Source organism: Lycium barbarum, chromosome 8 (assembly GCF_019175385.1).
Source record: "Lycium barbarum isolate Lr01 chromosome 8, ASM1917538v2, whole genome shotgun sequence".
Taxonomy (NCBI): Eukaryota; Viridiplantae; Streptophyta; class Magnoliopsida; order Solanales; family Solanaceae; genus Lycium; species Lycium barbarum.
Window position 1 is genome coordinate 75530830 of NC_083344.1, and position 72089 is coordinate 75602918.

General features: G+C 39.9%; 1 protein-coding gene across 1 annotated transcript; it reads right to left on the reverse strand.

Moving 5' to 3' along the window:
* Positions 1-17320: 17320 nt before the first annotated feature.
* On the reverse strand, positions 17321-51889 carry LOC132607885 (uncharacterized). The gene is made up of 4 exons (XM_060321963.1): positions 51566-51889; positions 20100-20214; positions 17568-17623; positions 17321-17449 (listed from the first exon to the last, which is right to left on the reverse strand). Exons 1-4 carry the CDS (start codon positions 51887-51889, stop codon positions 17321-17323), a joined length of 624 nt encoding a protein of 207 aa, XP_060177946.1.
* Between the last annotated feature and the right edge of the window lie 20200 nt (positions 51890-72089).

Genomic DNA, 72089 nt, shown 5'->3' on the forward strand with positions numbered 1-72089 from the left:
TCTGGTTCGGGCAAAGTATTGGCTTGTGTTGAGGCGAGATCATCGTTTCTGGAGCAGATTAAGGCTAGACAGTTGGAGGATGAGAGTTTGAGTAAGATTCGTGATAAAGTCTTGCGTGGTGAGGCCAAGGAAGCCGTGCTGATGATTTTATTAAGACAATTTTAGCGGAGGCTCACAGTTCCAGATATTCCATTCATCCTGGTGCTACCAAGATGTACCGTGACTTGAGGCAGCACTACTGGTGGGCTATGATAAAGTGTGATATAGTTGAGTTCGTTGCACAGTGTTTGAATTGCCAGCAGGTGAAGTACGAGCACCAAAGACCCAGGGGTACACTTCAGAGGATGCCTATTCCAACGTTGAAGTGAGAGAGGATAGCGATGGATTTTGTGGTTGGTCTTCCGAAGACCTTGGGTAAGTTTGATTCGATTTGGGTTATTATTGATAGATTGACCAAGTCTGCCCATTTCATACCGGTTCAGATTATCCCTACTGCTCAGAAGTTGGCCCAGATTTATATTCGTGAGATTGTTCGTCTGCATGGGGTGCCTATTTCCATTATATCCAATAGAGGCACGACATTTACATCTATATTTTAGAAGACTTTGCATTTTGAATTGGGCACTAGATTGGACCTTAGTCCTACTTTCCACCCTCAGACAGATGGTCAGTCTGAGCTGTCACGACCCGACTAGGGGCCGCGACGAGTACCCGATACTTGTACCGAGCACCCCTTATTCATCTTGTTACCCTTAGCTCTTAGCCAGCCGTACAAACAGTGCCATGTTTTTTTTTTCTTTTTTTTTTGAAAATCAACGAACGTTAACATTAGCAGTGTTATTATGAACATAAACTAGTAAACTTCGTTATCACTTTATACAACAACCATGCCAAAACACCATATATCTAACCGTACCTGACTGACTGTACATATCTGTCTACGAGCCTCTAGACATAGTATACTAATACATAGAGAGGGCCGAGTACTATCGGGCCCGAATATACATACACAAAATAGTACTGCTGGAGTGAGGCTCCGAAACAACTGGAGCGCTGTCGAGTGCGGCTGGTAGAGCTTCTAAGGATCACGTCCACCTGTCTGCTGACCTGCGCGGCATGAAACGCAGCGTCCACAAGAAGGGACGTCAGTACGAATAATGTACCGAGTATGTAAGGCATGGAAGATGATACAAGTAGTAACATAGAGTACAATTAATAGTATCATGGAGTCGTAGGACGTATAATGAGGTAAGGAAGTAACCTGCACTTAGGGAGGCCCCTTTTTAGGCTGGCTGTCATGTAGGCTTGTCTTTTCTTTTCTCCTTTTTTTTTTGAAACATTTCTTTTTCATAAACATGGAAAATAGGGTTTAAATCATGTTATGTTTTTATCATATTACATTCTGCACTATCATAGCGTGTCGTATCATATCATATCGTAGCATATCATGTCATGGAAGTATTATATCCTAGCGTATCATGTCACAGCATAGCTTGTCATATCATAGCATAGCTTATCATATCATAGCATGGTCTGTCATATCATAGCATAGCTTATCGTATCATAGCATGTCATGTCATGGCATATCATGGCATATCATGTCATAGCATAGCTTGTCATAGCATTTCTTATCATAGCGTAGCGTTTCATAGCGTATCGTGTCATATCATAGCATAGCATGTCTGGTCATGACATGGTAGGTCATATCATAGCGCCAAACAATGTCGGCTCACCCACATAGCGCCGATGTAGATACGCACCGGCTCACCCATATATCCCGCGTCCGGGCACCCCGCGTCCGGGATGATAAGCCAGCTGATCAGGTGGCAGTGAAACATATTTCCCTTCCCATTCCCCCATGTATCCCTTCCCCCCAGCCCAGGTTCATATACATAGCTTGCACATATGTACTCTGTATGCATATACACATCTTTTATATGTACACCTATTTTTGTATTCATATACATAGCTTGTATACATATACATGTCTTATATACATATACATATTTTATATACTTATACATATCTTATATACATATTTATGTTTTATACATATATATCATGTAAGCACACAAGGGAGCCCAAGGAAAAATCATGTAGCCATCGGAGTGACGTAAGGTCGGTGACCTCCGATTACATTATGGAATACTCGTGATCGCTCTTGTCTCACCTCGAAGGGACGAATAATTTAAGGTGAGATGGTCAACGGAGAATAGTAATAAAGTAAACGTAGAATGAAAGTGTGGGCGTCATAGATGACAGTTCATAGGTTTGATAGTCTTTAGAAAATAAAGTCATAGCTAGGGGATATAAATAAGATTCAAGAATTAGTTTATCACTTTCATATTCACATAGAATACTTAGCTTATAAATCTTAGTCATAGGATCGTTCCGGTAGTACTTATCATTGGCATATCCTCTTGTCTAACATCATTGTTATCATTATCATCATGGAAGTCTCCTCGTTGGAGTACTTATAGTACTTATCATTTGGTAACGAAATCGGGATCAAAGGATTCCCTTGGATTCAACTTCTAGTAAGTACAACAAGACTATAAGGACAATCCGAGAGTAGTGGGCCCACCTCGGGCCGGATGAGGTAGCGTATACTATTTGTATATGATACATGTCGTAGCGTTACTTGTGAGGGTTCGAGGGTAATCGGGCCCATTTGTACAAGTTCTAAGGGTGTAGGAGGTTTTTCCAACAATTGGCACACTTCTAGTTCAATTCTATTGAACAAAAAGTGGAAAACTTTAGGTGCGGATTCCGGGGAACCGAGTTGTCCCCGAGGCTCGTACCCAAATTATTACAACTAATACATGCCATAGAAAGAAGGGTGAAGCCTTACATACCTCTTTCCGCTCCTTTAGCTATTCCAAATTCACGTTGCAATCTCGTCGAAATCTGCAAATTGGTCAGTTTTACCCAAAACTCTCATTAGCATACTTAGAGTTAGAATCTTAAGGAAACACTTGGCTACCGAAATTTCGGCAGCATCTCCTCTGTACATACACCATCCTCAACATTCAACATAGCCAAATTCTCAACCAACACAATCCGGGAATTCAAACCCGGCCAAACTATTAACATAATCAACAATCGCACTAGCAATTCACATATTTCATCCAAGATGCATGATTTCAATTTATTACTTTCCTCAAAACCTTCCGACTCCAATGAACACGATAACAACCTTATAGTATATGTTCCAATGACATCATACCAATATCATTACATACTATCCACGCAAGAACATTATTCTTCAACATACATAATCTTCCAATTACCAATACTTTACCAAACTTATCAAGTCTTTACTTGCAATATGCAATCTACAACACAACAACTAAAACACTAGATATAACTTGGTTATTATTCTTCAACAATTCAACACATATACACGACTACACATGCCATATACACGGCTCCAACATGCATACACCACTACAATCTCTCCAAACTCATTCAATTTCCATTTTCCACATATCATTCACAACAATAACAACCAAACATTAATTAAAATAATTGAAGCATGACTCCTACACACATATATATATACACGGCCATATACTATCTTCCTTTCCTTCAGGAATTTCATCCATTTTAGCATACTACAACACATATAAACCATATATAACACATAAAACAGGATTAAAACTCACCTTCTTCTTCAACTTCTCACTTGGCTACAACTTGGCAACTTGTATGATTGTGAGTTTTTCTTGCTCCAACAACAACTCCACCTTGTTAAGCACCCTTCACTTGGTAGGAAATGATTTTTGGAGAATTTTTGCAAATGTTTTTGGCAATTCTTGCTCTTGGCCGAATGGCCTTTGAAGGAGCTTCCTCTTTTTTTTTTTTTTTTGAAGTCTTGAATTCTCTAGAAATCTATGGGATAAAGATGACTATTAAGTCATCTTATAAGCTCATCATTTAATCCCATATGGGCTCAACCCATAGCATGGCCGGTTGGGCCTTATATTTTTTTTTAAAAAAATTCAAGCCCAATTACATTTTGGGCTAGTTCTTGTTGTTCATGAAACATTTTTCCAATTTCCAAATTTGTCCTTCGTCTTTCTCCATTTTTTTTCCACTTCTAAATTTTTATAAACAACTTGTACACCAAACAAGATCAAAATTATAATCTTGCCCTTAATCTCCCGCAATTACCTTAAATTATCCGAATGCGAAAAATGCGGGATATAACATCCTCCCCCCCTTTAGAACATTCGTCCTCGAATGTTAAACTAGCCTCATAGTGTATTGTAACACTTCGGGGAGGTCTCCTCTGTAGATACCTCATGTCACTTAGCTGATCCATCTTCGGAGCTTAGGTTGCCTTTTGCGATCTTTATGGACGTAATCCCTTCTTCGTGGCGTCCGTCACGTCTATCCCCTCACTAGACATGTTCCCATACATCGCCACACCGGGGATTTCCTGCCTTAATTAGTGTGGGCTCAATATCGGTCTCACCCTGTGACATCTATACCCTTTTTCCTTCATCCTCAAATCTTTCTGTTGTCATGGCTTCCCCTTTTCCGTTAGTTTAGCCCGTCTCGGCCTATATGACTCGTACGGGGTTTCTAACCACTCTCCACGCCCATATTTACTCTGGGCTACCTACTTTTACGCTCGTGTTTTGTTTCCGCATTTACGAAATTTTCAGCATATTTCCCTGGGGGGTCACCCATCATGGAATTACTCCCACCTGAGCACGCTTAACCTGGAAACTTTAATGCATTTCAGGGTCTCGGTGTTAGTATTTTTACTTCCGCTTTTCCGTACTACCTATATCGCATAATATGGGACGCGTTGGGGTCTTAGCAGGTTTCGAAACGTCTGCGTAACACATCTTTTCTTTTATTTACAGTTCTACCCTCCGCAATCTCCAGTATCCGCCTTCTACCTATGCGTATGGCCACTTTTCGTCCAAATTTCCAAACTCTTAATATGTTCAGTAATACAGAGGACAATATAGAGTAAAATAAAATCCGAATTGATTAACACACGGTTATCATAGAGAATACTGAAAAAGTACCTGTGGCCACATCGGTGGAAGGTCCAGTGTCCTGCCGCCCTGTCAATGCATATATGCGGTGTGAAGGACCGGCTGAGCTAGGCGTCCCTCCTCTGCCTCGGCCACGACTTGCAGGAGCCTGGAAGGCCTGTCCCGGAGGGCGCACGGACGGTGACGAATCCACAGCTGATCCGGCAGGCTGAACTCTGCTTCCCTCATTCCTTAACGGACAATCTCGCATCAAATGGTCGGTCCGTCCGCAAGCATAACATGCACCTGTGTCCCGGTAACACTGTCCCGAGTGTGGCCTACCACACCGAGTACACCGTGGCGGGGGTGGCATCATCCTGCTAGAATCATCCCTATACTGGGATCCTGAGGCTCTAGTGCCCTGACCCGCTCCCGAATAAGTAGAACGGTCAAATCTCCTATCCGCAATTCGAGGAGGTGCACTGGCCGCTGGTTGGTCTGAATACCCGAATTGCTCCTGTGCCTGTCCCCCTCTGTACTCGCTTCTAGTCCTGGAAAACCTGCCCCTTTTTTCTGGAACCCCTATCCGGATAACGCTCCTCTCTCCGTGGCTGATATTGTTCCTCCAGATTTTGGGCATGGGCCTAGATGCGGGTAATAGTCATCCCATCCTGGAGTGAAGCCGTCAAGCATTCCTTTACCAAATGTGGCCCTAGCCCACTTACAAACCGGTGCACATGGTCTCCCCTATCAGCTATCAGGGCAGGGGCATACCTGGCTAGCGAGTTGAAACGAAGGCTGTATTCTCGGACACTCATATTTCCCTGTCTCAGGTTCAAGAACATATCGGCTCGAGCCCGTCGAACCTCTGGCGGTAAGAAATGTCGTAGAAATGCCTCTGTAAACTCCTGCCAAACCGGAGGGGGTGCATTTGCTCCCCTCGATGATATCCAGTTACCGTACCACAGAACTGCCACATCCCGTAGCCTGTATGAAGCCAACTCTACGGACTCCGTACCCGAAGCATGTATAATTCTTAGAGTCCTCAGCATCTCGTCTATGAAACTCTGCGGGTCCTCCTCTGGTTTTGATCTATAGAACTCTGGCAGCTTCAGGGTAATAAAGTCTCGGGCCCTTGCGCTTACCGCCCTGTCTCCCGTGTCTACATCTTGCCGCTGAGCTTGTGCGGCGACTAACTGGGTCAATAATTGGATGGCCTCTGCCATTTGATGGCCCGGAGCTGCTGGCGGTGGAACTGGAGGTGCGGGGGCTAGAGCTGGAACTCTTCCCTGCTCTGCCGGTGCAGGGGGAGCAGGAACAGTTTGAGGGGGAGCCTCATTATGAGATTCTTCTTCTTCTAGCTCCCGTTCAACTCTGCTGGCCGCCACTCTCTTGGCTTTCTCGGCCATCGTAGCCTTTCTCTTCGGCGGCATTACTAAAACCATAACATAGGTTTAGGAAAAGGAATATGGAAGCCTGGAAACTTAGCTCTATCGCACGATTTCAGAATGCAAAGAAGGTCACATTTCCTAAATGCCCTGTAGCCTCCTGTTTATAAGTGTGGCGCGCTACACACCCATAAACAAGACTCTACTGGACACGGCTCGTAGACAAACCCTAGGACCGAACTGCTCTGATACCACTTCTGTCACGACCCGACTAGGGGCTGCGACGAGTACCAGATACTTGTACCGAGCACCCCTTATTCATCTTGTTACCCTTAGCTCCTAGCAAGCCGTACAAACAGTGCCATGTTTTTTTTTTTCTTTTTTTTTTTGAACATCAACGAACGTTAACATTAGCAGCGTTATTATGAACATAAACTAGTAAACTTCGTTATCACTTTATACAACAACCATGCCAAAACACCATATATCTAACTGTACCTGACTGACTGTACATATCTGTCTACGAGCCTCTAGACATAGTATACTTATACATAGAGAGGGCCGAGTACTGTCAGGCCCGAATATACATATACAAAATAGTACCGCTGGAGTGAGGCTCCGAAACAACTAGAGCGCTGTCGAGTGCGGCTGGTAGAGCTTCTAAGGATCACGTCCACCTGTCTGCTGACCTGCGCGACATGAAACGCAGCGTCCACAAGAAGGGACGTCAGTACGAATAATGTACCGAGTATGTAAGGCATGGAAGATGATACAAGTAGTAACATAGAGTACAATTAATAGTATCATGGAGTCGTAGGACGTATAATGAGGTAAGGAAGTAACCTGCACTTAGGGAGGCCCTTTTTTAGGCTGGCTGTCATGTAGGCTTGTCTTTTCTTTTCTCCTTTTTTTTTTTTGAAACATTTCTTTTTCATAAACATGGAAAATAGGGTTTAAATCATGTTATGTTTTTATCATATTACATTCTGCACTATCATAGCGTGTCGTATCATATCATATCGTAGCATATCATGTCATGGAAGTATTAAATCCTAGCGTATCATGTCACATCATAGCTTGTCATATCATAGCATAGCTTATCATATCATAGCATGGTCTGTCATATCATAGCATAGCTTATCGTATCATAGCATGTCATGTCATGGCATATCATGGCATATCATGTCATAGCATAGCTTGTCATAGCATTTCTTATCATAGCGTAGCGTTTCATAGCGTATCGTGTCATATCATAGCATAGCATGTCTGGTCATGACATGGTAGGTCATATCATAGCGCCGAACAATGTCGGCTCACCCACATAGCGCCGATGTAGATACGCACCGGCTCACCCATATATCCCGCGTCCGGGCACCCCGCGTCCGGGATGATAAGCCAGCTGATCAGGTGGCAGTGAAACATATTTCCCTTCCCATTCCCCCATGTATCCCTTCCCCCCAGCCCAGGTTCATATACATAGCTTGCACATATGTACTCTGTATGCATATACACATCTTTTATATGTACACCTATTTTTGTATTCATATACATAGCTTGTATACATATACATGTCTTATATACATTTACTTATCTTATATACATATACATATTTTATATACTTATACATATCTTATATACATATATATGTTTTATACATATATATCATGTAAGCACACAAGGGAGCCCAAGGAAAAATCATGTAGCCATCGGAGTGACGTAAGGTCGGTGACCTCCGATTACATTATGGAATACTCGTGATCGCTCTTGTCTCACCTCGAAGGGACGAATAATTTAAGGTGAGATGGTCAACGTAGAATGAAATCGTGGGCGTCATAGATGACAGTTCATAGGTTTGAGAGTCTTTAGAAAATAAAGTCATAGCTAGGGGATATAAATAAGATTCAAGAATTAGTTTGTCACTTTCATATTCACATAGAATACTTAGCTTATAAATCTTAGTCATAGGATCGTTCCGGTAGTACTTATCATTGGCATATCCTCTTGTCTAACATCATTATTATCATTATCATCATGGAAGTCTCCTCGTTGGAGTACTTATAGTACTTATCATTTGGTAACGAAATCGGGATCAAAGGATTCCCTTGGATTCAACTTCTAGTAAGTACAACAAGACTATAAGGAAAATCCGAGAGTAGTGGGCCCACCTCGGGCCGGATGAGGTAGCGTATACTATTTGTATCTGATACATGTCGTAGCGTTACTTGTGAGGGTTCGAGGGTAATCGGGTCCCATTTGTACAAGTTCTAAGGGTTTAGGAGGTTTTTCCAACAATTGGCACACTTCTAGTTCAATTCTATTGAACAAAAAGTGGAAAACTTTAGGTGCGGATTCTGGGGAACCGAGTTGTCCCCGAGGCTCGTACCCAACTTATTACAACTAAGACATGCCATAGAAAGAAGGGTGAAGCCTTACATACCTCTTTCCGCTCCTTTAGCTATTCCAAATTCACGTTGCAATCTCGTCGAAATCTGCAAATTGGTCATTTTTACCCAAAACTCTCATTAGCATACTTAGAGTTAGAATCTTAAGGAAACACTTGGCTACCGAAATTTCGGCAGCATCTCCTCTGTACATACACCATCCTCAACATTCAACATAGCCAAATTCTCAACCAACACAATCCGGGAATTCAAACCCGGCCAAACTATTAACATAATCAACAACCGCACTAGCAATTCACATATTTCATCCAAGATGCATGATTTCAATTTATTACTTTCCTCAAAACCTTCCGACTCCAATGAACACGATAACAACCTTATAGTATATGTTCCAACGACATCATACCAATATCATTACATACTATCCACGCAAGAACATTATTCTTCAACATACATAATCTTCCAATTACCAATACTTTACCAAACTTATCAAGTCTTTACTTGCAATATGCAATCTACAACACAACAACTAAAACACTAGATATAACTTGGTCATTATTCTTCAACAATTCAACACATATACACGACTACACATGCCATATACACGGCTCCAACATGCATACACCACTACAATCTCTCCATACTCATTCAATTTCCATTTTCCACATATCATTCACAACAATAACAACCAAACATTAATTAAAATAATTGAAGCATGACTCCTACACAAATATATATATACACGGCCATATACTATCTTCCTTTCCTTCATGAATTTCATCCATTTTAGCATACTACAACACATATAAACCATATATAACACATAAAACAAGATTAAAACTCACCTTTCTTCTTCAACTTCTCACTTGGCTACAACTTGGCAACTTGTATGATTGTGAGTTTTTCTTGCTCCAACAACCACTACACCTTGTTAAGCACCCTTCACTTGGTAGGAAATGATTTTTGGAGAATTTTTGCAAATGTTTTTGGCAATTCTTGCTCTTGGCCGAATGGCCTTTGAAGGAGCTTCCTCTTTTTTTTTTTTGAAGTCTTGAATTCTCTAGAAATCTATGGGATAAAGATGACTATTAAGTCATCTTATAAGCTCATCATTTAATCCCATATGGGCTCAACCCATAGCATGGCCGGTTGGGCCTTATTTGTTTTAAAAAAACATTCAAGCCCAATTACATTTTGGGCTAGTTCTTGTTGTTCATGAAACATTTTTCCAATTTCCAAATTTGTCCTTCGTCTTTCTCCATTTTTTTTCCACTTCTAAATTTTTATAAACAACTTGTACACCAAACAAGATCAAAATTATAATCTTGCCCTTAATCTCCCGCAATTACCTTAAATTATCCGAATGCGAAAAATGCTGGATATAACATGAGCAGACTATTCAGGTCCTAGAAGATATGCTCGGAGCTTGTGTGATTGACTTCGGTGGCCATTAGGATCAGTTCTTACCATTGGCAGAGTTTGCGTATAACAGTAGTTACCACTCCAGCGTTGATATGGCCCTATTTGAGGCTCTTTATAGGAGGAGATGTAGGTCTCCTATCGGGTGGTTTGATGCTTTTGAGGTAAGGTCATGGGGTACAAACCTTTTAAGGGAGTCATTAGATAAGGTCAAGGTGATTCAGGAAAAGCTCTTGGCTGCTCAGAGTAGACAAAAAAAGTGTGCAGATCGAAAGGTCCGAGATCTTAAGTTCATGGTTGGAGAACAAGTTTTGTTGAAGGTCTCACCCATGAAGGGTGTACTGAGGTTTGGGAAGAAGGGTAAGCTCAGTCCCAGATTCATTGGTTCGTTTGAGATTCTCAATCACGTGGGGGATGTAGCCAATGAATTGGCTTTGCCCCCAGGTTTGTCAGGTGTTCATCCAGTGTTCCATTTCTCTATGTATAAGAGATATCATGGTGATGGTTTGTTTATCATTCATTGGGATTCTATCTTATTAGATGAGAATCTGTCATATGAGGAAGAGCCTATTGCTATTCTAGATAGAGAGGTTCATAAGCTAAGGTCGAAAGAAATAGCATCGGTGAAGGTTCAGTGGAAGAATCGTCCTGTTGAGGAAGCTACCTGGGAGACCGAATCCGATATGCGAAAGAATTATCCCTAGCTTTTCACTGAGTCAGGTACCTTCCCCTTTTCCCTTTCTTTGTCCATTCGAGGATGAACGGTTGTTTAAGTGGTATCTGATGTAACGATCCACTAGGTTGTTATGGGAGGTGACTTAGAAAACTAGTCCTCCGTTGGGAATTCCGAGGCCGCGGGTGAGTCCGTAGCGTGTTTTTCTTCATATGGGCATGTTTGGTTTGCGTTTGTAGGGCCTCAGAGTGGTGTTGGGATTTTTGGGTGAAAACTGGTGGAAAAAACCCGAGCTACTAGTCAAAATGGACCGCTGCAACGGGTGTGGGACTGTTGTAGTGGGTCCGTCGTAGCGGGGCGAGGCTCACCACCGCGGGAAGCCGGGATATAAATAAGGTCCGCCATAGCGGGAGGTTTCTCGCTATAGCGACACCGTTCTGTAGCGGCCGATTGGAGGCAAAATCAACACTTATTATTCTTATTCCCGAACCCATTCCCCACATATCTCCAAAACAGTTTCCAAGAACTCTTGTGGCTAATTGCTAAGGCTAGGGCTAAAATACTCTTGAAAGGTAAGTCTCAACCCTTTACTTTGTTCATTCCATCATATTATTTGGTTTCATGATTAGTTAAAGGTTCTCTAATGGTGAATGAAAGGATAGAACCCTAGAAGTTGCGAACCCTTAAATAAATGAATAGGTTATTGATTTTATTACTGTTTAATCATCTGGGAGTATAGATTATCACTTCCTAGTATGTGAATTTGATTATTAATGATGAGAATGATGTATTGAGACTTATGGTTTTATAAAGATGGTAACTTTAGCATAAAAACTGCTTGTGAAGGGGTTGAATTGATTAGAAAACCCATGAATGGGAATGGTATGATGGTTGGGGTTGATTTTTATGATGAATTCACACTTAGTAATAGTTCACCCATTTGAAAAAGGGCAAAGGTAGTGGGGTTCTCTTCCCCAATTGTGGTTTGTTTAAGTAGATGATCCATTACTCACTTAGCATTATGATTTCTAGACTTCGAACATTCTGAAGCTTTACGAAAGGGGAATGCTATTATTGGACTGATTGCATTGTTCTAGTTCGACTTTGAGGTAGGTCATGGTTTACTTGAGTAAGACTTTGATTAGTTGATTGTATATGCTATGAAATTGATATGAGAAGCACGATTAGGGCTTTGGACATAAAGTGTGGTAAGAAATTCCTAAATTTGACATTGATTGATTGATTATGTGATAAACCATTATGATATGATAAGAAGAAGCTAATGTATACTCTTCTTGTTTACTTAGAGTAACCCTTTATTCATGCTATTGATGAATTGATTGTTGAGTCTTGGTATGACTGGTGAATTGGTTACCTATGTTCCTTTTTATTGATTTATTAATTGTTCACATTCCTTAATTGATTGTGGAACGAAAATACATCGAGATGAGAAAGATAATATAACTATGAAAAGGCACATTTGACGGGGGGTGAGGATGTGTCCTAGTTATAGGCTCGAGATCCAAGGTCAGTTCTGGAGCGAGTGGTACATGGACACCATGGGTCCCCCGCAGGTCATGGATATTTGGGTAAACAAATACCAATTAGCATGTGTGTACGGATATGTGATAGAGTTGAGATGATTCGCGAGTTATAGTTGTGTTGGCAATGACACGGGTTTAGTTAGTTTCTTCATTAATGTTTGCGTGGGCTTATCTTATTTCAGTGTTGGATGACTCTTAGTGATAGTTTCATATGGCTATTTGCTGTTGTGCCTATCGGTTTGTTCTATTGATTTTGTGATTTTATGCATCATACTAATCTTAGTCGGCCTATGATATCTACCGGTACATAGTGTTTGTACTGATACTACCTTATTGAATTCTTTTAAGTGCAGACTGTGATCCAGAGATATCTACCAGACCTCATATTTAGCGTGAGGCTAGCTCATGATCAGATATGAGGGTAAACTCTTATCCATGCCATGCCACATGAAGATCTTTCTTATTTTGGATGTCTCTTTCATTTCAAACTTTTATGATTATTTCAGACAGTTGGTCATTCTTTAGATAGTTATGTTTTAGAATCCTTGTACGATGACTTTCGGATTTTGGGGTTGTAATAGTTAGGACTTCCGCATCTTTATTTATTTACGACATGACAAGATATGTGGAGATCTTTATTATCATTGTATCCTTGAATGTGTTAAAATTGATTAATTAGATGATTATTTGTTAAGGGGATTGGTTCGTCCACTAGGAGAATTGGTATGGGTGCCACTCACGACTATTTGGGTCGTGACATCTGGAATTTTTCATTTTGGGACCCTACACCTCACTGAGCGAGATCTATAGCATGAACCTATCTTGCTTTGAACTTAGCTCAACGAGCTCCTAGGTCCATTTTCACACTTAGTCAAAATTTCACGTTTTTCAACTTTGTCAACAGCGTTCAGTAAAATTGGCATAACTCCTAGCATAGAGCTCCGTTTGAGCTGCACATTATATGGAGGAAAGATATTTCAAAGATATACCACTTTTATGTTTTCAGTTTTCCAGATTCCTAGTGTAACTAGCCGAAAACTAAGCATAAATTAGGACTACCGCAGACTTAAACTATTATAAGAACTCTTACGAACTTCACTATTTGGTTTGACTTCAAAACGACTAGCTTTCGCCCAAATTCATCCTGAAAGGATTCATATAGATAATATGTCACACAACACTCATTATACACATTCATACCTAACCCAAATTTGCGGAGTGTTATATTATCCTCCTCTCAGGGTCATTCGCCCCCGAATGAAAGTCATGGCCTAAAAGTTTTCACTAAACCTCAAAGTTTTCATAATTTCTAGAGACGATCTATCCCCAAAGACAACATAACAACCAACCACTTAAAGAAAATGACCTGGACCTATAAGGATTCCCTACAACTAGATCATTCAAGCCTAAACAAAAAAGAAGGAATTCATACCTCTAGTCGACACCTTCGCAAGAATTCAATAACCGGAAGGTTCAATAGATACCTGGAATAGGGAATAAGTTGGGTATATCTTCTTCATGTCCTCCTCTACTTCCCAAGTCGCGTCTTCGGTATCATGATTTCGCCACAAGACGTTAACTGAAGCTACATCTTTCGTCCTCAACCTTCTAACCTGTCGATCTAACATTGCACAAGTTCTTCATAATAAGACAACCCTTTGTTGATTTCAATATCTTCACGAGTCAAGACATGAGAAGGATCCATTTTATACAACCTCAACATCGAAATATGAAACACAGGATGTACCATAGCTATATCAGATGGTAACTTCAACTCATAAGCCACCTTCCCAATTCTTCTCACAATATCATAAGGGCCAATAAAATAAGGACTAAGCTTACCCTTTCTACCAAATCACATCACTCCCTTCATCGGCGACACCTTCAAGAATATCTTATCCCCCACAACAAACTCAAGCTCGTGACACCTCATATCCGTATAAGACTTCTTTCGACTCTGAGCTGTCTTGAGTCGTTGCACAATGAGGTTCACTTTCTTGATTGATTTGTGAACTGGATCAGGACCCAATATCTCTACTTCGGTAGGTTAAAACCACCAAATTGGAGATCTATAATGCCTTTCATATAGAGCTTCATAAGGAACCATCTGGATACTTGTGAGATAACTGTTATTGTACGCAAACTCCACAAGAGGTAGATGTTCATCCCAATTACCTCCAAAATTAGCTACACATGCTTGTAACATGTCTCCCAGAGTTTGTATAGTTTTCTCTGCCTGCCCGTCCGTCTGAGGAGGGAAGGCAGTACTCAAGTTCACTCGAGTTCCCAAACTTTCTTGGAACAATTTCCAGAAATGAGCAGTGAATTGCGTACCTCTATCAGATATGATGGATGTCAGAACCCCATGTAATCTAATGATTTCCTTTAAATATAACTTGGCGTAATGCGCCGTTTCATCCGTTGTCTTCACAGAAACAAAATGAGCAGACTTGGTGAGTCTGTCCACAAACACCCAAATAGAATCAAACTTGGCCTTTGTGTGGGGTAAACCCATGACAAAGTCCATATTAATTATCTCCCACTTTCATTAGGGAATCTTGATATTCTGAGCTAAGCCACCAGGCCTTTGGTGTTCAGCGTTCACCTGCTGACAATTCAAACACTTAGCTACAAAGTTAGAGATATCTACCTTCATGCTCTTCCACCAATATTGTTGCTTCAAATCTTTATACATCTTGGTGGATCCCGGATGCACAGAATAGTTGGAACTATGAGCTTCCACCATCAACTCTTGTCGGAGACCATCAACATCAGGGACACATAAGCGTCCTTGCAACATTAAGACTTCGTCATTGGCACCAACGGTGAATGAAGTGTACGCACCCTTCTCAACCTCATCTCGCAGATTCACCAGAAGTCCATCTTCATATTGCTTGGACTTAATTCTCTCCACAATATCAGATCGCGCTTGCGTAATTCCTACTAGCTCCCCATTTCCAGTTTTATCCAGTCGGACTCCAAGACTAGCAAGTCTTCGAATTTCCTTGCCCATCGACATATCCTGAGTACGCAAATATGCTAACATACCCATAGATTTTTGGCTCAAAGCATCCGGAACAACATTCGCTTTACTAGGATGATACAAGATGTTCAAGTCGTAATCTTTCAACAACTCTAACCATCTCCTCTCTAAGATTCAACTCTCGCTGCTTGAAGATATATTGTAAGCATTTGTGATTAATGAAGACATCACAGTGCTTACCATACAAGTAGTGACGCCAAATATTTAGAGCGAAAACCACATTAGCCAATTCCAATCATGAGTTAATTCTTCTCATGCTTCTTCAACTATCGCAAAGCATAGGCGATCACCTTACCGTTCTACATCAACATACAACCCAAGCCAATTTTGGAAGCATCACATTAAACTACATAACAAACAGACCCTTAAGGTAGAGTCAAAACTAGAGCCGAAGTCAATCTCACCTTAAGCTCTTGAAAGCTCTTTTCACAGGCTTCAGACCATTGGAACTTAGCAGCCTTCTGAGTCAATTTTGTCAGTGGTGTGGCTATAGATAAAAACCTTCTACAAACTTCTGGTAGTAACTTGCCAAACCCAATAAGCTATGAATATCCATTGTACTCGTGGGCCTCGGCCAGTCTTTGACTACTGAAATTTTCTGAGGAACAACTTTGATACCTTCGCTAGACACTATATGGCCTAAGAATGCCATAGATTTGAGCAAAAACTCACACTTAGCAAACTTTGCATAAAGTTTGTTCTCCTCAAGCATTTTCAATGTTTTTCTCAAGTGGTCGGCATGTTCCTCACGACTCTTCGACTACACAAGGATATCATCAATAAACCCAATAATGAAACGATCAAGGAAAGGTTTGAATACACGATTCATCAGGTCCATAAACGCAACAGGTGCATTAGTCAAACCAAAGGACATCACCAGTAATTCAAAGTGTCCATAAGGAGTACGAAAAGCCATTTTTTAGAATATCCTGCTCCATTATATTCAGCTGGTGATACCCAAACCTCAAATCAATCTTAGAAAAGAACTTAGCACCTTGAAGTTGGTCGAATAGGTCATCTATCCTAGGCAAAGGATACTTATTCTTAATGGTCACGTTATTAAGCTGACGATAATCAATACACATTCTAAGATAACCATCTTTCTTTTTAACTAACAGGACCGGAGCACCCCAAGGTGAGGTACTTGGTCGAATAAAACCTTTATCCAATAAGTCCTTCAATTAGTCTTCCAATCATGTAGCTTTGCCGGAGCCATACGATACGGTGGAATGGAGATTGGCTGAGTATCTAGAATAACATCAATCCCAAAATCAATAACTCTATCAGGTGGAATACCTGAAAGATGTTCTGGAAACACTTCGGGAAATTCATTAACTATAGGAACAGACTATAATTCGGGTATAATGGCTTGAGTGTCATTGACAGCAACTAGATGATAAATACACCCCTTCGAGATCATTTTATGAGCCTTAAGATAAGAAATAAACCTACCTCGAGGCTTAGTAATTTCACATTTCCACACCATAATTGGTTCATTAGGGAATTCAAAATGAACTAATTTGTGATGGCAATCCATATTTTCATAGCACGTGGATAGCCAATTCATCCCTATAATCATATCAAAATCTACCATCTCTAGTTCAAACAAGTCAGTTGTAGTCTCATGATCTTTAACTACAACTACACAGTTTTTATAAACTCTTGAAGCAATAACCACAGAGAAGGGTTCTAACAATAGTTCGGGCTCCACCCTAAAATCAAGAGCAAAATATGGAGTCGTATAAGAGATATTCGAACCCGGATCAATCAACAGATACGCATCAAAAGAGCAAATAGTGAGAATACCTGTGACCGCAGCATCTAAGGCTTCAACTGTCTCTCTACAAGCAAACCATAAATTCAAGCTTGTCCCTCATTAGAGGTGTTAGCAACTGCTTTACTAGTCCCATTAGCACGAGCAATAGGAATGTTGTTAGTACTACTAGCAGGCAGATTCTTAGCAGCAATAGGAGCAGACGGGTTATTTCTCTGGCCAGAAGAGTTAACCATTTAATGCTGCCCTGTCTACAATCTCTCTTGATATGTCCCCGAATTCCACAATGGTGACAAACGCGATCCTCCCATCCAGATGATTGTCAGTTATTACCTTGCGAATATCTGTTCTGATTATTGTTCCTCTGACCTTGTCTACCAGAAGGAACGCTGGCATTAGAATAAGCGCTAGATTGTGCAGATAAAGAATACGTTTTCATGTGCCCTCCATTAAGTGAACCACTGTAACCACTCGCAGATTGAGACTTCTTACTTTGTTCCCTTTCTAACCTCTCTTCACCTTTCCAATTCTCTTATTGTTCAGCGAACCCAACCAAAGATGAAAATGTACAAGTAGGAGACATAGCAACAGCAGCACACACAGACTTGATACGTGGTACCAAACCACGCACAAATCGACTCAAGTTGTGCTTTTCAGACGGAACCATATACATTGCATACCTCACCAGATGAGTAAACTTCAAACTATGTTCACGAACGGACATAGTGCACTACTCAATCTTCTTAAAATTAGTAGCCATAGGATCCGTCTCTCTGTCTACCTGCGGGCTTGAACGCAGCGTCCAGAAGAAAGGATGTCAGTACGAATAATGTACTGAGTATGTAAGGCATGAATGGTAACAGGATAAAAGCATGAAGAATAGCATAAGATAAAAGAACCGTTTATACCGCATGATACCTCTTAAGACATTCATCATGCTTACTTGACCTTTTTCTAGAAGAAACATTTCATATATCCACATACATACGTATACAATATCGGTACCTGACCATAACAAGGCTTGGTAATATCGGTACCCGGCCATAATAGGACTCGGTAATAGCGTTACCCGGCCAAAATAGGACTCGGTAACATCGGTACCCGGCCATCATAGGACTCGGTAACATTGATACGTGGCCATAATAGGACTTGGTAACATCGGTACCCCGCCATAATAGGACTCAGTAACATCTAATAACTATACAGAAATATATATAAATACATATAGCATGCATGAGAGCCTAAATAAAAGCTACTACTTTATCGGAATGACTTAAGGTCGGTAACCTCCGATGTGTCATTATGAAATCATCGTTATCGCTATATCTCACCTCGAAGGAACAAGCAACATAAGGTGAGATCAACAACAATGAACAAAATCATGAAATAAGCTCAATAATCTCATAATAGCATCAACTCCATAAGCTTTGGAATCTCTAAAATGGGATCATCATCATCATCATCATTATCATCATAGAAAACACATATCTTTAGTATCATAGGAACTTTAAGAATCATGAACTTCTAGCTTTTTGGAAATAAGGATATTATGGAAAACATGTATGAGTTCATAAGAAGAGAATCATGCCTTTGGAAAGAAAGGGACTAGCTTCAACATACCTTTTTGGTCTCCTACTACTTAACGCTTATCCTCCTAAGCTCGTAAATCTACATTCAAGAGAATTCATACTACTGTTAGGCTTATCGTTACATGCTTGTCTTAAGTCTTCAAATTAAACCCCTTTAGAATCTGCCAATATTCAGGCAGCATCTCCCCCGTTTATATCACTAGCCCGAAATCACAATACCAACAACCAACAACAACAACACCAACAACATCATCATCAATACCAGAATATTCATAAAACATCCCACACGATGTTTATCCAATTTCTCAACCAAAAAATTTGTTATACAATCATTTAATAGTTCTACGTCTGTAAATAAACCTAAATCAATATCAATAATGAAAGATTCATAGTTTTCTTTTGCTAGAGCCACAATATCTTCAATATTCACCTTGAATCCAAGCCAAGATTCACCGTAATATGATATTATAATCGCAACTATACGCTGTCCGAACCTAAATCAGGAGATTCCACTTGATTCGCGCTAAAAGTTTTATGGGCGGAAGTTTGAAGAAAGTTCCAGTGGGTTGGGGATGGTTTCCAGGGGTTATTGGATGAAAATAAGGGGTAAACCCCCTTTATATAATGTTTTAGAGTCGGTTTGTACCGACTTACCTTTTGCTCTGCGCGTTCGCACCACCTTGGGGCGCGTTCACGCAGAGTTAATCCTCTGCTCTGACAGTCTATCTTATAATACTCATAACGTTTGATCCTAATATCGAATCGATACACGATTTGTTGCCTTGGAAACTAGACTTCCTGAACTTCAATTTAGGCTTTTTTTTCACTTCAAAACTCCTAATATGCTAGGAGATATACCTCTCTAAAGTTGATCCAAAATTCTTGTCCAAAATTCTGCCAAACTTTCCCAAATGTTCGACAATCTTATTTTCTTCTATTTGCTTCATCCCAGAACCTTTAGACACTTACTTAACACTTGTTAAGAGTGTTCCTTAACCCTATAAGGGTTCCATGACCCCTCCGATCTTACTTTAGTTTAATCACAATGCAAACGACGCGAAATTTTTCGATGTGTAACTTTCTCACCCCTCAGAGATCTTAAAAACATTCGTCCTCGAATGTTCAACTCTCAGAGATCTTATGGAAGTTTCGGCAGAGCTTCCCCTGTAGGTGTAATACTACCAACCTGAAGGTTATAATGTCTCAATCTAGATCTCCTTTAGTAATGAAGACAAATGCGGATACTGGGATCTTATATATTTCTTATCTTCTTTACCTTCATATTCTTTCATAGTACTATTACCAAGGCTACATCTCTGGTTTTTAATCCACCATCCTAGAACTTTGGCGATCTGAGAGGGTAGTAGGAACTTCCTCATACGATAATTGTTCTGTACTCCAAACATCATCAATTGGTGCAACTATGGGGGATTTCTCAATACACTTGCGAAGCATAGACATGTTAGAGACTGAATATATAGATTTCGATTTTTAGGGTAAATCTAGTAGGTCCTTCAACTATCATCTTGCAAAGTCTGAGATATCCAAGGGTCATACTTACCTTTCTTATTACTTTTCGTAAATTTCTTCAGGATGAGATTCCAAATTTCAAACAATCTAACATTCTCCTATACTTCTAGAGATTCATGTGAGCCATATGGATATTGGAATTATCACGACCCAAACCGATGAGTCGTGACGAGTGTCTGACCTTAGCGACCAAACGCCCGTAAACACATATCTGAACCATACTGAACATCAAGGGCCCATAAATGGCATAAACTGATCTCATAAAAGGGAAACAACAAAACTCTGTACAATCTGTATATACGCATACTTACTGAAGAACAGTGCGAGCCAGCTAGGTCGCTACATATACTGTACACAAAAGAATAGGAACCAATAAGGCTACATCATCTGACTAATACATACAACTATCTACAGACATCTATTAGAATAAAAACTGTAGAAAGGACGGGACATGGCCCCGTCATATCCATATGCATATACATCTTAAAAGGGTGGCATACCAAAATTGACTGCAACTCCGGATCAAATGGAGCGCACTGACCACTGCTAGATCTAGAGGTCCTACTGAGCTGGACCACCTGTCTATCTACCTGCACCTGCGGACATGATCGCAGCCTTGCGAACAACGGGGAGTCAGTACGGATAATGTACTGAGTATGTAAAGCATAAGAACAACATGTATATATAAGAATCATGAATAAGATCTGAACTCATAAGCTGAAATGACTATCTGCATATACTTGTATGAACTAGTATCTGTCTGTATATGCATAAATCTATGTAACTGACAATGCCACTGTGGGCGCATAATATGCATGCTCATGCCTATCAATGAAGGTCATACATCTATATGTATGTGCGTGTATAATGCCTGATATATGTGCGTATATAACGCCTGACTCTTTTCTCATGTCATATTGGCCTCTCTGTGGCCATCATCATATACATTGCTGCGGTACGTACAGCCCGATCCTCATATCATCATCATGGTGGTAATGCGTGTATAACGCCTAGCTCTTTTGTCATATTCCACGTATATTTAATATTCGCGTATATAACGCTTTTTGGTCACGGGTCAGTGTACATGGATATATATATAATGAATGCAATGCATGAGTAAAACTGTATACATAGAACTGACTACATAAGACTGGACCCATGAACAGAAGGAACACTCATAAACGGGGTACATGAAAATCAAAGACTGAAGTACTTCTAATACTTCTAAGAGTAGAGTAATATGGAAGCTCGCTTACTTGCTTGTTGACTCATATCATAGGATCATGCCAAAGGAAAGAAAGGATAGCCTTAACATACTTTGAAGTATATCCAATCGTCCAACTTCTACCTCTCGAACTTGCAAGTCTACAATTAAGATAACATAGGCCTTAATTAGACTATTTGCCTCGTTTACTAACCATCTTTAAATACATATAGAGCCTAACGAATTATGGACAACATTTCCCTTGTAAGCTCAACAACCCTTCAACTTCCCATTCAATCCAACATCAACCACAACAACCACAACAACACTTATATATAAATATATACTCAAATTTATCGCCAATCATCTCTTAAAATAGCCTCAAGTCACTACCTTGCCCTTCATCAACTTACCACTTCCACAAATATCTTCTCTTTACTTAAAATCACTAAAACTCTTGATAATAAACTCAAATGCAAGGGTATAAATCATTTACATACCTTGAGGGGTCTAAGATTCCAAAGATCAACTTCAACTCCAACCCCCTAAGCTTCACAACTTGAAGAAACCCTAGGAACAACCTTCTTCTTGACAAGCACGGGTTCACAGGCTCGGATCTTACCAAATCTCCACTAATAATGATGGAAAATATTGGGAGAGAAAATATTAGTTTTTTTAATTGGAATGGAGGAAAATAAGAAATAAGGTCGTGAACCACATATTTATACTTGGAAGCCAAAAAGCTACAGCGGTCCGGTTCGATGAGCGGGTCGACGAACTGTCGACGTGTCGACAGTCCATCGACTTGCTCCGTCGACCTGCGCCTGTAGATTTCCAGCCACGGAACCCTGTCGACGCCACACAACGACGGTCCGTCGACCATGTCGATGACCCGTCGATGATGACTAGTGTCTGCAGATTTTCTCAGATTCAGCTCAGATCGCGTCGATTCGATTCGTTCAACTTCTAGCCCTTCAAATTACCAGGAATACCTGCTGGTACCCTTGTACACAGGGAAAGACACTTCCTACCTCCAAACTGGGGCTCGAGTCTCTATTCCAAAGGCATACCCGACTAGGAAATCATAGGTTCTACTACGATGCAAACGAAAGGCGTAACAGGAATGATGACTAATACTATTGGCAAATTCAATCCATACTAACTGGTCATCCAAATTTTATTCAAGGTTCTAATATACATGCTCATAACATATCCTTGGACGTCAAAAAAGTGTGCTCTACTTACCCACTTATCTCAAGGTGGGAAAGAATACTGGAGTAATCTATGTCCTTTAGGTTTCTCTTTATATACTGATCCTCATATGCTAGTAGAGAACTGAACATCTTAATCAGGTAACCAAAGCTACTAGATAATCGAATAATTCCATGCTGATCATTTCGTGAATATTCTATGCCTGGAATTCTCATATCATCATCATACACATTTGTATCATCAAATAATCGCGTTCCTCTGAATAGTTCATCTTCATTTTAATCCTTCTCAATTGATATCTCCACTTCTTTCCATCGACAAGATGTTACTAGATTATGGCTCGAATACTTTTGCCTTTAAGTCTTCCCTGTACAATGCTTTCCTAACTGTTCTGTGATGCTGGAACTTTGTATCCACAAAACTAACTCGCGGTGGATATTTCACTTAACTTTTGTCTTAGTCTACTATCTACTTCGAATACTATCATACTCAATCCTTCTCTGCTTCTTCATTTATGAACTCTCTATTACACTGTTATCTTGCAATTCTGAGTGATTTCCTCCTCAGTGTACTCCCTTTCAATCTTTACTTAGTCATGCATATGACTGACTGGTTATGTTTATCATCAAATCGTCCTTACATCTTATCGGCTCGCTAGTGTAATATCCCGTTGAGGTAGTTTCCAATTCCTTTATTATCATATTTCCATCTTTTAACAAGGCCTACTTCTGATCCAATACTTGTTTGTCTCATTTTCCCCCCTTAGGGTGTTAGCCTATTATTTTATATTTAACATCCCATTAGTGCTCCTTTTTCTTACAAGTACATACTCTCAGCAAATCCGCAACTAATCTTAGTTGTGACTATTCATCGTCTGACTTTATCTGGTCAGTTGAACATATTTGTAATGAGTCACATATTCCCGTAGACGTACTGGTCCTAGATGGTCCTAATCTTTCCTCAAAAGGATCTTCATAGTTTCTTTACTGTTCTTCCAAAATCACCTTTCTCCTATTACTCACTTTCCCATTTCATCATTGTGATGGTATCTAGAGCAAATATTAATTCTTAAAATCTGCCCTGATTGTTAATGTTCCTCGTTTTCTTCACTACGTAAACACTCGGTCTTTAGATAAGCCTCTCTTAAACTACAACTTCATCTCATTAATGAAGGGAACATCTTATATCAACTTACAACTTCAAACTCATTCATCTACCATCATACAACTAATTTCTTTAAAGCATCATTCACATCCTTCATTAGCTATTCAGCCTTGTATTACTGACTCAATAATCTTGTGACAAGATACCTTTTAAAAGATAATTTTTCTGTAGCTTAGTCCTACCTTTGTCTTATGTTCATATCTCCTTATACTCGTACCTCCGTACAACATCCCTGCCAATATATTTTATATGATAAAAAAGGCCCTTGTTGATATCTGGCTTTTAGTAACGTACATCGTTCTCTTATCTCTTCTACCCCTTTGTACTCTTAAGTCATTAGCATACTTATACTCAAGGGTCATATTTATACATATACCTATCCCTTCTACTTCTTACTTCGTGAAGAAGTTACAAACTCCCATCTGGTCATACTAACACCTTATTAATGAAACACTTTGAAAGGTTTAGTCGACTCAAGTTTCGCCCAATCTGACCAGCAATATAAAGAGTAACATATAGCAACATGGAGCTCGAATCAATCAATGAATACACATCATGAGGAAAATACTGGCAATATACCTGTAACAACATCGGGTGAAGACTCAAGATCCTGTCACCTAGCTAGTACATAGGTAAGATACCGAGGACCACTCGAATTGGATGCTCCTCCTCGACCTCTACCACGGCCTACTTGAGAAAGGGTTTATTAGGCCTAGTTCATCCCCGTGGGGAGCACTCGTATTGTTTTTCCGAAAGAAAGATAGCTCCTTACGAATGTGCATTGACTATCGGCAATTGAATAAGGTGACGATTAAGAATAAATATCCTCTTCCGAGGATTGACGACTTATTTGACCAATTACAAGGCGCCAAATGGTTTTCAAAGATAGATTTGATGTTCGGGTATCATCAAGTGAGAGTTCGGGAGAAAGATATCCCTAAGACAGACTTCAGAACAAGATATGGCCATTTTGAGTTCCGGGTAATGTCATTTGGGCTAACTAATGCACCGACAATATTTATGGATTTGATGAACAATGTGTTCAGACCCTTCCTAGATCTATTTGTGATTGTCTTCATCGATGACATCTTAGTGTATTCTAGATCCGAGACAGAACACGCGGATCATTTGCGTACTGTCCTTAGAGTTCTTCAAACTCGAGAGTTATTCGCCAAATTATCTAAGTGTGAGTTTTTGTTGAACTTAGTGACATTTCTGGGGCACATTGTTTCAGCCGATGGTATTCGGGTAGATAGCCAAAAGATTGAGGCCGTGAAGACTTGGCCAAGGCCCACAACTCCTACGGAGGTTCGTAGCTTCCTGGGCTTAGCAGGATATTACAGGAGATTTGTTGAAGGTTTTTCTTCTATTTCTGCACCACTCACAAAGCTGACCCAGAAATCAGCAAAGTTTCAATGGACAGATGCTTATGAACGTAGTTTCCAAGAGCTAAAGTATAGATTGACTTCAGCCCCAGTCCTGACACTTCCAGAGGGATTGGAAGGTTATGTTGTTTATTACGATGCTTCCGGAATTGGGCTAGGCTGTGTGTTGATGCAACATGGTAAGGTGATTGCATATGCTTCAAGGCAATTATGAAAACATGATAAAAATTATCCAACCCATGACCTTGAATTGGCTGCAGTGATTCATGCATTAAAGAATTGGAGACATTATTTATATGGTGTCCATGTGGATATTTATACAGATCATAAGAGCCTTCAGTATATCTTCAAGCAAAAAGAGTTGAATTTGCGGCAACGACGATGGTTGGAATTGCTAAAAGATTATGATGTTGATATCCTATATCACCCTGAAAGGAAAATGTTGTGGCTGATGCTCTTAGCCGTAGATCCATGGGAAGTTTGTGTGATGTACGACCAGAGAAAAGAGAAATAGCTCGTGAGCTCCAGCAGTTAACTAGCCTAGGAGTTCTAGTAGTGGACTCAGGTAGCAGGGGAACTACCATTCAGAATTCAGCAGTCTCGTCGCTAGTAGTGGAAGTGAAAGAGCGACAATACGAAGATCCCATGCTAATGCATTACAGAGATACACTCCCTCAGAAGGAGAAATTATCATTTGAGATTTCAGGAGACGGAGTTCTCCGATGCCGAGGCAGATTATGTGATCCTGATGTGGTAGGGTTACGCCACCAAATATTGAGAGAAGCTCATTGTTCCCGTTATTCTGTCCACCCCGGAGCAATGAAAATGTACCATGATCTTAAATCTATATATTGGTGGAATGGGATGAAGAAAGATATCGCGGAATTCGTAGCTGAATGTCTCAACTGTTAACAAGTGAAAATCGAGCACCAAAAGCCGAGCGGATTGTTGCAAGCTATAGAAATTCTAACTTGGAAGTGGGATGTAATTAACATGGACTTCATTACAGGCTTACCCCGTTCTCGACGTAAGTATGATTCTATATGGGTGATTGTGGATAAACTCACGAAGTCAGCTCATTTCTTACCAGTCAGAACTACATATGTGGCAGAAGATTATGCAAAGCTTTATGTTAAAGAGATAGTGCAACTCCATGGTGTTCCAGTATCTATTATCTCTGATAGAGGAACTCAGTTTAGAGCTAATTTTTGGAAGTCCTTCCAAGAGGGTTTGGGGACTCAAGTGAGCCTTAGCACGACATTTCACCCGCAAACTGATGGACAAGATGAACGTACCATTTAGACTCTTGAGGATATGTTACGGGCATGTATGATAGATTTTGGAGGTAATTGGGATGATCACTTACCACTCATTGAATTTTCTTATAACAATAGTTATCATTCCAGCATCCAAATGGCACTGTATGAGGCTTTATATGGGCGAAAGTGTAGATCCCCAATTGGGTGGTTCGAGGTAGGAGAGACTAAATTGATAGGGCCAAAGTTTGTCCAGCAAGACGTAGAGAAAGTTAAGCTCATACAAGATCGCTTATTAGCAGCCCAAAGTCATCAAAATTCCTATGCGGATAATCGTCGAAGGGACTTAGAGTTCCAAGTGAAAGATTGAGTATTCTTAAAAGTGTCACAAATGAAGGGTGTAATGAGATTTGGCAAAAAGGGAAAGCTTAGTCCCCGGTACATTGGGCCTCATGAGATTGTGCGCAAGGTAGGCAAAGTGGCTTATGAATTAGATCTACCTCCTGATTTGGAGTCAGTTCACGCAGTTTTCCATGTCTCGATGCTTCGTAAGTGTGTTGAAGATCCTACTAGGATCGTGCCAGTAAATGATGTTCAAGTGATAGAAAAGTGTACTTATGAAGAGATACCCATTGCCATATTAGATAGGCAAGTACGGAGGCTTAGAAACAAAGAAGTGGCCTCAGTTAAAGTATTATGGAGAAACAATAACCAAGAAGAAATGACATGGGAAGCGGAAGAAATTATGAAATCCAAGTACCCGCACTTATTTCAGCCCCTAGAAGAGATCCAAGATGTGACATCAAGATCATAAGGTATTGTATGTTTTCCTTTTTATGCATTTGGGCCGTGTGTGGCCAAACTCTATTGCTATTATGCTGTGGCCCTGTGAGGCATTGTTATTATGGGCTGTTGTGACAGGGTGGTAGTAAAATATTACAGGGGAAGCTCTGGCGAAATTTTTATAGAATCCCCGAGGACTTAACATTCGAGGACGAATGTTCTTAAGGAGGGAAGAATGTTACACCTCAGAAAATTTCCCATCGATGCACAATGAATAGACTAACGAAGGGCACGAAGTATACGGTATTTCAATGAGTGAGAAATAGCATTTGATGATCCTAATTGAGATTTCAAAGACATTCGAGGTAAGAGAAGAAAGTTGTCGAGAAAAGGCAAGGAATACGTTATGTATCAAAAAGGATTTACGAGTATCGAATTAATGATGACTTAACGATGTTTTGGAGAAAAGTTATAACTTCCCTTAGATTGTTAATAAGGTGCTAAACAAGTGTCAAGAAGGTCCCATAAGGATTGGAAATCGAATGAAACGACGGAAACCATTTCAGAGAAATGGAGTTATACGACCACTTATACGGTCCGTATAACTCCCAGCAGGGAGATGATTTTCTGGTTGGTGAACCACGGCCACTTATACGGACCGTACAATATTATACAGACCATATAAGTGTCCGTATAGTACCCAACAGGCTGATTTTTAGTTTTTGTATAAATAGATGCCTTGGGTTCTTTTACTTCATTTTTCATCTTCTACAAGTATTGAGAGCTCAAAACCCTTCTCTAAGCACATTCCACTCACGTTCAAGAGAACACAAAGATCAAAGACTAGAATCAAGTGTTTATGTGTTAGAAAGCTTCCAAGGGTTAGAGGACTACAAAAGATTCCATTGGAGATGAACTAGGGTTTGGTTCAAGTGAAGTAATTCCACTCAAGATTCATTCCTACAACATCTAAGGTAAGTTTTATGGTATTTCTATGTTATTTAAGGTATTGAGAAGTTGAAACACTTGGATTGTAGATGGATATAGAAAATGGGTCATGAATGTGGGAATAGTGTCATTTTTGAGTAGTAGCTTGGATTGAGTCATGATTCTTGATATGTTATGATTATAATCATGTTATAAATGATATTAAGAACATGGGACAAACATTGTATATGAGTGAAAGTAATAGTGTGCTATGACCATAGATATGGATGACTTGAAGTGAATTGAGGAATATGGATAATGTACGAGAATGAAGACTATTGTTATGATGTTGTGAATGTATTATTGATGTTTGGGAGTTGATGTATGATATGGAGGAAGTCCTATAAATAAAGGAGATGCTGTCCAATTTTCTCTAAGCTTTAGTCTTGTATGCTAAGCTATCAATTTTCTAATGTTAGTATATACTCTAATGAAGGTAGAAACGTGAGCATTGAAGGAGAACGTTCAAGCGCTAGAATAGTTGAACGAAAAGGTATGTAAGGCTAACCCTTCTTTCATAAGGCATGGTTCTTTGGCCAAATATCTAATCTTCTATAAGCCTATGATGTCCTCCAAATGATGCTATCTTCCAAAGCTACTAAGCTCATAATTCTCGATATGTTACGATTGTACTAAATTCCTCATACGATGAGTAATCCTCTAGGGATAGATGTAATGAATGACGATAGTAATGACGCTAAAGATGCTTATGGGATTTTATGTATATGTGCCTATGTATGGCTATTATGAAACCCCGAGCCTATATGGCCGGGTAAAATATATATATATATATAATGCGCGCGCACCACTGCAGTTGGGTACGGACAACCCTGAGCCTTGGTAGGGCCAGGTATGTGAAACACCGAACCTTCATGGTCGGGTATGCTATGTAAATGATATTATATTTAAATGATATGTATATGAATATGAATATGTATATGAATACGAAAATGGATACAAAATGTAAATGAGTACGGAAACGGATACGGATGTATGTACACAACCACACGTTAGAAATGGAAAGTCCCTATGAAAAGCAAGTAAGTGTTTATGACGATGATACTACTATCTCCCATCCTATGCTATCTCTTATGTTGTCTATTATGCTTTCATAATGATGTTGATCATGCTTTACAAACTCAGTACATTCTTCGTACTGACGTCCTTTTGTTTGTGGACGCTGCGTCATGCCCGCAAGTGGCCTGGGAGACAGGCTTGATCCATAGCTTTGTTACTCAGGGACTACATAGCGGAGCTCCATTTCATTCGGAGCTACAACTTTTGGTATTTATTATTTTGTGTACATATTTATGGGCATAGCGGGGTCCTGTCCCGCCTATATGATATGACATACTCTCCTTAGAGGCTCGTAGACATGTGTATATGGTTAGATGTATTTGGCCTTGTCGGCTAGTCTTGTGTATATCATTTTGTTAGCCTCGTCGGCTTATGTACATTGATATAGGCGCTGTTATTGATGGTGATATACATATATATACATATACATATATCTATATATATATATATATACATATATATATATATATATATATGTATATATATATATATATATATATATATATATATATATATATATATATATATATATATATATATATATATATATATATATATATGTATATATATATATATATGTATATGTATATATATGTATTGTTGCCCAATGGAATTAGTATGAATAATGGATGGAAAGTATGATTTAGCTATGTGGCTCACCTAGATGTAAATGTGAAAGTATGATAAGAGGTGCCCGGGTGGGTTAGCACCGGGTGCCCGTCGCGGCCCTCCGGTTGGGTCGTGACAGGGCCGCTGTTGCTTATCTCTTCATAGGCATCGCTGAAATCATAGTACACGATTAGGAAAAAGGGAATCCTGATAACATAGCTCTATCGTATGATCTAAGATGAGAAAGAAAGGTCAATCATTTCTAAATGCCCCGTAGCCTCTTATTTATAAGTGTGGCGATCTTCACACCCATAAACAAGACTCTACTGGACACGACTCGTAGACATACCTTGGGACGAACTGCTCTGATACTACTTTTTGTCACGACCCAACCACAGGACCATGACGAGCCCCCAAAGCTAATCTACCGAGCACCTAAGAACATCCATCTCATAATCTTTCCTAGGTGGACCACATGGGTATCATAATCTTTAAAGCATGCATCACAAGACAACGACACATTTCTATATAATCATTAACAACTATGTCATCATCACAAGCCGACATGGCTACCAAAGCATTATATAACACCATGATCTGGCAAGGCTAAGGAACATCTAGCTACATACATCTGTCCACGAGCCTCTATATAGAATACAAGCATCCATAAATATGGGGCAGGACTCCGCCATGCCCAAGTATATACACAAAAGAGTAATACCAATAAACTGCAGCTCTGGAGCAAATGGAGCACTTTTGAGATTCCACTGATGAAGCTCCTAGGGGTCGGATCCGTCTCCCTGTCTACCTGCGGGCATGAACGCAGCATCCAGAAGAAAGGACGTCAGTACAAACAATGTACTGAGTATGTAAGGCATTAATAGAATAGTAACATGATAAAAGCATGAAGAATAGCGTAAGATAAAAGAACCTTTTATACCGCATAATACCTCTTAAGACATTCATCATGCTTACTTGATCTTTTTCTAGAAGAAACATTTCATATATCCACATACATACGTATACAATATCGGTACCCGACCATAACAAGGCTCGGTAATATCGATACCCGCCCATAATAGGACTCAGTAACATCGGTACCCGGCCATAATAGGACTTGGTAACATTGGTACCCCGCCATAATAGGACTCGGTAACATCTAATAACTATACACAAATATATATAAATACATATAGCATGCATGAGAGCCTAAATAAAAGCTACTACTTTATCGGAGTGACTTAAGGTCGGTAACCTCCGATGTGTCATTATGGAATCATCATTATCGCTATATCTCACTTCGAAGGAACAAGCAATATAAGGCGAGATCAACAACAATGAATAAAATTATGAAATAAGCTAAATAATCTCATAATAGCATCAACTCCATAAGCTTTGGAATCTCTAAAACGGGATCATCATCATCATCATTATCATCACAGAAAACATCTATCTTTAGTATCATAGGTACTTTAAGAATCATGAACTTCGAGGTTTTTGGAAATAAGGATATTATGGAAAACATGTATGAGTTCTTAAGAAGAGAATCATGCCTTTGGAAAGAATGGACTAGCCTCAACATACCTTTTTGGTCTCCTACTACTTAACTCTTATCCTCCTAAGCTCGTAAATCTACATTCAAGAGAATTCATACTACTTTTAGGCTTATCGTTATATGCTTGTCTTAAGTCTTCAAATTAAACCCCTTTAGAATCTGCCAATATTCATGCAGCATCTCCCTTGTTTATATTACTAGCTTGAAATAACAATACCAATAACCAACAACAACAATAACACCAACAACATCATCATCAATACCAAAATATTCTATAAAACATCCCACATAATGTTTATCCAATTTCTCAACCAAAAAATTCATTATACGATTATTTAATAGCTCTACCTCCGTAAATCAATATCAATAAGGAAAGATTCATACGCTCCCGCTAGAATAACAATATCTTCAATATTCACCTTGAATCCATGCTAATATTAACCGCAATACGATATTATAATCGCAACTATACGCTGTCCGAACCTAAATTCGGAGATTCCACTTGATTCGCACTAAAAGTTTATGAGCGGAAGTTTGGAGAAGGTTCTAGAGGGTTGGGGATGGTTTCCAAGGGTTATTAGATGAAAATAAGGGTTAAACCCCCTTTATATAATGTTTTAGAGTCGCTTTGCACCAACTTACCTTTTGCTTTGCACGTTCGCGCCAGCTTGGGGCACGTTCGCACAGAGTTAATCCTTTGCTCTGATAGTCTGTCTTAACATGCTCATAATGTTTGATACCGATGTCAGATCGATGCCCGGTTTGTTGCGTTGGAAACTAGACTTCCTGAACTTCAATTTAGGCTTTTGTTTCACTTCAAAACTCTTGATATGCTAGGAGATATACCTCTCTAAAGTTGACCCAAAATTTCTGTCCAAAATTCTACCAAACTTTCCCAAATTTTTGACAAACTTATTTTCTTCGGTTTGCTTGATCCCGGAACCTTTAGACACTTACTTAACACTTGTTAAGAGTGTTCCTTAACCTTATAAGGGTTCCATGACCCCTCTGAGCTTACTTTAGTTTACTCATAACGCAAACGACGCGAAAATATTCGAGGTGTAACAGTTACGTTAGGATCCATAAGGCCAATCATTCTCTGGACTGGCACAGCTTGCCCATATAGGCCCAAACACAGCCTCAAAAATTGGCCGCAAGCTGTGCCAGTCATATCAGGGCAAAAAATGTTCATCACGATAGTATAATTCGTATAAGGTTTGATGCGGGCTTGACCCTACACGCGCATGACCTTGTTATAACATCATCTTTTATTTCGACAACAAGTTCAACAAAGAACAACCACCAAACTAGGGTTTTAACTAGTACAACCAATCAAAGTAGAATTCTCAAACATCAATCACGCTACCTCTACATAAACATACTTCAAAGAAGATTTTCGAAAAATATATATACATCCAAAATGTTTTCAAAAAAAGTAGACACACCACAATTCCCGCTAAAATCTAGAAAATGGGTTTTCCGAGGTTCAACAATCACTCTACAATCGATTTAGATGAGAAAGATTAGAACTTTACATTTTTCTTTTGAATTCCCACCCTTTTTGAAAACTAGGGTTTTTAAGCCAATTTCGTGCACTTGATTTCATGTGATTCACCCATGGATTCTAACGGTATATAGACGATATATAAACCCAAAACAATCCCATTACTATACTTAAATTTTAGAAACTTACCTCACAACGAATTCCCCCCAACTTTCCTCTTCCACCATTCTTGAATTTGAATTTTCACAATCTATCGAATAGGGGAGGTTTCTAGTATTAATCTTTATTAGATTAAGGTAAAAGTAATAGGAATTGATCAAGAACTTACCTTAGATGTGTTGGAGAAGCTTTAAGGTTGTTTTCCCTCAAAAAGTTGTTCTTCAAGTGTTTTCTACGAAGCTGAAATGTCTGATAAATGAAATTTCACATTAAGTGTTGAATTTATAGGATTGGGAATTTCGGACCCTACACCTCACTGAGCGAGGTCTATAGCATGACCCTATCTCGCTTTGCGCTTAGCTCAGTGAGCTTCTAGGTCCCTTTTATACTTAGCCAATGTTTTTGGAATTTTTCATTTTGGGACCCTACACATTGCTGAGTAAGGTCTATAACATGACCCTATCTCACTTTGAGCTTAGCTCAGTGATCTCTTAGGTCCATTTTCACACTTAGTCAAAATTTCATGTTTTTCAACTTTGTCGACAGCGTTCAGTAAAATGGGTATAACTCCTAGCACAACACAGAGCTCCGTTTGAGATCCACCTTATATGGATGGAAAGGTATTTCAAAGATCTACAACTTTCATGCCTTGAGGTCTCTCAGATTCCTAGTGTAACTACCCTTAAACTGGGCATAAGTCAGGACTACCGCAGACTTAGATGATTTTAAGAACTCTTACGAATTTCACTATTTGGTTTGGCTTCAAAACGACTATCTTTCACCCAAATTTGTCCCGAAAGGATTCATATAGTTAATATGTCACATCAACACTTATTATACACATTCACACCTAACCCGAATTTACAGAGTGTTGCATAGTACCAGAGTTTAGGTAAGGGTTCAGGTGATTCTTCGGGGAAGGTGTTAGGCACCCCGCTATTAAGAATCCGTAGAATACGATTGACTTTCAATTTTTAAACGTGTGGCTTTAGTAGTTACTTGCTTAAAAAGTGTGTTTAAAATGTATATACAAAGTAATGACATATCAAGATAGGTTCACGGGGATAAAGTTCTTTATTTTCTTTTAAAAAGAGTTGGATCTTATTTTATTTTTTTTGGAAAGGCAAATAATGATTTAGTAGTTTATTCCACTTTCCGGACCAAAACACACTTAAGGCTCGCTTAAGTAGAGTTCCACTTGGCTTGGTAAAAAATGTTGTAATCCACTTTATTTTTACACGTTTGAAAATGTACAAGGGTGTTTCTTTTAATTCAATATGCCATAGACTCATATAAAGGCTTGAGAAAAGTTTTATCCTTTTTTACAAGCTATAAAATCATATGTTTTTTCTTGTTTTTTTTATAGGTCAACCACACTCTTTGGTCTAAAATCCCTTTCCTAAACTTGGATTAAGATGTCATTTCCTTGTTTATTTAACTTAAAGTGGGTCGAGCACAAAAGATTTGTACTACTGTTTTTCCGTTTTGTTTTTCTCTTCAACGGAAAAATATATTTCTTTTTCATCAATTCTTGTGAGAAAAGTATCCTTAATTTTTCGTTTGGTCCGATTTGGAAAATGATAAGATTCCTATTCTTTCTAACGGTATTAGCATCGTTTGCCAATTTCAACTAAGTTCTAACTACGGGTTTCAATATTTTTTACAAGTATTGGCTATAAAACATATATACAAGCATGAAAAATATATTTAAAGAACTGGTTGGTGGATTTACTAAGCCCATTAGCTGAATCAAACACCATTTTCACCCATGGTTGGGCTTTCTAGGTTTATTTGACTCGGGATAATGCAGTGTTGTGCCTCAAGCCCAACGAAAGTGGATGACATGCATGTTTTGACCCAATTGGGCCCGCGTGCACGAGTTCATGCAAAGAAATAGGGGAATAATAGTTAGATGGTATCCATGCTTAGCAAATTCAATCAAGAAAAAAGCTTAACACAGGGATGATCAATTTAAACACGACTTAAGAAATAATTCATGATGACAAAGAAGCTGTTAAGGCTTGAAAAAAATATACATGTGACCCAACAGGCCCAACACCTTCAATCATAGATAAGAAAGAATAGCTCGTAGCCCAACATACTCGCATAAAGGCAGTGAAAGAAAAGGGGAAAGGAACACAGCTTGGGCCCAAGAAAACTTAAACATGAATTACTCTTAAGGCGGCATGATATACCTTGTGTATATGTTGTATACACCTTTTGCATACCACAACATACAAAAGGGTGTATATTCTATATTCCCCATGGCATATCATACCATTATTTTGAGGAGAAGAGAATGAGAAGGAAGGGGAACACATGACCTGTTCATACATACTAAATCATCCCAATATATACTAAGTATCACTTGATATACAGAAGATATACCCTTGTATACTTATACAAGGTATGTGTTTACCTCTGCTTTCACAACATATACCTAATATATATGGTTCTCTTTCAACCATTTACTAAGCATTGACAAAGAAGAACATGCAAGGAAAACACTTCATTTCAATATATAGAGATTCCCCAACATGTATTTATCACCCCTAGTTTACAATACAATAATCATAGCTAGGGTTTGACTATGCACAGTCTAAAGGCAAAGTAAGGTAAGCAGTTCATATTTAACCCAAACATATAGTCCAAAAAGGAAATGGATGAGATGGTTTACACTCAAACATCACACAAAGGATAAGCACAAAGAAATGACTGATTTGCATAGGAGAAATCCAACTTCAAAACAGAAGAACACCATACACATGTTCAACACTTATACACTAGCATAGTCTTATAAATGATCAAGTAAACTGGAATACAGGAAGGTATTGTGTCAAAAGTTCAGACCCATTCTTATGTATCAAGTACAGATAACACAAACACCTTAAGAGGAAAGGGAATAAGGAGGACCATGGCACAAACACCCATTTCTCATCTACACTTAAGCTATATTGACACTTTCAACATTCAGACTTATAATCCACACAGAGAAGAGGTGTATTTAGAGGCATTTTGAAATTGTATGCTTAATCTGTAATGCAGTAAAAGAAACTCAAACGACACTCTTCACACAAGTAGATTACACAAATTATACTTGTCATTTTTAGTCCTTTAAACCCAAAAAACACAATTGCTTTGTTGTTTTATAAGACAGTCCCAAGATAAGGTTGATCTTTACAGTTTCAAAAGCCAAAAAGGTCAAGAGTCTCTTACGCTAGCCATTTTTAGTTTATAGCTTTACTTATGACACTAGGCCAGTCACACAACCTTTAATGAACTCACACTTTGAGTAAGAGGCAATTTAGTAGTCATCTTCTAATGCAAGGCAATCACAACAATTTTAAAGAAAGAATAACGGGAGGGAAAAGAAACCAACTCCTCAGAAATCTAAACTTGCATTAATCTATATGCTGGCAAAGAAAAGTAGGTTGGCAAAGCCAACATCCCATACATAATGCACTTATCGTTCCTGAGGAGAGTACTAAACATATTATTTTGCAACATATGCCTTAGGTTACACCCTAACCTTTCTAGCATATGATTCCTTTTATAGCATTAACCAGCATGCATGCTAGTTGAAACAAGGTTCAATCAAATCAAGGGAATTCCCTATGCACACTTAGACAAGCACAAACTCATGATTTCATGTTAAACTAGTAAATATTAGTCTCATTTTTATTTCAAAAATGCATCATGCTTATTCCAACAGACACATATTAAACAAATTGAGTCAGTTCAGAACTTTACTTTGAATTACACCTCTTATCATTTATATTGAGATAGGGGAAAACAAGATTCAAACCGTCTTAAACACACTTCATGCATATGGACAGTTGATGGAGACAAATTCATAGTTTTAGCTGAACCAAGGAGAAATGACATTCATGGTCCTATATATATATATCACGATGCAACTGTAAGGATATACCAACACCGATATGGTAGGAGACCGCTCATCCCCCCCCCCCCCCCCCCCTAAAGAGAAATAGAACACACAAAACTATTTCCTAATTCATCCACAGACTCAGAATTTTGAACACCCAAATAAAGCTTGTGATTTCTTCAAACTTAACACACAAAAGGGGTCTAAATTATACAGACAGGATTTCACACATGTTTGATCATGAAGATATCACTTATAAGAGAAGCCAATTAAATAAGTAAAGGAATAGATGAGGTATGACCAATCCCAAATGACCTAATTTACCCTTTCCTAACACAAACCCTTTGATTTTAAGTCATTTTTTAAATTTCAGACTATGCTAAACAGTATTAAGCCTTTAGGACCTGAATTCAAACAATACAGAGCTTATCCTTAGAAATAAACCTCAACTAAAATTTGTTCATCAACCATTATGACTATGGAGGGTCCTATTGTAACGACCCAATGGGTCATTATATGTCTTTTGACCGTTTTACCCCTGTTGATCAATTCCCGAGACTATAAAGCGGTTCTAGTGAAAACTGAAGGATTTAGAATCCTTAAGTGAAAGTATTTGACCAATAGTTGACTTTTGGGTAAATGGACCTTTTTTGGATTTCGTTGATTTCGTGAGGTCTGGAGGATCGATTATGACTTGGCGGGGTAGATGGTTCGATTCTCGAGGCATTTGGTTGCGTTTTGGGTACTTAATTTTATCCATTTGGGGGGTTGACTTGGCAAATGAGAACTCTATTGGGAATTTCGAGGCCACGGGTGAGTTCGTAGCACGTTTTTATATATGTGTGCATATCTGGTTTGTGTATGGGAGGCCTCAGATTTATGTCAGGATTTTGGGAATGACTTGTGAAAAATCAAATTTTTGCTGGTTCTGGTGTGACCGCTACGGCGGGCATGACCTCCATAGTGGTGGCTCAGACTTTCTTGATTCTGCCATGGCGGATGGTTTGACCGCTATAGCGGCCCTGGCATCCGCGGTGAGAGAGGGTCTTTAATGATTTCCACTATAGCGGAAGGCCTGACCGCTACATCAAGATCGCCATGGTGACTATTGCAGCGGATCGATGGGACCAGAGACTTCTTTTATATTCCTAGGTTTGAACCATTAGTCCAACACTTCTAAAACCTAATTCTAAGAGCTCGGGGAGGTGAATATTGAATAGACTTGGTGGAATCATCTCTGAGGGTAAGTTCTAAAACTTTATCTTGCCTAGCTGCCTTCTTTCTTTGAGTTTCCATAGTGGTTTAAGGTCTTAGAGTGTTGGGTGTTGAGACTTAGACTCCTAATCATGAAACCATTAACATAAATTGTCTATTGTTGATTAACTTACTGTTCATCTAGAAGTGTAGATTAACACATTCTAGGATGGAATTGTTCTATAGTTCAAGAATATATTTATGAGACTTAGAGTTTCACCCAAATTTTGGGATTTTGACTAATTTATGAAATTGAAGGGTCTAAAGTGATTAGAAACCCATGAATTTGAGGTTTATGATTGTTGGGACTAAGGGTAGGGTAATTTCACCCTTAATTTTCAGTTTTACCCATATGGTTGGTTGGGTATTTTGGGTATTCTTCCTTAAATCGATTCTTCTTCCAATTAGATGGTCTATTACTTACTTAGTGTTGCTATTGCTAGCATTTGAGCGTTCCTAGGCATTACGTAAAGGGAAAGCTCAGGTGGACAAGCTTGCGTTCCAGTTCTGCATTCGAGGTAGTTTACTGCTTACTTGAGTTAGACTTTGATTAGTATATTGTGTACAACAACAACAACAACAACATACCCAGTGAATCCCACAACATGGGGTCTGGGGAGGGTAGAATGTATGCAGACCTTACCCCCACCTTAGGTAGGGAGGCTGTTTCCGGAAGACCCTCGGCTCAAGAAAAAGCATAATAAAGGTCAGATACGGGCAAACAAATCAAAGCAATTATGAAAATGAAAACAATGAAAGTAAATAAGCCATTATAAACCAACAAATACTCGCAGAAATCAAGAGACAAGAAACTATAGAGCAACATAACTACTCGTAAGAAAGGATAAACGCGACTACCTACTAACCTTATACCCTAATATGAGTCCTACATACCCTCCTATCTAAGGTCATGTCCTCGGTAAGCAGGAAATGCGCCATGTCCTGTCTAATCACTTCCCCCCCAATACTTCTTCGGCCTACCTCTACCTCTTCTAAAACTGTTACACCTTGGGAATTTCCCCATTAGCGTATAGCGAATAGGCCAAAGAAGGGTATGACTAATATGATATTTTGAAGAGTAAGAAAGAGTATTAGATGACCCTAAACGAGAACTCAAAAACATATGAGGCACGGAAAGAAAGTTGTTAAGGAAAGCAAGCCATATATTGTGTATCGGATAAGAATTTCGAGCGACGGGTTAATGATGGCATAATGATGTCTCGGAGACGAGTGATAACGTTCCTTAGATTGGTATTGAGGTGTTAAACAAGTGCCAAGAAGGTTCCATAAGGATCGGAGATCAAACGAGTCGATGAAAACAAGTTCCGGAGAACTGGACAACATACGGCCAGACATACTGGCCGTATAATATTCACGGACCGTATGTCCAGTCCGTAGATACAGTCCAGAACAACAAGGTTCACTGGACCAAATATACGGTCCCAACATACGGTCAGTAAAAATTATACGGACCGTATGTTGGTCCGTATAAAGTGGCTCGGCCAGCTTTTGTGTTTAAATATAGGGGACCCTTGTCATTCCATTTTTATTTCATCATTCACTCCACAAGTCAAGAGACCTCTAGAACCTTATCTAACACTCATCCACAAGAAAATCAAGGGAAATCCAAGATCAACAACACCAAATTCATGAAAACAAGAGTGTGAAACCTAGCTCAAGTTCATCTTCCTCAAAGAAAACCAAAAGAGGTGAAGTAGGGTTTTGGTGCTAGAGGAGAAACTCCACTCAAGACTTGTTCAACCATCATCTAAGGTAAGTTTCATGCCTATGCCATTTTGTTTAAGGTGTTGGAAGGTTAGGATACCCGAATGATAGAAAAGCATAGCAAATGGGTCATAAATGTCTGAATAGTGCCATGGCTAGATGGTAGTTGAATTGAATCATGAATGTTAATGTGTTGTGATTATGAATACATTCTAAATGAAATTTAGACCATGAAATAAGTGTTATATACAAGGAAACGCGATAATGAGCTATAAGTATAAATGTGGAGAAATTAGAGAGAAATGGTGGATTGTGGTTAATGCATGTAAATGATGATTGTTGATTTCAATATTGTGGATGTTATTGTGAGTGTTTGAGAGTTGATATAGAATACGGGAAAAGTAGTAGAAACAAAGGAAGTGCTGCCCAATCTTCTCTAGAAATGGTAGCGCATTCTTATGGTTGATTAACTAATGTTAGTGCGAATTCCGTCTTGAAGGTAGAGACGTGATATCGAAGGAGAACAAGCGAATGATAGCTTAGTTAAACGTCAAAGGTATGTGAGGCTAGTCCCTTCTTTCTAATGGCATGAATCCTATAGCGTAACTTCTTCCTTATCCATGAGCCTATGTCCATAATTAGCTACACAAGGTAATGAGTTAAAGTACAGGGATTCTAATGATGTTACTTATCACTTACACTCGCCTTATATGCTAATTCCTTCAAGGTGAGGTAGAATGTCAATGATTGTTACATAATGCAATCGGGGGATCACGAGCTTACGTCACCCCGGTAAAGTATGGTTGGTCCTGAGCCTTATGCACGATTTATGATAAGCTAAGCATATTATGATGAGCATATGATGATATTACTATTACACCGCACTTATTTGGCCGGGTAGTCACCGCTAAGGCGGGCAGCTATACAATACACCATGGCCAAATGACATGGGCTGACACTACTAGTGGGCGGCATGAGATGGTACCCCGAACGCGGAAGGCCTGGACGCAAGCTCATGTTATGATTATCACACCGATCCGATATGGACGGGCAGTTTATACATTATGCATATATGATATGATGATGAGCATGTGTAAGACAACATAACTTGTTTTTCTTATACTTGACAGTAAGATTCTGATGTTCCATATTAGTATATTCTTTACATCATTGTCTTATTTCGTTGTTTATGCCTCTCATACTCAGTACATTATTCGTACTGACGTCCGTTTTCTTTGGACGCTGTGTTCATGGCCACAGGTTGACAGAGAGGAGTGCTCGATCCAGATCCGTAGTAGCTGTCAGCTTATTGGAAGCCCTCTATTGTCCCGGAGGTGCTTATGATTATTCTTTTGTGTATATATAGCCATGTATATGTATTTTGGGCACGACAGGGTCTTGTCCCGTCCCTATATTCAGCACTCCAGTAGAGGCTCGTAGATACACAGTGCGGGTTAGATGGTCTCACGAGATCGCTACTGTATATATATATATATATATATATATATATATATATATATATATATATATATATTATTTTGATAGCCTAAGGGCACATATATGTTTTCATACGAAATATGATTTTCCTACACTATGAGCATAAAGATGATAAAAAGAGCATTAAATGAGTAAACTGAGCGACAGAACGAGCGGTGCTCGGTGGTTAGCCCCGGGTACCCGTCGCGGCCCCTAGCTGGGTCGTGACAAAAGTGTTATCAGAGCAGTTCGGTCCTAGAAGGTGTCTATGAGCCATGTCTAGTAGAGTCTTGTTTATGGTGTGTTGCGCGTCACATCAATAAACAAGAGCCTATAGGGCATTTAGGAAAAATGACCATCTTTCTTCTATGAGATCGTGCGATAGAGCCATGTATAAGATTTTATCCTCCCTAATAGTGTGTTATGATTTCAGAATGCCGCCAAAGGGAAAGGCTACAGCCGCCCAGAAGGGCAAGACTACGACAAAGAGACGGGTAGAAAGAGGGCCTCCAATGAATATTGAAGAGGGCGAATCGCATAACGAGGCCTTGTCTAATACTTCCTTTACCCCGCCCAATGCGGGAGAACAAGGAGGAGCCTCAGCTCCAATTCCTCCGCCGGCTGCTTCGGATCAACAAATGACCGAGGCCATCCAGTTATTGACACAATTGGTTGCTGCACAGGCACAACGACAAAATGTGGGTTCAAGTGACCGGGCAGCAAGTACCAAGGCCCGTGCTTTTATGAGCCTAAATCCTCCGGATTTCTTCGGGTCAAAGCCGGAGGAAGACCCACAAGGTTTCATTGATGAAATGTTGACGACATTGAAGATTGTCCATGCCTCCGAGACCGAATCCGTGGAGTTGGCATCTTATAGACTCCGGGATGTGGCGGTGTTATGGTACAACAACTGGGTATTATCAAGAGGAGAGAACGCGCCTCCTCCGGTTTGGCAAGAGTTTGTAGATGCTTTTATTCATCACTATTTGCCACCCGAGGTCCGCCGAGCTAGAGCGGATAGATTTCTGAATTTGAGGCAAGGAAACATGAGTGTCCGGGAGTATAACATGCAATTTAATTCTTTGGCCAGATATGCTCCGACTATGGTGGCCGACATGGGAAACCGGGTACATAGATTTGTGAGTGGCCTAGGGCCACATCTATTCAGAGATTTCCTGACCGCTTCCTTGCAAGACGAGATGGATACTTCCCGAATACAGGCCCATGCACAGAATTTGGAGGGGCAACAACAACAACAAATAGGCGACCGTGATATCGATAGAAGGTAAGGCAAAAGGGCCAGATCCATGGGAGCTAGCAGAGATCATAGAGGGGGATCAAGGCAGACATATTCTGGGTACTTAGGCTAGTCAGTGACGAGTGCACCTCCTCGATTCAAAGGTAGGAGATTTGATCGCTCCTTCCATTCAGGACAGGGCCAGAGTTCAAGGGCTTCAGATTCCCAGTTCAGGGAAGATTATAGTCAGAGGAGACCCCAGTGCCGCGATGCAACCAATGCGGCAGATTACATTCCGGACTGTGTCGTCAGGGTTCGGATGCCTGTTATAATTGTGGTCAGGTGGGGCATATGATGAGAGATTGCTCGTCGATGAGTAGTAAAGTTGGAGTTCAGCCTACAGGTTCAGCAGCTGGTTCTTCATCTGTACGCCCGGTAGAGCAGACTCCCCAGATGATAGCAGGCCGAGGTAGAGGCCGAGGGGCGACATCTACTTCAGGTGCCACTCAGCCCCGTGTATATGCTTTAGCCGGACGACAGGATCTCGAGTCCTCTTCGGATGTAGTTATAGGTATATTGTCTATATACTCCCGGGATGTGTATGCATTGATAGATCCGGGTTCTACATTCTCTTATATTACTCCATATGTTGCTGGTTGTATTGGGGTGAAACCCGAGTCAATTAGACCCTTTGAGGTACTCACTCGGGTGGTGATCCCGTGCTAGCTAAACAAGTGTACAAAAATTGTGTCATTGTGATATGTGATCGTCAGACCAAACCTGATTTGATTGAGCTAAAAATGGTAGATTTCGATGTAATCATGGGTATGAATTGGTTGGCCTCGTGTTATGCAAATGTTGATTGCCGCAAAAAAGTGGTTCGAGTTCAATTTCTGGGAGAGCCCGTGCTTGAGTGAAAAGGTAATGCAGCATCGCCAAAGGGTAGGTTTATTTCCTACCTCAAGGCAAGGAAGGTGATAGCCAAGGGTTATGTTTATCACTTAGCCCGGGTTCATGACACCGAGGCAAAGCCGCCAACTTTCCAGTCAGTTCCGGTAGTGAATGAATTCCCAGATGTGTGTCCAGACGAGCTTCCAGGTCTTCCACCAGAAAGAGAGATTGACTTCGCTATTGATGTGTTTCCGGACACCAAGCCTATTTCTATTCCCCCTTATCGAATATCCCCGGCAGAATTAAAGGAGCTAAAGGCGCAGTTGAAGGACTTGCTCAAGAAGGGATTTATTAGACCCAGTTCATCACCGTGGGGAGCACCGGTCTTGTTTGTGAGAAAGAAGGATGGTTCCCTGCGAAAGTGCATCGATTATAGGCAATTGAACAAAGTGACGATAAAGAGCAAATATCCTCTTACAAGGATTGATGACTTGTTTGACCAGTTGCAAGGTGCCAAGTGGTTTTCTAAAATAGATTTGAGGTCGGGTTATCATCAAGCGAGAGTTAGAGAAGCAGATATTCCAAAAACAGCCTTCAGAACGAGATATGGCCACTATGAATTTCGGGTGATGTCATTCGGGTTGACTAATGCTCCGGCTGTATTTATGAATCTGATGAACAACATATTTAGGCCCCTCTTGGATCTATTTGTGATAGTATTTATTGATGATATTCTGGTGTATTCTCGCACGGAATCAGAACATGCAGATCATTTGAGAATGGTTCTTGGCATTCTTCGAGCCCGAGAATTGTATGCAAAATTTTCAAAATGCGAGTTTTGGCTAACTTCTGTATCATTTTTGGGCCATATTATTTCAGATGATGGCATTCGAGTCGACACTCAGAAAATTGAAGCTGTGAAGACTTGGCCAAGGCCTACGATGCCTACAGAAGTTCGTAGTTTTCTGGGTTTGGCAGGTTATTATAGAATATTCGTAGAGGGATTCTCATCTATTTCAGCCCCATTGACGAAGCTAACCCAGAAGTCAGCTAAATTTCAATGGGACGATGCTTGTGAGTGTAGTTTCCAAGAGTTGAAAAATAGGTTAACCTCAGCTCCAGTTTTAACCCTTCGAGAAGGGTCAGATGGCTATATTGTGTATTGTGACGCTTCCGGTGTCGGATTAGGATGCGTATTGATGCAGCATGGTAGAGTTATTGCATATGCTTCGAGAGAATTGCGGAAACATGAAAAGAATTATCCAACTCATGATCTCGAATTGGCTGCGGTCATTCATGCCTTAAAAATGTAGAGACATTATTTGTATGGTGTGCACGTTGATATCTATACAGATCACAAAAGTCTTCAGTACATTTTCAAACAGAAGGAGTTGAATTTACGGCAGAGGCGGTGGTTAGAATTATTGAAGGATTATGATGTAAATATTTTGTATCACCCCGGAAAGGTGAATGTAGTAGCCGATGCGCTTAGCCGACGATCGATGGGCATTTTATGTGAAATCCCTCCGGAAAGGAAAGAGATGGTTCAAAAACTTCACCGATTAGGTAATCTTGGAGTGCGTGTAATTGAGTCGAGTGATGCAGGTATTAGTATCAAAGATTCCACAATTTCGTCTTTGGATAGGGAAGTAAGAGAACGGCAACATGAAGATCCTCAATTGTGACACTACAGAGACACATCTCACGGGAAAGAAAATTCTCCGTTTGAAGTTTCTATGGATGGGATTCTTAGATACCGAGGTAGGCTATGTGTGCCGAAGGTGGTGGAATTGAGCCAACGAATTCTAGAAGAAGCACATTGTTCCCGGTATTCTATTCACCCAGGTACAACCAAAATGTATCATGATCTCAAGATGATGTACTGGTGGGATGGCATGAAGAGAGACATAGCAGAATTTGTAGCACAATGTCCAAATTGCCAACAAGTAAAAGCTGAATATTAGAAGCCGGGAGGCTTATTGCAAATAATAGAGATACCCACCTGGAAATGGGAAGTGATCAACATGGATTTCATCGTGGGATTACCCCGTTCCCGTGGCAGGTATGACTCCATATGGGTGATAGTGGATAGACTGACGAAAGCAGCCCATTTTCTTCCAGTTAGGACCACGTACTCAGCATAAGACTATGCGAGGTTGTATCTCAAAGAAATTGTGCGACTCCATGGAATTCCATTATCTATTATCACAGATAGAGGAGCACAGTTTATAGCTAAGTTCTGGAAGTCTTTTCAAGAAGGTTTGGGCACGCAAGTGAAGTTTAGCACGACATTTCATCCGCAAACTGATGGACAAGCCGAGCGTACCATTCAAACCTTAGAAGATATGCTACGGGCATGTGTGTTGGATTTCGGTGGTAGCTGGGATGATCACTTACCCCTTATTGAGTTCGCATACAACAATAACTACCATTCCTACCATTCTAGTATACAAATGGCTCCATATGAAGCTTTATATGGAAGGAAATGTAGATCTCCAATCGGATGGTTCGAATTAGGAGAAGCACAATTAGTGGGCCCTGAATTGATCCAACATGGTGATCCAAGATCGGTTGTTGACAGCCCAAAGTCGCCAAAAGTCCTATGCGGACAACCGCCGACGAGACTTGGAATTTCAAGTCGGTGATTGGGTGTTCTTGAAAGTGTCGCCAATGAAAGGGGTGATGAGATTCGGTAAGAAAGGGAAGCTAAGTCCCAGATACATTGGACCCTACAAAATCATCCGCAAGGTGGGTCAGGTAGCCTATGAATTAGATTTGCCTTTGGAGCTTGAATCAGTCCATCCAGTCTTTCATGTTTCGATGCTCCGCAAGTGTGTTGGAGATCCCACAAATATTGTCCTGATAAACGATGTGCAAGTAACGGAAAAGCTAACCTATGAAGAAGTGCCTATTGCCATCCTAGATAGGCAAGTGCGGAAGCTTCGAAATAAAGAGGTAGCGTCGGTAAAAGTATTGTGGCAAAACAATAATCGGGAAGAAATGACTTGGGAAGCGGAAGAGAGTATGAAGTCCAAATACCCACACTTATTCCAACCCCCAGGAGAGATCCAAGACGAAACACCGACGATATAAGGTATGTACGCTTTATTTTTATGCTTTTGATAGTGTGTGGCCACGGACATGTTGATATTGTGATGTAGCCCTGTGAGGCGATGATATTATGGGTTGTTGTGACAGGTTGGTAGTGCCAAGTTACAGGGGAAACTCTAGCGAAATTTTTGTAGAATCCCAAGTGTCCAACATTCGAGGACGAATGTTCCAAAAGGGGGGAAGTATGTTACACCTTGGGAATTTCCCCGTTAGCGTATAGCGAATAGGACAAAGAAGGGTTTAACGAATATGATATTTTGAAGAGTAAGAAAGAGTATTAGATGACCCTAAACGAGAACTCAAAAACATATGAGGCACGGAAAGAAAGTTGTTAAGGAAAGCAAGCCATATATTGTGTATCGGATAAGAATTTCGAGCGACGAGTTAATGATGGCATAATGATGTCACGGAGACGAGTGATAACATTCCTTAGATTGGTATTGAGGTGTTAAACAAGTTCCAAGAAGGTTCCATAAGGATCGGAGATCCAACGAGTCGACGAAAACAAGTTCTGGAGAACTGGACAACATACGGCCAGACATACTGGCCGTATAATATTCACGGACCGTATGTCCAGTCCGTAGATCCAGTCCAGAACAACAAGGTTCACTGGACAAAATATACGGTCCCAACATACGGTCAGTAAAAATTATACGGACCGTATGTTGGTCCGTATAAAGTGGCTCGGCCAGCTTTTGTGTTTAAATATAGGGGACCCTTTTCATTCCATTTTTATTTCATCATTCACTCCACAAGTCAAGAGACCTCTAGAACCTTATCTAACACTCATCCACAAGAAAATCAAGGGAAATCCAAGATCAACAACACCAAATTCATGAAAACAAGAGTGTGAAACCTAGCTCATGTTCATCTTCCTCAAAGAAAACCAAAAGAGGTGAAGTAGGGTTTTGGTGCTAGAGGAGAAAATCCACTCAAGACTTGTTCAACCATCATCTAAGGTAAGTTTCATGCCTATGCCATGTTGTTTAAGGTGTTGGAAGGTTAGGATACCCGAATGGTAGAAAAGCATAGCAAATGGGTCATAAATGAGTGAATAGTGCCATGGCTTGATGGTAGTTGAATTGAATCATGAATGTTAATGTGTTGTGATTATGAATACGTTCTAAATGAAATTTAGACCATGAAATAAGTGTTATATACGAGGAAACGCGATAATGAGCTACAAGTATAAATGTGGAGAAATTAGAGAGAAATGGTGGATTGTGGTTAATGCATGTAAATGATGATTCTTGATTTCAATATTGTGGATGTTATTGTGAGCGTTTGAGAGTTGATATAGAATACGGGAAAAGTAGTAGAAACAAAGGAAGTGCTGCCCAATCTTCTCTAGAAATGGTAGCGCATTCTTATGGTTGATTAACTAATGTTAGTGCGAATTCCCTCATGAAGGTAGAGACGTGATATCGAAGGAGAACAAGAGAACAATGGCTTAGTTAAACGTCAAAGGTATGTGAGGCTAGTCCCTATAGCGTAACTTATTTCTTATCCATGAGCCTATGTCCATAATTAGCTACACAAGGTAATGAGTTATAGTATAGGGATTCTAATGATGTTACTTATCGCTTACACTCGCCTTATATGCGAATTCCTTCAAGGTGAGGCAGAATGTCAATGATTTTTCCATAATGCAATCGGGGGATCACGACCTTACGTCACCCCTGTAAAGTATGGTTGGTCCTGAGGCTTATGCATGTATTATGATAAGCTAAGCATATTATGATGAGCATATGGTGATATTACTATTACACCGCGCCTATTTGGCCGGGCAGTCACCGCTAAGGCGGGCAGCTATACGATACACCATAGCCAAATGGCTTGGGCTAACACCACTAGTGGGCGGCATGAGATGGTACCCCGGACGCGGGAGGCCTGGAAGTAGGTTCATGTTATGATTATCACACCGATCCGATATGGACGGGCAGTTTATACATTATGCATATATGATATGATGATGAGCATGAGTAGGACAACATGACTTGTTTTTCTTATACTTGACAGTTAGATTCTGATGTTCCATATTAGTATCTTCTTTACATCATTGTCTTATTTCGTTGTTTATGCCTCTCATACTCAGTACATTATTCATACTGACGTCCGTTTTCTTTGGACGCTGTGTTTATGCCCATAGGTAGACAGGGAGGAGAGCTCGATCCAGATCCGTAGTAGCTGTCAGCTGATTGGAAGCCCTCCACTGTCTCGGAGGTGCTTATGATTATTCTTTTGTGTATATATAGCTATGTATATGTATTTTGGGCACGACGGGGTCTTATCCCGTCCCTTTGTTCAGCACTCCAGTAGAGGCTCGTAGATACACAGTGCGGGTTAGATGGTCTCACGAGATCGCTACTGTATACATATATATATATATATATATATATATATATATATATTATTTTGATACCCTAAGGGCACATGTACATTAAAATATTTTATCTTTTCATACGAAATATGATTTTCCTACGTTATGAGCATAAAGATGATAAAAAGGGCATTAAATGAGTAAACTGAGCGATAGAACGAGCGGTGCTTGGTGGTTAGCCCCGGGTACCAGTCGCAGCCCCTAGCTGGGTTGTGACAGAAACCGTCGCTGGTCAACCTCTCGCACCTCCGCACTGGGGCATTTGCATATCTCCGCATCACATGCCCAAACCATCTCAACCTCGCTTCCCGCATCTTGTCTTCCATTGAGGCTATTCCAACCTTGTCTCAGATGACTTCATTCCTAATCCTATCGCTCCTAGTGTGCCCACACATCCATCGCAGCATTCTCATTTCTGCCACTTTCATCTTCTGAACATGAGATTTCTTGACTGGCCAACACTCCGCCCCATACAACATAGTTGGTCTAACCACCACTTTGTAGAACTTGCCTTTAAGTTTCGGTGGAACGTTCTTGTCACACAACACTCCCGAGGCAAGCTTCCATTTCATCCACCCTGCACCAATACGGTGTGTGACGTCATCATCAATCTCTCCATTTCCTTGTATAATAGACCCAAGATACTTGAAACTATCTTTCTTCTGTATGACCTGGGTGCCAAGCTTCACTTCCACGTCAGCCTCATGCACTATATCACTGAACTTCCACTCCAAGTACTCTGTCTTGGTCCTACTCAACTTGAACCCTTTAGACTCCAAAGTTTGTCTCCAAACCTCCAGCTTAGCATTAACCCCGCTGCGAGACTCGTCAATCGGGACTATGTCATCCGCAAATAACATACACCATGGCACCTCACCTTGAATTTGCCGCGTCAATCCATCGATCACCAAAGAGAATAAAAATGGGTTAAGAGCTGATCCCTGGTGCAACCCCATCACCACTGGGAAGTGCTTTGAGTCTCCTCCCATAGTCCTTACCCTGGTCTTGGCCCCATCATACATGTACGCCACAGGTACACCTCTAGCCTCCAAGCATCTCCATAGAACCTCTCTTGGCACTTTGTCGTATGCCTTTTCTAGGTCAATGAATACCATGTGCAAGTCCCTCTTCGTCTCTCTTTATTGCTCCACCAGTCTCCGTACAAGATGAATAGCTTCTGTAGTTGAGCGCCCCGGCATGAATCCGAACTGGCTCTCTGAGATAGACACGCCTCTCCTCACCCTCATCTCCACCACCCTTTCCCACACTTTCATAGTGTGGCTTAACAGCTTGATCCCTCTGTAGTTGTTGCAACTTTGAATGTCGCCCTTGTTCTTGTACAATGGAATCATTGTACTGCATCACCATTCTTCGGGCATCTTAGCCGTCTTAAAGATGACATTAAAGAGTCGAGTCAGCCACTCTAAACCTGCCCTGCCTGCAGTCTTCAAAATTCCCAGGAATCTCATCGGGCCCGGTCGCTCTTCCCCTACTCATCCTACGAACAACACCCTTAACGTCCTCAACCTTTATACTCCTACAATATCCAAAATCACGACACCTCTTGGAGTACTCCAAATCTCCCAACACAATATCTCTGTCCCCTCCGTCGTTCAAGAGTTTGTGGAAGTATGACTGCCATCTCCATCTAATGAGAGCATCCTCCACTAGTACCCTGCCATCCTCGTCCTTGATGCACTTCACCTGATCCAAGTCACGCGCCCTCCTCTCCCTCACCTTGGATAGTCTGTACAACTTCTTATCCCCACCTTTGTCCTCTAGTTCTGCATACAGGCGTTCAAAAGCTGCTGTCTTTGCCGCCGTAACTGCTAACTTTGCCTCCTTCCTCGCCATTTTGTACAATTCCCTATTCTTTCGCTTCTCCTCATCATCCTTGCTGTCTACCAACTTCGCATACGCCACCGTTTTTGCTTCCACCTTCTCTTGAACTCCTCCATTTCACCACCAGTCCCCTCGGTGCCGACCACGACTACCCTTCGAGACGCCCAGCACCTCTCTAGCTACTTCCCTAATGCAACTGGACGTCCTATCCCACATGTTGGTCGCCTCCCCACTACTCTCCCAGGCTCCCATAGCCCTCAACCTCTCCCCCCATCTCTAGGGCACCCGTCATGGTCAAACCCCCCCCCCCCCCCCCCCCATTTGATCCTAGGCCTGTCGTCCACGACCCTTTTTCTCTTCCTCATCTTGATTTCCAAATCCATCACCAAGAGCTTATGCTGGGTCGTTAGATTCTCACTCGGAATCACCTTGCAGTCTTTACAAAGACCTTTATCGTCCTTCCTAAGGAGTAAAAAGTCTATCTGCGTCTTAGCCACCGAACTACGAAAGGTTACCAAGTGCTCCTCCTTCTTCGAGAAGCTCGAATTGGCTACCACCAGCCCAAAGGCTTTTGGAAAATTCAACAGTGCAACTCCTCCTCTGTCCCTGTCCCCGAAACCACAACCTCCATGCATATCGTCATATCCCCCTGAAATTGACCCAATGTGCCCATTGAAATCTCCTCCGATGAATTGCTTCTCAGTGGACGGTATACCTCCCATCATCTCGTCCAAATCCTCCCAAAAACATCTTTTCTCATCCACACCCAAGCCCGCTTGCGGCGCATAAGCACTAATAATGTGCAAAATAAACCCTCCAATGACCAGCTTAATCGTCATCAACCTATCACTGACCCTCTTAACCCCTACCACCTGTTCTCTTAAGTCATTATCTACTAAAATGCCTACCCCATTCCTATCCCTCGACCTACCTGAGAACCATAACTTATACTCATCCACATCTTTAGCCCTAGATCCTACCCATTTAGTCTCCTGGACACAAGCTATATTAATCCTCCTTTTGTTAAGAATCTTAACTAGTTCGATGGACTTCCCCGTTAGAGTCCCAATATTCCAAGACCCTGTCCGAGAGTATGACCCTAGTCCACCATCGCCTACCAAAGCCAGTAAAGCAAATATAAACTAGTCTACCAGGCGGGAATCAATACTACAACACAAGTTAGCAATAATCTAGATGAAAGTGTAACTACTACGACAAGAACGAAACAAGTACTGCAAGAATGCACATTAGCTGCAAGGATAAAAGACAGAGAATTAAAAAAAATAAAAAAAAATAAAAACCGGAGGTACCAACTCTAGTTAGACAGAACCTGCTCACGCCAGAATCACTGTTCACGCACGAACCACTGTTCACGCCAGAATCACTGTTCACGGCGGGAAGCTCAAATCTGTCGGACCAGAGAGAAGGAGAGAAGGAAGGAGAGGAGAGAAGAGAAAAGAAGAGAAAGAAGATAGGAGAAGAAGAGGAGTGGGGGTGGAGATGGGTATAGGGCTGTCATAAACCCTAGGAGAGAGAAAACTTACCTGGAGAGGCCACCGGGAGGTTGCTGGCCGGAGTTGGGGGGTGGGGGTAGGCGAGGGAGTTGGGTATATTGTGTATATATTATAATTGACGGGAGAAAGCATGATTAGGCTTTCGAGCAAGAAGTCTGGTTGGATATTACCTAGGTTGGTATGACTTCTGATTATGTGGGCTTATCGCCGTTACTTTATGTATTGAAGCATGAGGTGTATTTGTTGTTTTATTGGAAGGAAGGGGCTGATATATATACTCTTCGTGTTGATTGAGATAGCTTGTATGTTTCATGCTATTGTTGAGTTGATTTATCTGAGTCATGTTATGACTTATGGCATTGTGACTTGTACTTCCTTGGCATTGATATTATTGATTGATCATGCTTACATTTGAGTGGTGCTTCATATTGGGTTCTAGACTTGAACCATATCTTGAGACTCAACTTAGGTACGGACACACACACATATATAAGGCACGTTTGACAGGGGTGAGGATGTGGCCTAGTTATGGGCTCGTGATCCTAGGTCAATTTAGGAGCTAATGGTACATGGACACCATGGGTCCCCCGCGGGTCATGACTATCGTGCGAACAAATCCTTTAGCATGTGTATACGGTTGAGATACTTATCATTGGTTGCATTGCATTGAACATTATCTTATTCCTGTGATTTGTTGTTGATTGGTTGTTGTTGTTGTTGTTATGTTGTTGTGCCTATCTGTCTATCTTGCTGGTTTTACGAATGTATGCATGATATTAATCTTAGTCGGCCTATGATATCTACCGATACATAGTGTTTGTACCGATACTACCTTGCTGCACCCTTTTTGAGTGCATATTGCGTTTCAGAGTTGTCTTCTAGATCCCGCATCTAGCTTGAGGCTACTTCCTGACCAGATCCAAGGGTGAGCTCATATCCATGCCATGCCGCCTGAATATCTCTCATTATTTGATATCTATTCCATTCCCAGACATTATTGTTATAATCAGACACTTATGTATTTCTTAGACATTATTTATGGTTACAGTCCTTGTACGATGACTTTTTGGAATTTGGGGTTGTAATATGTAGTATTCCGCACTTATTTATTATCTATTGCATGACTTAGACATATTATATTTGATTCTATTGTTCTTTAAGTTGTAAGTGGATAAATGAATGATTAATTGGTTAAGGGGATGGTTCGCCCACCAGGGGGGCTAGTGTGGGTGCCATAACATCTGCTTCTCACGTTCCGTGAATAGCCGGGACATTGAGGAATATCCAGAAAGGCATTTCGGGAATCGGCCGCCATCGTACCATCACGACGGGTTGGGTCGTGACACCTATGATCTTATGATTCAATAATGAAGAACCCCAACAGCCATAGAGAAGTCAAGACAAGGTCGAGTGGGTCCTCAAAGCCTTTCCTATGCCCTTAGCCACGGGACATCACTCAATACATCCTCACAGACTAAGTGACAGCCTCCGTAGACCCATCTTATGATTAGAATAGACAAAAACTAATTCATTTTATGCTTCCACTGTCTTACATTGGCTCAAATTAGCATGAAAGGATTAAAAGTGCATCCTTTATAGTTCTTACTTCTTTAAACTTAAAACTCTGATCTGATACCTCTCATCTGATTAACTAAGCAGGAATGAAAAAGATCATTATACAAAAAATCTCTAGTACTTCTCAACACAACCAATTCATGGACATAACATTTGAAGCTAGGCTAATTTTATCATTATTTGAATAAGAAAAACAGTCATGCTAGATATGCAAGATGTAGTCATTTTTAAGACTAGTCACAGGTAATGCACAAAAACACTTCTTAAACATAGTTTCAACTAGCCACAATCCTAACAAGTCTTGCCTAATCAAGATCAGATCATAAACAACACATTTTCTTACTAATCAAGCCATATGAATGAACTTAAGCATGTTTAAACTAACACACAATATCTTAACTACATACTCACATTAAAACAATAAACTAAATAGTTAACACTAACACATCACAACTAAACTAACCTGAATTAAACAATTAACTAAAGAAGCACAGCAGATCATAAAAATATAACTAAACATACAAGAATAAGAAACTAACTAAATTAAAACATAAGAAAGGATAAAATATTACCTTTTCTAAGAGCAGCCTTGTCGAGAATGGATATGGGGATCTTTAAGCTCCTCCACCCTCGTACTCAGCCACAAATGAAAGAAAATTTTAGACTAATTTCCAAATTAGAGAAAATAGGCAAAGTGTTCCAATTCAAGTCGGATCCTTTGCCAAAACTCATAATTTGGGGTTTTCCCACTGTTTATGCTTGTGTGTATGTGTAAAATAGTAAAAATAGGGCTCTTTATATGGAACCTCAAAAATCCTATTTTTACTGTTGAAATTGGATGTGGGACTATGGATTTTAAAAGGATTCTCCTTGAATCCTTGTGAAATATTGAGAACCAATAGAAATTGAGACTTTTGACAAACAATAAGATAAAATTCATTAAGATCGGTCGTCCTTGTTGTCCAGAAAAGGAAAAGCAAGAAAGAAAAGGGTTTGCCTTCATATATGGTGGAGATACGGTGGCAACATGTCAAGGCATTACCTGTCTTTGCCGAAATCGGTCATACGTGGATATGAGGAAGCAACGTACACTGTTACTTTGCCATTTTACCGTGATGATGCGAGGAGAGAGAAGAGAGAAGGGCGGCGGCTAGGGTTTCGTAGAAACCTTTTCAACAGAAAGTGAAAAATAATGTTGTGTTTGGTTTTTTTGGTGTTAAAATAAGAGGCTTGGGCCAGGTCTAGTCCTAACTAGACTAGGCTCGGCTTGGCTGAAACAAGAGGGCCTCTTGGCCAAATTTTGTTGAATCAAAGGCACTTTAATGAAGAGATGCTCAATTTTGCAAATGTGGTCATGATTGAAAACTTAAACTTAATCCTAATATTTAAAATATCGCCGTTATTAAAAAATGTAGAAAACAATTAGTCATTTCCATTATAACCGTAATTGTCATACAAAGCAATTTGACAATTTCAAATTTAACTATTTTCTTGAAAGTAATTGCAATTAAAGTCAACTGAGTTATAAAATTGAGACATAATTGATCAATCATTTATTTAATCAAATTTCTTGATTTAACGGAGTAAAAAACTTATCATTAATCATTAATAGTTTAAAAAATTGATTAAACAATTATTTTCACTATTTTGCAATTAAAATTTTTATAAGTATGTTTGAAAAATCCTAAAGATAAACAAAATATGCAAGATGATATAATATAATATACTTGATGATATTTTGCCAAATGAAATGGAAAAATGTCATCGAAACAATTTTGTAAAATCATCTTTGACTCGTAAATGTATATATCACTCCGTTGTGAAACGGGAAGTTTGAATAATTAAACAAAATTGTTGAAGGGAAAAAATTAGGCTTCAAAAATTATGATTGTGATTCCGCTAATAGGCCATGATTTCTGTTGTTTGTGTTTGGCCTATCTACTCGGGAGGAAGGGTAGTCACTATGGGTCCTCGTGAGGTTTGCCTATTCAGGAAGAAGAGTGTCCATCGAGGGTCAATATCCTCAGTGTGGTTCATGCCTAGTCATTCGGGAGGAAGAGTGGTCATCGAGGGTCGATATCCCCGTTGTGGTTCATGCCTAGCCATTCGGGATGAAGAGTGGTCATCAAGGGTTGGTAGTCCCAGTGTGGTTTATGCCTAGCTATTTGGGAGGAAGGGTAGCTATTGTTGGTTACAATTTATTTGTGCCAATATTGGCATGATTGTGATTGCTCATGAGTTGGCAAGTGATGAACTTGATCTCAAATGAAAGAACTTAGGTAATGAAATGGTCTTAATAATTCAAAGTGAGTATTTCCTCATCATTCACTTATGCTGTATATTCATGATATGTTATAATTTGTTTTGAACTATTTCTTAGCAGTGCTCGAAGACACTCACTTAGTACCCAGTACTCGAGCACACCATTGTCATTTCTGGTGGTATGTTAGGTAACAAAGAAGAGCAGGGTCATGATACGCGTACAGAGTAGGAGAATTTGTTGTTTTCCAGGCTTATTGGTGAGCCCACACCCTTGTTCGTAGGACAGCCTATCTATCTAGTTTTATTGTTTTAGTTTCCGAGTTGCATCCTGATGTCAGACTCTTTTTATGTTCTTATAAGCTCCATAGTTGGACGTTGTATTGTGGGTAGATTGTTGAAGTGTCGTATTACTTGTTGTGGTGTTTGCCATGTTTTATGATATCTAATTTCTACTAAACCTCCGTTGGTTTTTATGAGTATGCTTTCAGTCACCCATAAATGACTATTTTAAATAAATTTTGAAAGATTATCAAAAGAGATTACATGTTTATTGATTTTATAATGTGCTCCCAATGTTGTTCATGGCATTGGATGCCTGTTGCGCTAGGGTCGAATTTGGAGTGTGACATTAAAATTTATATTATCAAATGGGTGATAGAGAGAATTCAGAGTGGAATAGGGACGAAGTTCTTCTTCTGTAAAGTCAATCGAGGAAACTGAAATTGTTTCGGGTGATATTTGTGCAATCTGATTGATTGGTCGGATATAGAAAAATGCAAATTAAATCAACCCAGAGATGGCTACTAATTTTTTTAATAGTCACGTCATTTCATCGTGCATTTTGAAAATTCCACGGAAAGAAACTTAAGTTCTAAATGATCTTCCCTAAAGCTATAGCCAAATATAAGCATGAAAGAAGAATATCCTGGGTAATCTCTAAAGACCTTGTTACACCTAAAAAAATCTTGCGCCGTTTGCATTGTAGCTAAATTGATATAAGTCAGAGAGGTCATGTGCCATGACCCAACCGGAGGGTCGTGACGGGCACCCGGTGCTAGCCCACACGGGCACCTCTTAGTGTACCTTTACATTCACATCTAGGTGAGGCACCTATTTAAATCATACACTTCTATTTATCAATCATACTAGTCTCATTGAACAACCATACCTTTATATCATCATTGACATCTATGCCCATATCTACGAGCCTCTAAGGAGAGTATATCATATAGACGGGACAGGACCCCGCTATGCCCATAAATATATACACAAAAGAATCAATACCAAAACGCTATAGCTCCGAATGAAGTGGAACTCCGCTATGTAGTCCCTGAGTAATGTAGCTATGAATCAAGTTTGTCTCCCTGGCCACCTGCGGGCATGACGCAGCGTCCACAAACAAAAAGATGTCAGTACCAAGAATGTACTGAGTATGTAAAGCATGATCAATATTAATATAGAAGCATAATAAGCAACATAAGAAATAGCATAAGATCGGAGACCGTAGTATCATCGTCATAAGCACTTACTTGCCTTTCATAGGGACTTTCCATTTCTAGTGCGTGATTGTGTGCATACATCCGTATCCGTATCCGTATTCCTATCCGTACTCATCTACACTCGTATACATAATCGTATTCAAATACATATTCTTATTCATATTTGTATCATGTCCGTATTCATACTCATATCTATATCATATACGTACCCATATCATATACATATCCATATCATACACATATCCATATCATATACATATCATTTACATAACATACCCGACCACGAGGGTTTGGTGTTTCACGTACTCGACCATAGTTAGGCTCGGCGATCATACATACCTGGCCAACCAAGGCTCAGTGTTACACATACCTAGCCCTACCAAGGTTCAGTGTTATCCGTACCCATCTGCAGTGGTGCGCGCGCATTGTCATATACATATATATACATCTATATATTCTACCCGGCCATATAAGCTCGAAGTTTCATAATAGACATACATAGGCACACATACATATAAGCTCATAGGCATCTTTAGCATTATCACTGCTATCATCGTCATCATTATCGTCATCATCGTTATCATTAATCATTTCATCTATCCTTATAGGATTATTCGTCATATGAGAAATTTAGTTCAATCGTAATACATATTGAGAATCATAAGCTTAGTGGCTTTTGAAGATAGAGTCATTTGGAGGACATCATAGACTTATAGAAGATTTAGATGATTGGCCAAAGAACCATGTCTTATGAAAGAAGGGTTAGCCTTATATACCTTTCCGTTCAACTATTTTATCACTTGCACGTTCTCCTTCAATGCTCACGTTTCTACCTTCATTAAAGTTATACTATCATTAGAAATCGATAGCTAGCATACACGACTAAAACTAGAGAAAATCGAACATCATCTCCTTTATTTATACAACATTCCTCCATATCGTATATCAACTCCCAAACGTCAATAATACATTCACAATATTATAACAATAGTCCTTATTCATCCACATTATCTATATTTCTCAATTCACTTCCAATCACCCATATCCATGGTCATAACACACGACTATGTTCATTCATATACATTGCCTATCCCATGTTCTTAACATCATTTATAACATATCCATATCACAACACATCAAGAATCGTGACTCAATTCAAGCTATTACTCAAAATGGCATTATTTCCACATTCATGACCCATTTTTCTATATCCTTCTACAATCCAAGTGTTTCAACTTTAAAATACCTTAAACAACATAGAAATACCATAAAATTTACCTTAGATGTTGTAGGAACAAGCTTTGGATGGAAATGATTCACTTGAGCCAAAACCCTAGTTCATCTCCAATGAGATTTCTTGACTTGGATGATCTTTAATGGGTTTCTTACACTTGATTCCCTTAGTTTATGTTGTTGATCACTAATATCTCTTGAATTCTTGTGGAAGAAATGTAGAGAGATGTTTTAGAGAGAAGGGGTGTGATAGGGAAATGAAATGAAATGAAACTTGGATCCCTCATTAAATACACCAAATCTGTTCCCGACCAGTTCTACGGACCAACATACGATCCGTATAAATTATACTGACCGTATGTCTAGCCGTAGATTTGGTCCAGAGATTGGTGACAATCTGGGCTGATTGTACGGTCCAACATATAGTCCATATGTTTTATACGGCCAGTATGTTTGGCCGTATAATCCCCAGTGTTCCGAGGTTCGTTCTTGTCGACTCGTTTGATCTCCAATCCTTATGGAACCTTCTTAGCACTTGTTTACCACCTCATTAACAATCTAAGGGACGTTATAACTCTTATCTAAGGCATTGTTAAATCCTCATTAACTCGTTACTCGCAATTCTCTTTTTGATACCTATCGCATGTCTTGCCTTCTCTTGGCAAACTTTCTCCCCCTATCTCGAACATCTTTGAAATCTTAATTAGGGTCATCAAATGTCATTCCTTACTTATTGAAATACCGTATACTCGTTCTCTTCACTAGTCTATTCACTTGTGCATCAACAGAAAATTTTCCGAGGTGTAACATCATGGAATCCTTATAAGGTTAAGAAAGACTGTTAAAAAGTGCTAAGCAAGTGTCTAAAGGTTCCGAGATCAAGCAAATCGAAGAAATTAAGTTTGTTTAAACTTTTGAAAAACTTGGCAGAATTTTAGACAATATTTTTTATCCAACGTGAGAGAGGTATATCTCTTAGAATATGAGGATTTATGTAATGCAAAACCTACATAAATAGACTGGAGCCAATTCAAGATCATGGGTCGGATAATTTTTCTCATGTTTCCGCAATTGTCTTGAAGCATACGCAATCACCTTACCATGTTGCATCAACACACAACCTAACCCAACACCTGATGCATCACAATTGATAACATAACTGTCACGACCCAGCTAGGGGCCGCGACGGGTACCCGGGGCTTACCACCGAGCACTGCTCGTACTATTACTTCTTAGACCCATTCGACAGTCATTTATTGATTTCATGCTCATTTTACAAAAGAATCTGTTTTTCATTACAAAACATAATGCTTTTATACAATAACATATATCAATACATTTATGCAATGTCCACGTCGTGAAACCACATAACCCACATTGAGTATCTACGAGTCTCTATGGAATGACATATACCAATATACACAAAAGGATTATCATAAGCACCTCTGGAACAAAGGAGTGCTTTCGGTCAGCTATCAGCTTCTAAGAGTCCGGAGCAAGATCTCCTCCCTGTCTACCGGTGGGCATGAACACAGCGTCCAAAGAAAACGGACGTCAGTACGAACATTGTACTGAGTATGTAAGGCAGGAATAAAATAAACAATGTCATAGAAGCATCATGAATCATAAGAAAAGATATAACCTGCTTGAGTGTTATAAGCAACATACTTTTTACATATATCATATTTTACATCATCATAGTATATGTGTTATCACATTCCCATTTATCATCACATTCATCATCACATACATCATCACATACTTCATCATGTACATCATCACATCGTACTCCGCATCATTACCCGCGTTCGGGTAATCCTCATATGCCGACCACTAATGGTGATCATGCCTGGCCCTCTAGGCTCAGTGTAAACATAGCAGCCCGCCTAAGCGGTGACATTCCCGGCCATCTAGGCGCGGTGGAATCATATGCAGCCTGCATTCGCGGTGACATGCCCGGCCAAATAGGCGCGGTGGAATCTTATCATCACAAAATCAATCATAACACATCACTATTACACATCTCATAGCATAGCATTATTTTACCATTTCTCGGCGTCTTATACATATCATCATCGTATTACAACTAGCATTGTTAATAATCTTTTAGACATATCATATATTAGCATTAATAGCATACATTAAGCTTTAAGGGCAACCACACTATGTCGGGGTGACGTAAGGTCGTGAACCCCCGATTGTATTATGAACATTTATGAGTATCGTGCCTCGCCTTGAAGAAAATAGAGCATAAGGCCAGTGTTAACAAAGATAACACCATTAGCGTTATAGGAACATCATGCCACAATTTCTTGAATCTCTATACTCTAGCTCATTATCATCACCATCATATTCATATGTAATTCGATATATTGGAGGACTCATAGGCTTCGTTTTGTAGAAGGATTATAGAAACTTGAAGGATTCATGCCTTTTGAAAGAAAAGATGAGCCTCACATACCTTTGTTGTTTAACTATGCTATCGTTTGCTTGATCTCCTTTGATGTCACATCTCTACCTTCAAGGGAGAATTCATAATTCAATCCAACTATGACGCTATTCACATTTTATGACCCATTTACTACACTCTTCTAAAATCCAAGTGTTTCAACGTATAAATACTTCAATCATCATGAGAAAGTCATAAAACTTACCTTAGATGTTGTAGGAACGAGCCTTGAGTAGCAATACTCTTCTATACCAAAAACCCTAGTTCACTTCCTTTGCAATTTCTTGGTGTAGATGAACTTTGATGAGTTTCACACTCTTGATTTCATGGATTTGGTGTTGTTGATCTTGATCTTCCTTTGATTATCTTGTGGATGAAGAGTAGAGAGAGTTCTAGATGTTTCTTGACTTGTGGAGAGTGGAAATAAAATGAAAATGAATGAGAAAGGGTCCCTTATATTAATCACAAAATCTGATTTTTATGAACAGTAGTCGGAATGCACAGTGGCCGTAAACCCAGTTTACGGCCCGTATTCTGGTTTACGGTACGTCCTTCACGACTGTATTTAAGCATAACAGAACCAGAAAGGTACATTGGAGTTATGGTGGTTTACGGTTGCAGTTTATGGGCTATATTTCAATTTACGGTCCGTATTCTGAGTCGTATTTAACCATTTAGACATTTGGCAGAAAGTTGAAATTTTGGAAGTTTGAAGGACGATGGCAGTTTACGGTCCGTAAACCACTTTACGGGCCGTATTCTATTTTACGACCAACTGGGCCAAAGTGCAAATCTGCAACTTCCACATTTTCAAAGCCTATAAATAGTCATTCCCTTCTTAGTAAAACATTGTAACCTCATATTCTTTGTTAGTCTATTCGTTATACGTTCACGGGAAACTTTCCGAGGTGTAACAATAACCTTCCGATCCCTCTGGAAGTGTCAGGACTGGGGGTAGAAGTTAATCTATCCTTTAGCTCTTGGAAACTACGTTCACAAGCTTCTGTCCATTGAAACTTAGCTAATTTTTGGGTCAACTTCGTGAGTGGTGCAGAAATAGAAGAAAAGCCTTCTACAAATCTCCTATAATAACCTGCTAAGCCCACAAAACTACGGACCTCCGTAGGTGTTGTGGGCCTTGGCCAAGTCTTCACCACTTCAATCTTTTGGGTATCTACCCGAATACCATTGGCTGAAATAATATGCCCCAAAAAGGCCACTGAGTTCAACCAAAATTCACACTTAGAAAATTTGACAAATAACTCTCGAGTTTGAAGAACTCTAAGAACGGTACGCAAATGATCTGCATGTTCTGCCTCAGACCTAGAATATACCAGGATATCGTCAATGAACACAATCACATAGGAATCTAAGAAGGGCCTGAACACATTGTTCATCAAATCCATAAATACCGCCGGTGCATTAGTTAGCCCGAATGACATTACCCATAACTCAAAATGACCGTATCTAGTTCTGAAGGCCGTCTTAGGAATATATTTCTCCCTAACTCGCACTTGATGATACCCGGATCTCAAATCTATCTTTGAAAACCATTTGGCGCCTTGCAATTGGTCAAATAAATCATCAATCCTCGGAAGCGGATATTTATTCTTGATTGTCACCTTATTTAGCTGCCGATAGTCAATGTACATTCTCAATGAGCCATGATTCTTTCGCACAAACAACATGGGTGCTCCCCACGGGGAAGAACTAGGCCTAATAAAACCTTTTTCAAGCAAGTCCTTCAATTGATCCTTCAACTCGTTCCACTCTGCGGGAGCCATTCTATAAGGAGGAATAGATATGGGCTTGGTATCCGGTAGCACATCTATAGCGAATTAAATCTCCCGCTCTGGAGGGAGGCCAGGAAGCTCTTCCCGGAATACATCCGGAAACTCATTCACCACGGGGACAGACTGAAGAGTTGGCGATTCGGCTTCTACATCATGAACCCGAACTAGATAGTAAATACAACCTTTTGTGATCATTTTCCTTGCCTTGAGATAGGAAATAAACCTTCCTTTTGGGGACACAGTATTTCCTTTCCAATCTAAAACTGGTTCTCTCGGAAACTGGAAGCGAACCATTTTCATTCTACAATCAACATTGGCATAGAAAGAAGCCAACCAATCCATGCCCATGATAACATCAAAGTCCACCATTTTTAACTCATGTAAATCAACCATAGTACGATGGTCACAAATCACAACTACACAATTTCTATATACTCGGCTAGCTATTATCGGTGCACTAACGGGTGTAGATACCTCAAAAGGTTTGATCGATTCCGATTTGACCCCAAATCGACCTGCAATATATGGAGTAACATAAGACAATGTGGAGCCTGAATCTATCAAAGCATATACATCATGAGAAAATACCGATAATATACCTGTGACGGTATCGAGGGAAGACTCAAGATCCTGGCGTCCAGCCAAAGCATAAATACGGTGCTGAGGACCACTAGAATTAGGAGCCCTCCCTCTACCTCTACCATGGCTGACCGGCGCCTATGAACCTTGCCCCATGGGGCGTATCGATGATGAAGACCAGGCTGCCGATCCTGAAGGCTGGACTCTACCCCTACCACCAATTGAGGGGCAATCACGCATGATATGGCCTGGCCGACCGCATGTATAGCAAACCTCTGAACCTAGTCAACAACTAGCCCCAATGTAACTTCCCACAGTGGGAACATTGTGGCACGGGTGGCCTAGCCTGACCCGAATCACCCCTGAACTGAGAACCTAAAGCCCTGAAACTCTGACTCGGCCCGGAATGAGTAGATCTATCAAATCTCTGGCCTGTAAACCGTGGAGGCGCACTAGTCATAGAATGGCCTGAATTCCTAGAAAACTGCTGTCTTGGCCCTCCTCTAAACTCACTTGTTGGACCCGAAGATCTAGCCCTCTTATTATACCCTCTATCATGCTCCCGCTCACTTCTTTGTTGTTGTTGGCTTTCTTCAAAATTTTGGGCATGGGCTTGAATGCGTGAAATATCCATATTGTTCTGAAGGGACGCAGTCAAGCACCTATCCACCAAATGTGGCCCTAGGCCTCTCACGAATCGGTGCACTCAGTCACCCATGTCCGCTACCGTGGCCGGATCATACCTAGGTAAAGAATTGAAGCGGGGACTATACTCTAAAGCACTCATACTGTAGCTCCGGATGAAATGGTGCTCCTCTATGCAGTCCTTGAATAAGATACCTATGGATCAAGCCTGTCTCCTTGTCCACCTGCGGGCATGACGCAGCGTCCACAAAAAAAGGATGTCAGTACAAATAATGTATTGAGTATGTAAAGCATAATCAACATCATAATAGGAGCATAAGAGACAACATAAGAAATAGCATAAAATGGGAGAATCAGGAGATAGTAGCAAATTACTTACTTGTCTTTCATAGGGACCTTCCATTTCTAATGTGTGCTCCTTCACATACATATATACATATACAAATATCCATATCCGTATCCATATTCGTATCGGTATTCATATACATATTCGTATCCATATTCATATCCGTACCCATATACAAATTCGCATCCATAGCATACCCGACCATGAAGGTTCGGTGGTTTCACATACCCGTCCATGACAAGGCTCGGTGTCATACATACCTGGCCCTACCAAGGCTCAGTGTTATTTGTACCCAACTGCAGTGGTGTGCGCACGATAAGTATCATACCCCACCATTTAAACTCGGTGTTACATAATAGTCATACATACTTAGAAACGTATACATAAAAGTCCATAAGTATCATCAACATCATTGCCATCATCATTTTCGTCACATCTATCCTTATAGGATCAACTATCATATAAAGGAAGTACTAGTACCGTGAAAGTATCGAGAATCATGAGCTTTAGTACTCTTAGAGGTAGAGTCATTTCTCAATCATTATGGAACTCATGAAAGGATATATATATATATATATTTCACAACCCAACCGGAGGGCCGCGACGGGCACACGGTGCTAACCCATCCGGGCACCTCTTATCATACTTTCACATCTACATCTAGGTGAGGCACATAGCTAATTCATATTTTCCATCCATTATTCATACTAATCCCATTGGGCAACGATACATATATATATCACCATCAATAACAATGCCCATATCATTGTACATAAGCCGATGAGGCTAACAAAATGATAAACACAAGACTAGCCGACAAGGCCAAATACATCTAACCATATACACATGTCAACGAGCCTCTAAGGAGAGTATGCCATATCATATAGGCGGGACAGGACCCCGCTATGCCTATAAATATGTACACAAAAGAATAAATACCAAAAGCTATAGCTCCGAATGAAATGGAGCTTCGCTATGTAGTCCCTGAGTAATAAAGCTACGGATCAAGCCTGTCTCCCTGGCCACCTACGGGCATGACACAGCATCCACAAACAAAAGGACGTCAGTACGAAAAATGTACTGAGTATGTAAACCGTGAGCAACATCATTATAAAGGCATAATAGACAACATAAGAAATAGCATGGGATGGGAGATAGTAGTATCATCGTTATAAACACTTACATGCTTTTCATAGGGACTTTGCATTTCTAATGCGTGATTGTGTACATACATCCGTATCCGTTTCTGTACTCATTTACATTTCGTATCCATTTTCTATATATTCATATTCATATACATATCATTTACATAGCATACCCGACCATGAAGGTTCGGTGTTTCACATACCTGGCCCTACCAAGGCTCAGGGTCATACATACCTTGCCCTACCAAGGCTCATGGTTGTCCGTATATATATATATATGTATATATATATATTTTACCCGGCCATATAAGCTCGGGGTTTCATAATAGCCATACATAGGCACATATACATAAAATCCCATAAGCATCTTTAGCGTCATTACTATCGTCGTTCATTACATCTATCTCTAGAGGATTACTCATCATAGGAGGAATTTAGTACAATCGTAACATCTTGAGAATTATGAGCTTAGTAGCTCTTAAAGATAGAATCATTTGGAGGACATCATAGGCTTATAGAAGATTAGATATTTGGCCAAGGAACCATGCCTTGTGAAAGAAGGGTTAGCCTTACATACCTTTCCGTTCAACTATTCTATCACTTGCACGTTCTCCTTCAGTGCTCACGTTTCTACCTTCATTAGAGTTATACTATCATCAGAAAATCGATAGCTTAGCATACATGACTAAAGCTAGAGAAAATTGGACAGCATCTCCTTTATTTATACGACTTCCTCCATATCATATATCGACTCCCAAACATCAACAATAACATTCACAACATCATAACAATGGTCTTTATTCACCTACATTATCCATATTCCTCAATTCAGTTCGAGTCATCCATATCCATGGTCATAGCACACTATTACATTCACTCATATAAAATGTTTATCCCATGTTCTTAGTATCATTTATAATGTGATTATAATCATAACATATCAAGAATCGTGACTCAATCCAAGATACTACTAAAAAATGACACTATTTCCACCTCTCAATACCTTAAATAACATGGAAAGACCATAAAACGTACCTTAGATGGTGTAGGAATAAGCCTTGGGTGGAAATACTTCACTTGAGCCAAAACCCTAGTTCACCTCCAATGAAATATCTTGACTTGGATGATCTCTAATGAGTTTCTTACACTTTGTTTTCTTAGTTTGATGAAGTTGATCATAAATTTCGCTTGAGTTCTTATGGATGAATAGTGGAGAGGGTTCTAGAGAGTTCTTGAAGTGTTGGGTGAAAATGAAATGAAATAATGAACTTGGTCCCCTTTTTAATAACTTAAAAATCTGATCCGTCGGGAAAATATACGGACACTTATGCGGTCCGTATAAACTTATATGGTCTGTATAAGTGACCGTGAAATCTCCCCTTCAACATCTCGCTTCTATGACCATTATACGGCACATTATACGGTCCGTATAAATGACCGTATAATCCCATCAGTTAGGGACCTTCACTGTGATGATTCTGCGGACCATTATACGGACCGTATAACATTATACAGACCGTATAATCGGCTGTGTAACCCATCTTTTCTCTGATCTTGTTCTCGTTATTTCGTTTGATCTCCAACCCTTATGGAACCTTCTTGATACTTGTTTAACACCTCATTAACGATCTAAGGGACGTTATAATTCTTCTCCAAGACACTATTAAATCATCATTAACTTGTTACTCGTAAATTCTTTCCGATACACATCGTATGCCTTGCCCTCTCTTGGCAAACTTTCTCCTCTTACTCCGAATGTCTTTGCAAATCTCAATTAGCGTCATCAAATGTCATTTCTCACTTATTGCAATACCGTATACTTTGTGCCCTTCATTAGTTTATTCACTGTGCATCAACGGGGAATTTTCCGAGGTGTAACATTCTTCTCCCCCTTAAGAACATTCGTCCTCAAATGTTAAGATCTCGGGGGTTCTATAAAAATTTCGCCAGAGTTTCCCCTGTAATAGGGCACTACCATCCTGTCACAACAGCCCATAATAACAATGCCTCACAGGCCACAACATAATAGCAATAGAGTTTGGCCACACACGACCCAAATGCATAAAAAGGAAAACATACATACCTCATGATCTTGATGTCTCATCTTGGATCTCTCCCGGGGGTTGGAATAAGTGCGGGTACTTGGATTTCATATTTTCTTCCGCTTTCCATGTCATTTCTTCTCGGTTATTGTTTCTCCATTAAACCTTAACTAGAGGCCACTTCTTTGTTTCTCAGCCTCCATACTTGCCTATCTAATATGGCAATAGGTACCTCTTCATAAGTCAACTTTTCTGTCACTTGAACATCATTTACTGGCACGATCCTAGTAGGATCTCCAACATGTTTATGAAGCATCGAGACATGGAAAACTGGGTGAACTGACTCTAAATCAGGAGGTAGATCTAATTCGTAAGCCACTTTGCCTACCTTGCGCACAATCTCATAAGCCCCAATGTACCGGGGACTAAGCTTCCTCTTTTTGCCAAATCTCATTATACCCTTCATTGGTGACACTTTTAAGAATACCCAATCTTTCACTTGGAACTCTAAGTCCCTTCGACGATTATCCGCATAGGACTTTTGACGACTTCGGGCTACTAATAACCGTTCTTGTATGAGATTAACTCTCTCTATGGCTTGCTGGACCAAGTCTGGCCTTATCAATTTAGTCTTTGCTACCTCGAAACACCCAATTGGAGATCTACACTTTCGCCCATATAAAGCCTCATACGGTGCCATTTGGATGCTAGAATGATAACTATTGTTATAAGCAAATTCAATGAGTGGTAAATGATCATCCCAATTACCTCAAAAATCTATCATACAAGCCCGTAACATATCCTCAAGAGTCTGAATGGTACGTTCAGCTAGTCCATCAGTCTGCAGGTGAAATGCCATGCTAAGGCTTACTTGAGTCCCAAACCCTCTTGGAAAGACTTCCAAAAATTAGCTGTAAACTGAGTCCCTCTATCGGAGATAATAGATACCGGAACACCGTGAAGTCGCACTATCTCTTTAACGTAAAGCTTTGCATAATCTTCTGCCACATATGTAGTTCTGACTGGTAAGAAATGAGCTGACTTCGTAAGTCTATCCACAATCACCCATATAGAATCATACTTACGTCGAGAACGGGGTAAGCCTGTAATGAAGTCCATGTTAATTACTTCCCACTTTCAAGTTGGAATTTCTATAGCTTGCAACAATCCGCCCAGCTTTTGGTGTTCGATTTTCACTTGTAGACAGTTGGGACATTGAGCTACGAATTCCGCTATATCTTTCTTCATCCCATTCCACCAATATATAGATTTAAGATCATGGTACATTTTCGTTGCTCCGGGGTGGACAGAATAACGGGAACAATGAGCTTCTCTCAATATTTGGTGGCATAAACCTGCCACATCAGGAACACATAATCTGCCTTGGCATCGAAGAACTCCATCTCCTGTGTTATATCCCGTGTTTTCACACGTTTGGAGAAATTTGATAAATATTGGATTCTTGAGATATAAGGTCAAATTTGATATTTTGTTGAACATAGGAGTTATGCATGAAAGAATGGAATCATGAAAGTGTGGGACAAGGCTAAGGGTAATTTTGGAATTTTGGAAATTAGTTTCGGGAATTACAAATATGATTTATAAGCTATTGGGCTCAAAAAATTGAATTGAATTTGAGGCCCAAAATAGAGACCATGGCCGGCCACTTTAGGCCTTGACCCAAGCCCATTTTTAGTTGGTCATGTGCTTGGTCATGTGACCAAGTCTTCTTATAATATAATTAGAAGATTCAAGACATTATTGATCAAGATAAGCAAGAACAAAAATAGGAGAAGAGCAAGGAGGGTTTCGGGTTTAGGAGAAAAAAAATAGGTACCAAAAATATTGTTCCAAAAATTTTTCTTTTGTGGTTTTCCTACTAAGATAAGGTTCCTTTGTAACTTGGTATAGTTGGATTGGAGTGGGGAGCATTAGAATCACCAAAGTGATCACACCTCCAAGTGAAGAAGACTTGAAGAAAAGGTAAGCATTTCTACCTTTTTATTGTGTTGTTGAGTTTTGTTTGTGTTGTGGTATGTAGAAATGTGTTGATTGTATGAAGAAATGGAAGTTTGCAAAGTGGGTTTGGAATTGGAGGTGTAGCCGTGTGTGTATATAGGTGGTATAGCCACAATGTGTTGAATTCATGTTATATTCTAGTTGTGATTATGATGAAATGCATATTGGGATTGAAAGTTGAATGATTTAGTTGAAATTGCTAAAAAAGAGGCTTATGGCCGTGTGGTATATTGGATTTGGAATGGAATGGATTAAGTTTGTTTAATGTGTTAGTTGTGTTATTGTGATGCTTGATATGTAAATGAAGTTAGAATGATATAAGTTTGTATTGAATTGGAATGTAGAAACTTATGTCGTTTTAGTATGATTTTCCGACATTAAGGAAATGAAGTTGTTTGGTTGTGAATTATGATGATCATTGATGAATTTGGAAGTTGGAAACTTGTTATGAAGTTGTATGCCAAAGATTTGATGTTCTGCATAAGTTATGATTTTGGCGGAAGGTTGTATATCATGTATATCGAGTGTATATCTTAAGGCAAACGATATGAAATGTTTCTAGAACTATATGGTGATGATCTTAATTGTTGATGAATATGAAATTATTGATATTAGTTGAAAGTTTGGGTTGAAATGAAGGTTATGTCAACTTGTGAGAAAAATGTCTAGTTGAAGGATATTTGTGTTCTTAATGTTCTTCGTTGATGTTAATGTTGTCGTTTGGGTTGTTGTTGATGATTTCTAGCCGAGTTGAATTCTCGGGGTGCCATATGTATAGGGGAAGTGCTGCCGAAATTTCGGTAGCCAAATATGCTTAAAGTTGAAATAATGGCATTAATAACTCACAATTGGTAAACTTGACCAATTGCAGTTTTTCGACGAAACGGGAAGTGAGTTTGGAAAGGCTTAAGGAGCGTGAAAGGTATGTAAAGCAAACCCAATTCTTCCCTTGGCATGCCCCTAGTGTGTTAGGGTCGGATCCGGGCCTCGAAGGACCTCTTGGCCCTCGGAATCCGCAAGACAAAATTTCAGTTTTTCCTTCAGTAGAACTGAACCATTTTGATACGCTTTTTCTGAAATTATGCAATTTTGCTCTAAATTATTCAGAAAGTCATAGAATGTCTGTATAACCTTTTTAGGTGATACCATAAGCTTAGAGGGCATAATTTGAGCCCGCCGCCTTATTTGTCCCGAGGCGGGCCCACTATTCCCGGTTTTGCCCTTAATGTACTAAAGATTCCGTTTTAAGCGATTTTTGAAAGAAATGTTTTGACTACCCTACCAATCGCCTAACGAATATTGTTTTAAATATTCTACTAAATATTATGAATTATTTTGACACTCAGAATGACTTCAGGAAAGTTATATTTCTGTAATTTATTATGATATCTGAAATGCATTTATTATGATTCAGTCCGACTCCATTGGATTTGTTTGGCTTTGATACGCTTCATCGAGTCTTTGAAAACATTTGTGATATTTTTAAATTGCATTAGTCTCTCACTACTCCATTCGTGGATGTCCCAATGTTTCCCACACTGAGCCCGGGCCAGGATATGTTGTCAAGCGTAATTCTCTGCATTGTTCGCCGCGTCCCGATGTGAGGGGGCAGGTATACGCGTACATGGGTTTGTGGAGTATGATGTGCCATGTCCGCCTATTCTGATCTGATCTGTTATGGCCATTTTGATATGACATACTATGATACGGGGCCACACCCCTTTTTCTGATTCCTCTGTATAGTGGCACCAGCATCGGGAGGGTGGCCACATTCTGTCTGCCGAGTCCCGTGGCAGGGACCGGATATGATATGACATATGTTTCTGTACACATTCTGTCGGTTTTGGAAATATGCATTTGACACTCTGGATTTTGTACTCATTTTTCTGTAATCATTATGATTTGACTTCTGTGATTCCGCTTTGCATATTCAGTACA

Bases quoted from the DNA above. Each gene is read 5' to 3' on its own strand.
- LOC132607885 (XM_060321963.1), bottom strand. From the start codon at position 51,889: ATGACGATTAAGCTGGTCATTGGAGGGTTTATTTTGCACATTATTAGT. The intron at 20,215-51,565 runs GTAACCTTTCGT...TTTGGAGTACAG, and splicing joins CGAAGAAGGAGGAGCACTTG to AACAATTATCGTATGAGGAA. The intron at 17,450-17,567 runs GTAATAACTGAC...TCTTCTGGCCAG, and splicing joins TCAGAACAGATATTCGCAAG to AGAAATAACCCGTCTGCTCC.